At 43.0% G+C, this 72089-nt stretch overlaps 1 protein-coding gene and 1 long non-coding RNA gene across 2 annotated transcripts; both read right to left on the bottom strand.

The window, feature by feature from the left end:
• Positions 1-32774: 32774 nt before the first annotated feature.
• LOC142098513 (uncharacterized) lies at positions 32775-66545 on the bottom strand. The gene is made up of 4 exons (XM_075181354.1): positions 66351-66545; positions 65015-65123; positions 62021-62308; positions 32775-32935 (listed from the first exon to the last, which is right to left on the bottom strand). Exons 1-4 carry the CDS (start codon positions 66543-66545, stop codon positions 32775-32777), a joined length of 753 nt encoding a protein of 250 aa, XP_075037455.1.
• LOC142097829 (uncharacterized) lies at positions 38741-43289 on the bottom strand. The gene is made up of 2 exons (XR_012678260.1): positions 42756-43289; positions 38741-42037 (listed from the first exon to the last, which is right to left on the bottom strand). It is a non-coding gene; the product is annotated as an uncharacterized LOC142097829 (long non-coding RNA).
• Positions 66546-72089: the final 5544 nt, after the last annotated feature.

Raw genomic sequence — 72089 nt, 5'->3', positions numbered from 1 at the left:
GCACCAGCAATGCGCACTACGCCAGCATCAGTGTGCAACAATATTGTGCATGGAGCCCGCAGCAGGTGGGCCTGTGTGCTTTAAATGCCAAGGCTGATTTTTAGTCCCAGTCCGGCCCTGGCCATGGGTATAGAGGAGCTGATAACGTTGGGGGCCTACAGTGATATTTCTGTGTTAGGGGTCCTCGCCCGGTGCGAGAAAAACCGAGTGGACGCGGCTAGTGGAAATACGTCCACGGGGCATTAGAGATCTCTAGCGGTGATTGTAGCAACAGGGTTGAAATTTTTTACTGGAAGGAACAGAGTATTGCGGTATATCTGTGTTCCGCATAAAAGGGTATTGTTTGCTGAAAGGAACAAAGCATTGCGGTGTATCTGTGTTCCGCATAGAAGGTACTGTTCAACATGGGTGCTAAGCATACGCTAGAGATGGCCAGTGTACTGCCTAAGGAAGGGTCTATTGGTTCAGCGAGGTTTCTTATGTTTAAGAAATATGGTGAATACGCAACAGTTTATTGCGATACGTGGGTCAAGATGACCAAGGATTGTGTTAGGTCTTTCCCAACAATAGGAAGTTTTAATTCAGAGGTACTAAATAATGTAAAAGATAAAGTGTGGTTGATTAAGTCAACAAAAGTGAGAAATAAAAATAATGATTGTTTAAAATTGTGGCAAATGGAAGGCAACATGTGGCAGAGCAGCGAGTGTACAGCGGAAGTAGGCGTGGCATAAAGCGCGCGCACAGCGGAAGTGGCCGTGGAGAAGCATGGAGAACTTAGTTATATCCTGTTTTAAGTCAGTTTAAAACAAGTTTTTCTGATGAAGAAGATGAACCCACTGTAATTTCAGCCATTGCCCATGCTGTTAATATGTTAGAGGTTCAGCGTAAGTATGGAAAAGGAGCAATGGCTGAGATAGGTGAGAGTAGTGTGACAACTAGGAGGGATAACATCCAAAATACTGAAGTAGTTACCCCTGAAGACAGTGAACCAGTGGGTACGTATCCAGTCCGCACAATATCAGTTCCCAATGGGAAAGCAGATAAGGATGGTGTAGTTCCTTTAAGAAATGTTACAATGCATTGTCCTTGGACTAGAAAAGAATTGCGTTCCATTATGACTGAATTCCCAGACCCTAGAAAAGAGTTGGCTAAGTGTCAGAAATTTGTTAAAGACTTAGGAAATGCACACGAACCAACCAATAAGGACTGGCGTGTAGTGTTGAGTGTCTTCCTCCCAATACTAACATACAAAAATGTATTAAAGATTTTTCTTTGGAGGAAGATGACACCTTGACAGATGAGATTATTCAAGAGAATATAGAACAAATTGTCACACATTTAGCCATCTATTTTCCAGCAGTAGTGAATTGAAGTAAAATTTTCACCATCAAACAGAAAGATAGTGAAACAGCATCATATTACTTCGCTAGAGCTCTAACAGCGATAGCACGGTTCACTGGGATATCAAACATAGGTGAGGACCCACATCACAGAGAGGTAGCTGTAGGGGTATTAATGGATGGCCTTAGAGAAAATTTAAAGACGAGGGTACAAACCACATTACCTAATTGGAGAGGCATCACAGTAGATTCTCTTAGGGAGTCTGCTGTGGAGCATGACAAAAACCTTTTTAGAAAAAAGGAAGAGAAAAGTGATAGGTTAATGACGGTAAGTATACAGGCTCTAGAGGGAATGCATACACGACCACCAGCATACAACCCACATAACAAGAAACATAAAATAGTCAGGTGTTTCAATTGTAACGAAGTAGGACATTTCATGAGAGATTGTAAAAAGGAGAGACGCAATACACATAAGAGTGGGTCACATAAGTATCTTCCAAAGAGGAATTCACATAGACAAGAGGACTCATACCTGCCCGCGCACGTTATAGCAGCAAATACCATGCGGGAAAGCGATAGTCAGCGCTAGGGGTCAGGTCATACCTGTAGTGTACAGCCAGTGAGGTTAACTGAGAGTCAGAGAGAAGAACAAACAATGATGGTTGACATAGCTGGTAGGAAACAAACTTTTCTTGTAGATACAGGGGCGGCCAGATCTGTGATAACCTCTCCTTTTAATCTACAGGTGACCAGTAAAACTATTCCAGCTATGGGGGTAACGGGAAGAGTGTTACATAATCCTTTAACTAAACCCACAGAAGTTACTATCGGGCCCCTGCATACTAAGCATTCGTTTCTCTTAGCTGCAGCAGCTCCTACTAACTTGCTAGGGAGAGACTTGTTATGTAAAATGGGATGTGTCATATACTGTACCCCAGATGGTGTGTTCTTAGATATACCAAAGAAGGTCGCGCATGAGGTACAGGATATATTTGACACCCCTCAAAGGTTAATGTTACATTCTACCGTTATAGAACAAAGCCCATCTCAAGTAAAGGGGATGCTGATGGAAATACTGGGTTCCCTATGGACCAGAGATGGACAGGACACTGGATTAATAGCAAACGTAGCTCCTGTAATGGTAAATCTGAAAAGTGGTAGGATAGCTCCAAAAATCCCACAGTATCCATTAAAACCGGAGGTGGAACTAGGGGTATATCCTGTTATTGAGAGGCTGTTGCAACAAGGGATTTTAATTCATACATCCAGCACAGCAAATAGTCCAATTTTCCCTGTGAAGAAGAGTGGGGGGAGGGGCTATAGATTAGTCCAGGACTTAAGGGGAATTAATAAAGTTGTTGAGAGCCAATTCCCCGTAGTGCCCAATCCAGCTGTCATCCTCATGCAGATTCCACCGTCTGCTAGTCATTTTACTGTCATTGATCTATGTTCTGCTTTCTTCTCAGTCCCTCTTCACCCTGACTGTCAATACCTTTTTGCATTCTCCTACCGGGGGGTAATATATATGGACCAGACTTCCCCAGGGGTTCATTGACAGCCCCAGTATTTTCTCTCAACTCTTACATGACTGTTTACAAACTTTCCAGCCTAGCAATGGGTCAGTTCTAATTCAATATGTGGACGATTTGTTGCTGTGCTCTGATTCTTTTATGTCATGTTTACATGATACTAAATTGTTGTTGCTCCATCTCTCGCAAACAGGGCACAAAGTGGCAAAGGACAAGTTACAGCTATGTCAGACTAAGGTCAAATACTTAGGACATTGTCTCACCCAGGGGCTAAGACATTTGACGACCGACAGAATTGAGGCCATACAACACATGACTCTGCCGCAGAGCCAAAAGCAAATTCGTACATTCTTGGGGATGTGTGGATACTGTAGATCCTGGATCCCAGGTTTTTCTATTTTGGCATTACCATTGCAGGAGCTAGTCTCTTCCTCAGAACCAGAATGTGTCGTACACACAGAAGAGTCAGAGCAAGCATTCTTTAATCTTAAAAATAGTCTGACTTGAGCACCTGCATTGGGAATACCTGATTATGAAAAGCCTTTTGAACTATACTGTACGGAAGCTGATGGTTGTGCAGCAAGTGTCCTCACACAGAAACATGGTGACGCTAGCAGACCGGTAGCATACTACAGTGCACAATTGGACACTGTGGCAAGATCACTCCCAACATGTCTCAGAAGTGTAGCAGCAACAGTTCTACTGGTAAGAGCGAGGATATAGTATTAGGACATAACTCAACTGTCTATACACCCCATGCTGTATCAGCTCTGTTAAATTCAGCTCAAACCAGACATGTTTCTTCAGCTAGATTCACAAAGTGGGAACTAGCTCTGATGGCACCCTCAAACATCACCATCAAACGATGTAGCACCTTAAATCCAGCTACATACCTTCCATATGTGTCTCGAGAGACACAAAGGGTGGGAGGTGAGGAGACACTGGGTGATAAGTTTGGCAAGAGTACTAAAAAGCATTATTGTATGGAATACCTGAACCAGACCTTTACTGCGAGGCCCAAAAAACGTGACACCACCTTAGAAAATTTACATTTTACGTTTTATACAGACGGGAGTTGTCATAGACAGACAGAGAGACGGGAGAACTATGTACTGGTTACGCTGTTGTAGACGATCAGGATGTTGTAGAAGCTGAACTAGTTCCGCCACCTGGGCTCACTCAGCCCAGGTAACGGAACTAGTAGCATTAAGGAGAGCTTGTGAGATGGCAAAAGGTAAGTCAGCTAATATATATACTGACTCTAGGTATGGCTTCGGGGTAGTGCACGATTTTGGGGCCCTTTGGCGTCTTAGAAACTTTACGACAGCAGCAGGCATGCCAGTGGCACACTCACAACACATAAAAGGACTTTTGACAGCGATACAGTTACCCAGGACGGTAGCCGGCATAAAGTGTAAAGCCCATACCTCTGAAGAAGACCCGGGGGTAAATGTATCAAGCTGAGAGTTTTCCAGCAGGTTTGAAAAACCAATCAGATTCTAGCTATCATTTGGTTAGTACATTCTACAAAATGAAAGATAGAATCTGATTGGTTGCTATAGGCAACATCTCCACTTTTCAAACTCGCCGGAAAACTCTCAGCTTGATACATTTACCCCCCGGTGTCATTGGGCAATAACATGGCGGACGAAGCTGCTTAATGGGCAGCAGGGCAACCTATGACTGTATCGACCGAGACTAAGATGGTTTTTCAGACATTAGACATGCAGAAATTAATCGAAATGCAAGATTTGTGTTTCCTGCAGGAAAAGGCGGTCTGGAAGGCGAAGGGATGTGGTCAAGAATCCTCAGGACTCTGGAGGGATGGACAAGGTAAGCCTGTAGCTCCCCGAACATACTATCCAAGCCTGGCTGAAGCAGCACATGGTCTGACTCACCTGGGTAAAGAAGGTATGTGCAAACTGATGAGAGCATACTGGTGTGCTCCTGGATTTTCCTCTCAGGCTGGTAAGAAAGCAATGTCATGTCTTTTTTGTTTGAGGAAAAATGTCGGGAAAACTATTCCAACTGAGCCATCCCACATCCCTCCTACAGACGGACCTTTTCAGGTAATACAAATTGACTATATCCAATTACCACCTTGCAGTAATCTAAAGTATGTGTTAGTATGTATTGATGTGTTTTCCGGTTGGGTAGAAGCATATCCGGCAGCCACTAATACTGCTGTGTTCACTGCAAAGAAAATTGTACAAGAGTTTGTGTGTAGGTTCGGTATCCCTAGAATCATTGAAAGTGATAGGGGTACCCACTTTACTGGTGATATCTTCCAAAATATGTGTAAGCTCATGGGAATCAGTAGCAGACTTCACACCCCTTACCGACCACAAGCCAGTGGTAAGGTGGTAAGGTGGAAAGAGTAAATGGTACTATTAAGGACAAGCTTCGTTAAGTAAAGGCTGAAACTGGGTTAGCGTGGCCTGAAGCTTTGCCACTTGTCCTCCATAGCATCCAAACCACTCCTAGACCTCCTCTTAATCTGTCCCCCTTTGAGATACTGATCGGCCGACAACCTCATTTGATCGTACGTCCGCAAGATGACTTAAAGTGTAATGATGAAGTGACTGTACAATATCTTATCAAAATGAGCAGACAGCTAAAACAACAACAACAAAAACTCAAAATGCTGTCACCTGGTATGCCAGAAACGAATCGTCAATGATGTTGAACCTGGGGACTATGTTATGATCTGTAATTTCTTACGCTCAGGTTGTTTAACAGACCGTTGAGAAGGCCCGTACCAAGTGCTGCTGACCAGTACCACATCACTGAAGGTTGCAGAGAGAGACACTTGGGTCCATTCCACCCACAGTAGGAGAGTCAGTAACCCGGAGAAAGTGCGAGATAAAGCTGAGACCGACAACACTGATCTGTCACTCGTAAATCTGTTCTGGGAGACCTAAATCCTGCAGTCAAGACACCTGAACCAGAGACGTTGCCTCAGAACTATCTTTCCAGCGATGGAGTGGCCGTTTTTGTTTTTCTTTTGTTCCAGGATTTTCCTTGTTTTTACTTTTTCTAGGACACTCGAATTTTGTGAAGGAGGATGGAGGACAGAGGCAGGTTCTGGTAGTGATACAGATGAGATGGAGTTATTAGAATACCCAGAGCAGCCCATTATCAAGCTTGGTTCATGGGTCATGAAAAGGTCTACTAGCTCGGGAACTTGGAGACAGTGTGAGGGGCTATTGTCTGATGAATATTGTATCTGTAAGTTCTGTGACTCCCTAGTTGAAGAAAAGTGCATCCAGCGATGCCAGTCCACCAGCACCCTGGACATGGACAGGCATCTTCTGGAGGATTATCACTCCTTGGTGGGTAAGGTTCTAAATCAAACTGAGTGCTGGGTGTGCTTACATGTACCTCAGGGACAGCATAACATAGGACTAGTACCATTCCCACTAAACATTTCTGAAGTACTAGAATTAAGGGGAGGGAGGCCCATAGAAGGGAGGTACAATAACACTATGTCCCCTAGTCTGAAGCTTCGACAATACTCCTTAGACAGATCCTTACTGTGCCTAAACATCTCTCATGCAAAGCGTCTGGAGAATTGGGAAGCTGACCTATCAGATCAGACAATGGCTCACCACACTCATGTTGGAGGGAGACTTGCAAGGTCACCAATAAGTAGAACTGTTAATGGACACCACAAATTAGGGCTTGTAACTAAACATAAGAAAGTATCCATTGGAAAGGTCTCTATAGGTAATTGTAAGAATGTCATACATGCTGACACGTGTCTCGAACAAATGGAGGCACTAGGCATGGGTTATTTTTTTCAAAACCATATGTGATATAATTAATGGGCATACTGTTCCTTATGTTCTCCCTGATGATGTGTACTTTGTTTGTCGGAGAAAAGCTTATTCCTGAGTGACTCCGAGTTCCAAGGGTTTGTGTTTCTTAGCTAAACTGGTTCCTGAAATCATGACTATTACTCATGAAGAAATGGTTGGTATTCACAAGACTACATCACCACCATACATACACACACAATATGAACACCGTGGCAAGAGAAATATGATTCCTGGTGAGGAGCCCATAGCTACAAAATTGATTAGTGAAACCGCTGGTTTTCAAGTTATGGTTGCTCTAGACCTCACCAGGACCACTTGGGGAACTTTAAACTTCAAATATATTCAATACCTAGCTAAATTAATAGACAATATCACCGAGATGTATGATGACACTTTCAGGTATACTGGAAGGGAGCTACAAGAGTACAAGAAGGAGTTAGTGCAACATAGGTTGGTACTGAATTATCTCACCTCTATTACTGGTGGATACTGTGTGACTTTGGCTACCCAGTTTGGTGTCAAGTGTTGTACGTACATCACCAATAATACAGACGATCCCAAAGAAGTTATAGACCGGAAGATGGACGAAATTCTGCAATTGAAATGGGAATTTCGAAGGAACCATAATTTTTCGTTATATGAGGTCGGGGAAAAGGTGGCAGGTTGGTTCTCGTGGTTGAACCCTGTGAAATGGTTCTCTGGTCTGGGAGAGTAAGTACAGGAAATGGTTGCTAGTGTAGGTAAGCTCCTTCTCCTTATACTGGGTGTCATCTTAGCAATTGGTTTAGGTGTCAAATGTGTTCCTTCTGTGTTGAAGTGTGGAAAACAGTCTTCTGAGAGAATCACTGAGAACAATACTGAAAGGGTGGTGAGAGATACCGAGATCATGGTCTGTGAAGAATCGTTGTATAATCCTGAACTTGAGACGTTGATTAGGTGATAGTTTATAACACAATCAAGGGGTGGAGCTGTCGAAGTCAGCAAATTGGATAAAGTAATTTCAATTAATATCAAGCAAACTTGATTGTCTTTGTCTGAAATTCTGCGTAGAGCATGCTACGGCGTGGAAGGGCGTATCCAGCCGCAACACGTGGCAATAACAGTTTTTACACTTTTGTATACATTCGCACAAACACACACATTTGTAAATAGTACATATTAATCGTAGTCGCAACACATAGTTATTTATGTCAAAATATGGTAGTGTTTATATGTAATATTATAAGTTATATGCATATTAGTGATACACATGGTTCAGGTTAAAGGAAACGTGTCATGTCTGATATCATATTGATCCCCTTTACATCAGCAGCTGTCCGGTGCATTCGGCAAAGAGATCGCACATTGCATACTCTAGTTATTGATGTTAGGGAATAAACCTTTACTATGATGCTGACTGTGAAATGCTAATGGACTGGTTGTAATTGGAGTTATGGCGGGAAGAACAGAGCTCATCCCCTGGAGAGATGACCCCCACCTTTGGATTCCTTAGATTGAACCAGCCTATCATCTGCAACCCCCTGGACCTTCCTGAAGCCTGGACCAATAGAAGCAAGTCATACCATCTGCATTGTTTCACTGTATTTCTGTTTGCATATAAGCAGGAGCTTTTCATCCAGTGATCAGATATCTTGTCCTCAGACTTCAGGATTGACTGTTCACTGGATCCAGAGCGCCTGCGATAAGTAAAGGCTGTACTTACTATTATTTCGCTTGAATTATTCTGCTACTTTTTGAGAATAAATATTTGTGCATTGGAAACACAAATCGAGATTCGACAATCGTTATTGGATAGCGACAAAACGTGCATAACACAACGGGACGTGAATTGCGGCCAGAGGGCATCCGTCTCTGACACCCAGCGGAGTTGCGGAGACACGCCTGACAGTATCCTCCCCCTCGTTTATGTTGGTAGCATAGGACTCCTGCAAGAATTTTGCCAACAAACGTGGGGCATGGATATCCTTTTCAAAGACCAAGGACCTTTCTTCAGGGCCGTAACCCTTCCAGTGGATTAGAAATTGGCATCTCCCACAAGAGATTTGAGATTTCAGGATGCGTTCCACCAGAAATTCTTCACCCCTAACGGTCTTAACAGGAAGGAGTGGAGGATATTTGTTGGAAAATTCGTTGAGAATGAGTGGTTTCAACAAAGATATATAGAACGTGTTATATATCCGAAGTGGGGCTGGAAGATGAAGTCTGAAGGTGACTGGGTTGATCACATGAGAAATGGAAAAAGATCAAATATAGCGTGGAGCCAATTTCATCGTGGGAACCTTGAGTCTAAGGTTGCGGGAAGCTAACCACACTTTGTCTCCCACCCGAAGCACAGGAAGACTTCTTCTATGCCGATCCGAAAAGTGTTTCTAACGATCCGAAGACTATAGTAATCTGGAATGTACTTGGGACCAAATTTGAGAAAAATTGTGAATCATATTCTGTGCAGCAGGTACCGAGGAATCAGAAAGATTAGAAAAGGTGGGGAGAATGGGATGTCTCCCGTAGATGGTAAAAAAGGGAGAGTTACCCGTAGACTCGTGTTGGTGGTTATTATGGGTAAACTCTGCCCAGGGTAAAAGTTCACTCCAGGAAGATAGTTGATCTGAACAGTAGCATCCAAGAAATGCCTCCAGGTCCTGATTGGTCCGTTCAGTCTGCCCATTAGTTTACGGGTGGTACCCGGAGGAGAATTTTAGGCTGATACCAAGCTGTTTGCAAAAGGACCTCCAGAATTGGTAGACAAATTGGACTCCACGATCAGATATGATGTCCCTCGGGCAGCCATGGAGGCGGAAAATCTCTCGGATGAACAGGAGTGCCAGCTGGGAGGTAGAGGGTAGTCCCTTGAGGGTAGTCCCTTGAGGGGAATGAAGTGGGCTAATTTCGAAAAGCGGTCTACCACTACCCAGATGGTATTAAAGCCATGACTGGCAGGGAGGTCTGTAATAAAGTCCATGCTGATACTGAGCCATGGAAGTTCCGGAATGGGTAGAGGATGGAGAAGACCGGCAGGGGGTCTCCTAGGGATCTAATGTCGGGCGCAGACCTCACAAGAATGGATGTATTTCTGGACGTCCGAGGGCAATGAGGGCCACCAGTATAGGCGAGTAAGAAGAGCAACTGTCTTCTTAACCCCAGCATGACCAGCGAATTTGGCATTATGAGCCCATCTCAGGAGTTTGATGCGCAGATGTTCTTGCACAAAAGAACAACCAGGGGGAGGAGTCTTGAAAGAAGAATTGGTCAAGGCTAGAATCGTGGAGGGGTTGAGGATGGGTTTGGCAACCATGGGTGATGAGGCATCAGAGAAATCAAATGATCTGGACAGTGCGTCAGCACGCAGACTCTTGGTACCAGGCCGGAAGGTTAATATCAGCTGGAATCTGTTAAAGAATAGCGACCAGCTGGCCTGACGATGGTTCAGGCATTGTGCAGACTGCAAGTAGGTGAGATTTTTATGATCAGTAAACACTGTAATGGGAAAACGTGCCCCCTCCAACAGGTAGCACCATTCCTCTAAGGCGGTCTTGATGGCGAGAAGTTCTTTATCACCAATCCCATAGTTGGCCTCACTGGCGGAGAACTTTTTGGAAAGGAAACCGCAAGGAATGGGAAAACCTGCAGAATTCATCTGAGACAGCACCGCTCCAATCACAACAGAGGATGCGTCGACCTCCAAGAAGAATGGTTTACTTTGGTCGGGTTGAGATAAGACGGGTGCAAGCATAAAGGCCTCCTTAATGGCTAGAAATGCTTGTACTGCCTCTGGGGGCCAGGATTTTGATTGACCACCCTTCCGAGTAAGAAGAGTAATAGGAGAGATTAGCGTGGAAAATCCCTTGATGAATTGGCGATAGTAATTTGTAAAGCCAATAACACGCTGGGTAGCTTTGAGGCCGGAAGGCTGAGGCCAATTATGAATAGCCTCCAATTTGCTGGGATCCATCCGAAAGCCAGAGCCCGAAACTATATACATCAGGAAGGGTATTTGAGAGCAATTGAAGAGACACTTCTCTAATTTGCAAAATAGCTGATTAGAACGTAAACGAGAAAGTAGAGAGAGAGATTGAGCCATTGGAGACTTCTATTATGTAGCCCCGATGCTTTAATGGACGTGTCCCTTGTGCAATACAGACATGCTATGCCATCACATCTTGTGGTTAGCTGCAGATTCAGCACTATCATGCTCTAGCTCTTTTTTAGGGGTAGCCACCAGATCCAAACAGTCTACAAATGCAAAAAGAGGGAGAGGTCACAGACAAGGAGAGGGGGAAGAAAATACAGCAGGAAACAGATCAAGAAATAATATTCAATCTATCCACATACAATTTAGCCAAGGCTGAGACATTATTACTGATTTTGGGACTTACTTTTGTCCCTACTATACAACATGACGAGTTTCAGTGGAACACTTTCAATGAATCACTATAAAATTAAGATTTTGAGAATATTTCCCATTAAATATGAAAGAAAAAGACATTGAACTGATTTGGGTAAAAAAAAGAACTATACATTTGACCCCCATTCAAACAATTCACATATAAAAACCTTTGTTAGATTATTAGATCAGGAAATTAAGACTAAAAATAAATCTGATCACTATTTTGACAATCTAACTAGAGAGCAGATAGTGGCCTTAAAGTTTCTTATAAATATTAAACCGTTAGTGATACGACCTGCTGACACAGAAGTTTAATTGCGATCCAAGATATTAATGATTATGATATGGAGATTTTAAAAAAACTGGCAGATATAACAGTTACTAAAAAATTAAACTATAATCCTACACAAAGGGATACAATGTGGCTGGATGGATGAATGGGGAATGTTTAAAAACTGAACACCCGAAGTTTTTGATCATCTATAGAGTTCCAAAACTACATAAAACAATGGATCACGCTCCTGGTCGCCCGATTATATCAGCAATTCATTCTATATTACAACCAATTGCACAGTATTTAGATGCATATCTACAGATATATGTGAAAGAGATTCCAAGCTATTTAAAGGATACAACAGATTTACTTAAATATAATCTATGAATTGATAGACATTCCGCCAGGAACCTGGCTAGTTACAATGGTTGTGGCTTCATTATATACTATTATACCACATGAAGCTGGTATTGAAGCAGTAAGAAAGATAATGATTGGTAGAAGAACAACTAACCCTCCGACTGAATTATTTATTAAATTTGTTGAAAATAGTTTTCGATATAATTATCATCATATAGATAAATTCCTGGAGGACGCTCGACTTCCGAAGCTTACTCCCCAGGCTGCGGATCGTCTTAGTGAACACGTTTCCTTAGAGGAGGTAGAGCAGGTTATTAAGGCTCAGAAAGCGGGTAAGGCTCCTGGCCCTGATGGGTTTTTCCCAGCTTACTATAAAAAGTTTGCAGCTCTTCTGGCCCCTCGCCTCTCCACCCTTTTTAATTCTATACTGAAGGGCAATCCTTGGCCCAAAGAATCTCTGGAGGCTTGGATAAGCCTGATCCACAAGGAGGGTAAAGATGTCCATAATTGTGCTAGCTACCGCCCAATATCCCTGCTTAACAATGACCTGAAACTGTATGCCAAGATCCTGGCCAATCGCTTGAACACTGTACTCCCTGGGCTAGTTCACTATGATCAGGTGGGGTTTATCCCCTGTAGGCAGGCCAGGGACAACACGAGGAGAACTATTGACCTTATTCACATACTTAATACAAGGAAAACTCCCTCCATTATTTTATCATTAGATGCCGAAAAGGCCTTCGACAGGATTTCCTGGCAGTTCATGACCCATACTCTTAAGCACTTTGGTCTCTCTGGGGATTTCCTGTCGGGGGTCCAGGCCTTATGTTCCCATCCCTCTGCTAAGGTCATGGTTAAGGGCTCTCCTACCGATCCAGTCCCAATCAGTAATGGCACCCGCCAGGGATGCCCACTCTCCCTTTTAATTTTCCCCTTGGCCATTGAACCTTTGGCAGCTACCATCCGAGCCTCCCTGGACATAAAAGGGGTGGAGACGGGATCTCTGGAGAGTAAGCTCTCCTTATTCGCGGACGAAATACTTCTCACGCTCCAGCAGCCAAGAACATTTTTGCCTAACCTGTTCTGCCTCCTCACGAGATACGGTGGCCTATCTGGGTATAAAATCAATATAACAAAATCTGAGGCCCTATTTCTTAATATGCCTTCACAGGATTGCTCTGATCTCACCTCCAATTTTCACTTTAGATGGCAGAAGAAAAAATTAAAATATCTGGGGGTCTACACCTCCACCTCATAGGAACCTCTATACCAGGAGGTGCCTCTCTCTGTCTGTGTGTGTGTATGTTAGGGAATTTAGACTGTAAGCTCCAATGGGGCAGGGACTGATGTGAGGGAGTTCTCTGTACAGCGCTGCGGAATTAGTGGCGCTATATAAATAAATGATGATGATGATGATGAACTATCCAGCTCTTTTCCGTAAGCTCAAATCAGACGTTTTCTCCTGGCGGACCCTAATCATTTCGGGGCTGGGCAGGATAATTGCGGTAAAAATTACTATTCTTCCTCAACTCCTTTACCTTTTTCAGACACTACCTGTGAGAATACCCCTAGCCGAAATATACTCTATGCAGCAACACTTTTCTAAATTTGTGTGGCGGGGCAGGCCTCCCAGGCTCTGGCTGGCATTACTCAAAAAACCCAGGGGTTGTGGAGGCAGAAGTTTTCCCAATCTCAACGCCTACTACTGGGCATCCTAGCTTAGCTCAATTGTTTCCTCATTTGCTCCTCCTGCATCTCACTCATGGACAGACTTGGAGACTGCCTATGTCTCCATACCTGGTTTATCTGGCCTTTGGGGAATTCCTTCTGATGTTCGGAAGGCTCTAACTAAACGTTTTCCGACCCTGGAATTTGCTACCCGGATCTGGGAGACCTGCAAGAGCCATCTTTCTGTCTTTCCTAACCCTCTACATATTATACCCCTTTGGCATAATCCCACCTCCCCCCCAGGTATGTCCCAATCTTTTTCCCGGTTTTGGACCAGGGCGGGATTTCGATTTGCAGGAAGCCTGCTTGAGTGTGGAAGGCCTATACCCTATGATGTTCTCTGTTCTAGAGTTCCTAACTTACATCCGCCTTTCTACCAATATTTGCAGGTTCAGCATTTCCTCCTGTCACTCGTGTTGGACAGTACGCCCCACCTCCCCTACCAATTTGAATCTCTTTGCCTCTCTTCCTTCCTACGAAGCGGTATGATCTCCTCCATGTATAGTCTCCTGTTAGAGAAATTGGTGATGGCCGGGAATATACATGAGAGGGAGTGGGAGAGGGATCTGGGCCCACCCCTGGAGGAGGACTGCTGGGAGACCATTAGACTGAATGTGGCCTCTAGTTTCATCTCCACACTTATCAAGGAAAATGCATATAAAGTACATTATAGGTGGTATCTTACACCTGATAGGCTTGCAAAGATGTATCAGTCGGCTTCTCCCGACTGCTGGAGAAACTGGTCACCGAGGCACTCTCGTGCATATTTGGTGGTCATGCCCTGTCATTTCCTCCTTCTGGGACAGGGTCGCGAGACTTCTCTCCTCCCTTCTCCAATGCCCTATTAGGAAGAACCCGTGGTCCTTCTTACTCTGTTATCCTATACAGGAACTTGATACCCACTCTGCTAAGCTAGCTTCACACGTGTTGGCGGCCGCCAAATGCCTGATAGCTAAATCATGGAAGCAGGTGGATCCTCCTCGTGTCTCTTCTTTAAGATCATATATATGGTTTATAGCCAACATGGAAAAGATTACCTCGTCACTACTGGACAAGGAAGAAAAATTCCATCAAGTTTTGGCCCCATGGTTCTATGCCTAGAGTTTCGTAGTCTGTCTTCCTTTAAATACTCTCCCCTTTACACAACCCTACACAAAATTGAGCCTTTTGTTTCTCTAAAAATGTCAACTTACAGACTTGTTAGAGCTCCCTCTTGAGAGAGAGCACGGTTCTCTTAGCTTTTCTCATTCGACGACCATGTCCTTTTCCCTCTTCCCTACCCCACACCCCTTTAATGTCCACTGCCTTACCTCCCCGTCCCTTGCCCACCACTAACTTGTTATACTGTAATGTATATTTTTGTTATGAGAGTGACATTGCTGGATACATGTATTTTGAATGTTCTGATTAAACTTCTTTTTGCTCTCTGTTTTTGTCACTCATGTTCTTTTTTGTATGCAATAAAAAATGTTGAGTTAAAAAAAAAAAAAAAAATTTCAACAGATACAGGTATTTATCTTACACAGGGCTTATCTAACACCTATTAGATTGGCAAAATTTCGCCCGGATGTCACCCCTGGTTGTCCGAAATGTAACTCGGAGAATGCTAACTTTTGGCACCTTCTATGAGAGTGTCCATGTGTACAGACTTTCTGGCGCAGGGTTAGGCGATGTATTCAGAATACTGGAATCGAAGTGCCCCTTCGCTCACCGGCCACTTGTCTTTTTGGTCTCCGTCTGATGGGTAAAGTTAACAAGCTGACAAAAATGTATATTTCTCAGTAATTGAGGATGGCTAAGGTCAGTATAGCGAGGTTGTGGTTGGCCCCGACGACAGGGCCATCTTAACAACATTATGGGCCCCCGGGCAAAGCAGAGCACCGGGGCCCCTACATATATATAGATATAGATAGATATATATATATATAGATATATATATATATATATATATATATATATATATATATATATATATAGATGTATAGAGATACAGATAGATAGATGTACTTGCTCAGTGACCCTTGAAGGTTTTTTATGCAGGTTTTTTTTTTTTGCAGGATTATTTATTCTAATTAAGAGCCCTGCCTATGGGGCCCCCTTGCCCGTGGGGCCCCCGGGCACCTGCCCATCGTGCCCAATGGAAAAGATGGCCCTGCCCGACGAGTCCCACAATTAAAAATTGGAAGGCTCTGGTTAATACTACCATAAGGCATGAGAGATTTGTTTATACTAGCAGACAGGCTTTGCTGAAATCCAAGGGTATATGGTACAGCTGGTTTGAGTCTCCATTCTATCCTCTGTCATCAAGTGCAGACGCCCCCTATACATAGGTGTCTGGTCCCTGCAGATCTTATAATAAATGTTTGAGTCTATTCTGGTGAATCCTCTATTTGCAATTTATCCATGTATAAGCATTTACGATGTATTATCCTAGATAAGTATAACACATATTTTGTTGCTTTGCTTCAAAGATGTCTTGTCAATTTTGTTCTTTAATACTGACATGTATGCGATTGTTTCTCTTTTTTCTCTGTTATTTTTTATATTTGGTATGTTTGTACCTTGAAAAATTCAAATAAAAATACTGAATTTAAAAAAAGCACCAAAGGGCTCAAACCTCAAATTATTGATGAGACCAGAAATCTACTGTAGCAAAAACTAAAAACTGGTTGAGAGTTGGAATGTGTGGATGCTACAGATGCACAAATTGCACGACATGTAGAAGTATGAATACAGGAACAACATTCTTACATCCACAAAGTGGAAGAAAAAGATTAAATACAGATTAACTTGTACCATGTGATTTGTCTTCCTACATGTCCATGCAGCTTAACCTATGCAGGGGTTACGGCAATCAGTGCGGCATAAACTCATAGAACTAGTAGAAAAAGTCTTCACGTTTAGCAGCCGCTTTTCCCGTAGAGACTGGTTATGCTCACAGGTACTCGGATGCTCCCAGGACTTATGCTCAGAGTAGTATAAAATTATGCTCACATGGCAGCGCCCAGGTACAGGAGGTAGCACATGGAGCAGAGACAGGCCAGAGATCTGCGGACTTGGACAGAGCACCAGAGGAGATGTCAGGTACTAGCAGGGTCAGGGTCATTGGCAATGGTAACGAGTCTGGGTACAGGCAAAAGGTCAGGGTCACAGGCAATGGTTCAGGATCCAAGGACAGGCAGAGGTCATACACAGATAAATAAATAAATCCAAGATTCAACACCAAACAAGAACAGGAGCATGCAACAGGACTGGCATAGGATGCTATAACCGGCAGTGAGGCTCAGTCATCACTGCCTTAAATAGTGTCAATGGCCAATCAGAGCAGGGCCCCGCAAAAGCTCCAGGCATAATAAATTCCTGTCAGTGTGGCCAAATAAGAAAGCAGAGTGCTAGCTGCTAAACTAATCAACCTTAATAGGCTGATCTTGAACAGCCCTGCGCGCACGCGCCCGGCTGTTTGACGGCTGACCGGGCACGGCGGCAGGGGGCATGATGCGTCCCGGTTGTTGCCCAGGCAACCGGGACACAGGATATTGGTGCGCACCAGTGAATCCGTCCGGACAACCACAGACTTAAGTGGAAGGTTCCTTGAAAGAGCTTTGTAAATGTAAAAAACGCCTCTGGAGACAATGTAACAAGAGTCTTCACAATAAATGAGGCCAGAGAGAAAGAGTATAATTACTCCGTGGAGCCAGCAAAACCTTGCGACGCGTTTCGTCTGTCAAAGCAGACTTTTTCAAGCACTTTTGCTTGAAAAAGGAACCTTCCACTTAAGTCTGTGGTTGTCCGGACGGATTCACTGGTGCGCACCAATATTCAAGTTTCATTTTGGACCGCCTAGCCGCTCAGACGGCGGACTTACATTTTCAATCTGGACTGTCGAGGCGGGTAAGCTTGACTCCTTTATCTATGGCTGGATTCATTCTATTTTGGCTACATTAAGATATGCAAGACGGATACACTTTTTATACTTGCTATTTACCGCTGCCATATGAATGCGATATAACCAACACTAAAGAGGTGTATAATTAATCACCCCCATCGCTTTATTCAGTATGTGGCAAGTTGTCATCTGAAGCTATGTTGTGATTTGACATTACGGAGCCTTTGTATACATCTTTTGTCCGACATTTTTTATCTAATTGTTCTAGGACATTTCTTGGAAACATTGGAAGTTCTGTGGAATATAAAACACATTTTGTGGGGTTTTTTTCTAAAGGGTCATTGAGCCTGTGCACTGGATCATGTGTTATATTGGTACATGTATTAAATTGTTTTAACCATCTGTATACTTAGTAAATATTAATTTATATCCAGCATTATTTTGGTCTTATTATCATACTGTATCTCTCTATATCAAGGACATCTTATGCGCAATCTGTTTTTCTGTTTTAACATGCTATTCTACACACACAGTGGCAAAGAAAGAATGAGGCCTCCGCCTTTCTCTATTAGTGGCAAGTCAAAAAATGTCACTCGTGACCAAACAAGACCAAGTAATTTGGAGTCTAAAAGTGGTGTACAACTACTGTTACACGTGAAAGCTGAGCTGCAAGACAACAGTAAGGCATTAGAGGATAATGTATGCTCTGAATCAGAAATGACACCAATCCTTGTGAAGAGTCCATCCACCAGTGGTATGTCTAATCGTGAGCATTCTGTTTGTGTACCCATAAAGAAGGGCCCTTTCAGCAGTTCTGCTAATGTGTGCCTGAACAGCCCGAGTGTAGCCGGCAGGGCCGGACTGGCCACCTGGCTCTTCTGGCAAATGCCAGAAGGGACGATGGTCAGATGGCCCGGTTTGAGCAGTCAGTGATGCGCGTAGCACATGTGATCAGCATAGTTGTCAATTCCGCGGAATTGGACTTCTTTTTTTTCAATTTGCGGGGATTTTTTGGTAGTCGCAGGTTTTTGGGTGGTCTCTCCCGGCGGATCATGTGATCTGTCACCTCTAACTTCAGTCGCTGCGAGAGACAAAGTGACAGTTATGCTTGGCGGGAGGATTCGGTGCAGGAGATGGTACAGACTCCCATTCTCTCCGGTAACTCTTCCTCCGCGTTGCTTACTCTGTGTGTGAGGTGAATTTCCCACATAGTGGTGTTTGGCAGTGACAGGGATACCGGAGCCGCTAGCAGCTGAAAGCATCATTGGGCCTGTGACCAAAGGGTAAGTGAGGACAAGTAGGAGAGAGCAGGACAGTCTGCCAACTGTCCTGAATTTGGTGGGAAAGTCCCGAATTTTGGTGATTGTCTCGTTTAGTGAGATTTGGTCCTACTACAAGGACAGTTGATAGGTATGTCCTGCTTCACACTGCACTGCTTGTTAAAGCAGAGCTGTGTGCAACTAACAGTATTGCACACAGTGTTGTCTGTGTATTTGTCTAACATTTGTCTAAAATGAAAGCCATGTTACATAATAGGGGCTCCCTGTCTTAAATACCACAGGCCCCCCCAAGCATTAATCCAGCTCTGGTTAGCAGGAGGGAGCGGATAGCTGCTCCAAGTCTCTGGTTAGGACACAGCCTGAAGAGCAAGCCGAGGAGCTCTAAGTCTCACAACATTTGGTAATCTTGTGAGACTAAGAGCTTCCCTGCTCACTCTACGGGAAGTTCCCACCCTGATGGATGTCAGCAGCACCAGAAGCATAAAAAAGTACAGTGGGCTGGGGGTGTCATAATGTGCCTAGCGGGATGGCGTGATAAATGTAATGTTTTATTTTAATGTATGTATCATTGCCCCATGTTGGCCACACCCACAACACAATGTGGTCCCGCCTTTTTCGGTGCCACCGCGCAGGCCCACCTCAGTTTCTTTCCTGCTAGAACAGAGGTGGGCCTGTGGACTTTAAATGTCACGGCTGATTTTTAGTCCCAGTCCGGCCATGGTAGCCAGTGATACACAAATTGAGGATGCCACTTTGGAATTAGAAGAGGATGAGGGGGAGATTTGTGTAGGCGACGAGGGCGCTAATGAGGATGTTGATGAGGATGAGGTTATTTGTGTAAGTCCTGCACCAGTGGCAGCAGTTCTGGCACGTGACAAGAAAAAGGCCATTGTCATGCCTGGGCATAAAACAAAAAAATCCACTTCTTATGTGTGGAATTATTTCAACCCAAATCCAGACAACAGTTGTATAGCCATTTGCAGTGTATGTCAAGCCACAGTCAGTCGAGGGAGGGACCTTAGCCATCTTGGAACCTCGTCTATGTTACGCCATTTCACGAGAGTTCACGGCAAAGTGTTGGGAAAAGCTGAAAGTTCTTCCAAAAAAATTATAAGCACTCCATCATCAGCTAGGACCTTTCACTCACCGACATCCCGACGGCTACAAAATACACCCACCTCATTAATATCCACAGTAGCGCTCGGAGTTAGCCCTGCATCCCACTTAGTAAGGCTGGATGACTCCTGCACTATAACTGATTCCTCTGAAGAAAGCGTTAGTCCAACTGCTACTGCTGTTGCTGCTGCTGGGGGTGAATCATCATCCCAGAGGAAGGCCAAGAAAAAGAGCAGTCCTACATTTCAACAATTAACTGTAAAACAATCAATTGCTAGGGGAAGCAAATATGACAGCAGTCACCCAGTGGCCAAGCGAATCACAGACGCCATGGCTACTATGTTAGTGTTAGATCTGCGTCCAATATCCACAATAAACGCAGCTAGTTTTTCACAGTTAATTGAGGTTTTATGTCCGCGTTACAGAATTCCATCGCGACACCATTTCTTCCGTAAAGCTATTCCACAACTATACCAAAAAATGTGTAAAAATGTAGAGATTGAGCTGAAAAATGCCTTTCTGCACACTGTCCACTTAACCACAGATATGTGAACAAGTGGAAGTGGCCAAACCAAAGACTATATGACTGTGACAGCCCACTGGGTTGGTCATTCGCCTTCACCAGCAGGAACAGCAGCAGCAAGTACACCACTACGTAACATTTGTAACAGGCAGGCCACTCTTTGTATCACCGGCTTCACTAACAGGCATACAGCTGACAATTTGTTACGAAAACTAAAAGATGTGATTGCTACATGGCTTATACCACTTGGACTCTACCCAGGTTATGTCATTTCTGATAATGCCAACAATATAGTGCGAGCATTACAGCTGAGTGAATTCCATCACATTCCCTGTTTTGCTCACACCATCAACTTGGTGGTGCAGAGCTTCCTAAGAAATAACCGTGAGGTGCAGGTGATGCTTTTGGTGGCTCGTAAAATTTCAGGGCATTTCAGGCATTCTGCCACAGCATGTACGAGATTGCAGCAGCTCCAAGAACAGTTTAACTTGCCCTGCCACCAACTTAAGCAAGAGGTGGTATGCTTCTTAGGATGGAGGAAAAGCGCAAAGCCATCCAAGTGTATTTTATTATTATTATTATTATTATTATTAATTTTTATTTATAGGGCGCCACAAAGTATCCGTAGCGCCGTACAAGGACAAACAATGGCACAGTACAAGGTGAAACAGCACAGTACAAGTAACAGTAAGCACTATAACTCTGGGGGCTCAGGCACAGCATGAAAGAGAGGGAGGGGAAAAGTGAGTATAGGCAGGTAACTATGGCCCAAGAGGGTGGGCACGGATGACAGGTTGAGAGTCACTGAGGAGAGCGGAGAGAAGCGAGAGGAGACAGAGGGCAGAGGGACTGAGAGGAGGTTAGCTGAGTAGCTGGAGAGCGCAGTTAAAAGTGATGGAAACAGAAGGTAGGAGAGTATTGCACAAGCCATGACATTGAGAAAGGAGGGGGGATGTATTTCACTCTTGCACAGTGGGGAATCCTTTCAGTGCTGTGCAAGGTGCTGAAACCATTTGAAGTTGTGACGTGTGAAGTGAGTGCAGACTCTGCTAGCTTGAGCCAAGTCATTCCTTTAATTCGACTATTGGAAAAGCAGCTTGAGAAACTGAAGGAGGAGATGAAAGAAAGCAATTCCACAAAATATGTTGGCCTTGTAGATCAAGTACTTAATTCGCTTCACAATGATCCTCGAGTTATTAAAATCTTGAACTCTGATCACTACGCTTTAGCCACTGTGCTTGATCCAAGGTTTAAGACCTACATTGATTCTTTGCTTCAAAATGAGCGAGATGTGAACTTTTGCAAGGAGCTTTTGCTCAGCAAGTTGTCTGCTGAACTGGGCCTTGGCTTGACGACGTGTCCTCCTTCAGTTTCTCAAGCAGCTGCTGCTCGGAAAAAATAAAATTTTACAAAAAGAAGCAGGGAAGACGCAGGGGGCAGACCAGAACAGTTTAACATCTGGGCTGGTTTGAAGGATTTTTCAAAAAAATGTGTGCCCTTGCCCATTAACTCCATCCAATCCGAGTATTAACATGCAAAGGATGGTGGAGGATTACTTTCAAAAGGTAATTGATATGGAAATGTCAGACAGTCCCTTTCCTTACTGGGAAAAAAAGCAGGCCATTTGGAAACCCATGTACAAACTTGCTTTGTAATCCCTAAGCTGCCCACCCTCCAGTGTGTACTCTGAAAGAGTATTCAGCACAGCCGGGAACCTAGTCAGTGATCGCCGTAGGAGGTTACTTCCAAAAAATGTGGAGAAAATGATGTTTGTAAAAATGAACTACATCTTCCAAGAGGAAGGCCTTCACCATCAAAGACATCCAAGCACTGACTGTTCTCTAATGGCGGATTCAAGCGGCGATGAATTGATAGTCTGTGATGATGACGTACACACTGATGAGGGTGAGGATGAAGCTGAAGATGATGACATCTTTTTAAAACTTTCTATTTAAGTGTATGGTGCAATCTACCCCCAAATAGGAAAGTTTATATTGTACAGTCTATAACGACTGAATTTTATAGTATTTTCAACAAGTGGAGGGGGGCTATACAGACAGAAACCAAACTGCTTTTGTCCATTTCTTTATATATTTAACTATAAGTGTAGGGTGTAATATGCACCCAAAGACGATGGCTGCATTGCCAATAGGCATAGATGGAGAGGAAGACAGTCTGGTTTGTGTGTAGAATTAATGAGGGCCTACCAGGAATTAAACTGTTTTTTTCATAATTTATTAACTTTACAATTACCTTACTTATCCAAGAAACAGGTGGAGCACTAAATGAGGTTATTTTAGACCAAAAAAAATGGTATTTTTTTTCAAAAATTGCAAAATAAAACCAAACCAAGCCAAAACCAAAACCTAAACACGCAAGGGTGGTTTTCCCAAAACCCGAAGGTAATCCTGATCCAAAACCAAAACCAAAACACAGGGGTCAGTGACCATCTCTAGTAAGAATATATAGCAATTTATAGATATTATAAACAAGTATAGATATAAACTATAATGCCAATTATTGACTACTATAACATTTGGGGCTGTGCAATATTTAATAATAAAGGGTAGAAACTATAAATGTACTATGAATTCCACAAACTTAACTAATTGTCAGTTATTGGTAAGTGCATTGTGACACCCCCTACTGTGCATTCCAGGGTGGAACATATAGTAATGCTATACATGAGCCCTAATTAGGTATTAGCTGTGCACTAGGATTGACAATATCCTAAGATGAACAGCAGCTGACAACCCTTTGGCACTATATATAGTCAGGTAATTATAATATTATCCTATCTATGCTTGGTCTGTCTGCTGTTCTATGTAAACCTGTCTTGAAAAAGGTCTGGATGTGAGACCAAGACGTTGACTGCAATATAAAGGAACTGGACTGAAAATAAAGAATAATCTATTTGTTTTAGATGGTGAGTGCCCTCTCTACTCTCTACTTTTTTAATACAATTTGAACTACGCTCAAGCTGCTCTTTTTTGAAATGCAAGTTGTGTGCAGATTGTGTCTGAACATGAATCAAGCCCCTTGTGTTCAGTTTTTGTGCATGTTTCTACACCTCCTACCAAACAGGAACCACTGATTGCAGCTACAGTGGGTTTCAGGGAATTTTCAAGTTTTTCATACTGTTTCTGGCCACATTCAGACAACTCTCACTTCCTGAGCACTTTTACAAGTTTCAATTATACTGAAATTAACACACTGTTAGAAAAAGAAAGCGCCTGATCATCAAACAAAGAATCGCTTTTCAATTAACTGCACATACAGGTGCCCAAATTGTCCGCTATTTGGTGTTTAGTGATTAGATCACATTTGGGAGAGACTGTTAGTGTGGTGTGTGCTGCCGTGAAATGGGGTGGAGATTGAGAAAAGATATCCCTAATATACACCTCTAACACAAGCCATACCTTACAATTTGTAGTGTTAACTCGGACCACAGCATCATCTTCTGGGTACTGGAATGATACAACAGGCAGGGTGTTAGGCTGGGCAAACTCCTGTTTCTCAGACACTGAAGAAGATATAGTGTAACTGACACAGCATTCAGAAGAACACACTAACCCTGACCACACTGCAAACAATCTTTTATTCTCTTTGTTGTCACGTGCCACCACATATGCCCACTAACTTTTCTTCACATGCCAACCAGCATTTCTCACATGCAATCCTGAGCCCACAAGCTTTTTTCTCACATACCACAATGTACCCACCAGGTTCTCTTGTACATGCCACCCCTCCCCACTGCCATTTCCCTCACAAACCACTTTCTGTCCATCAGCTTTTCTCTCTCGCCACCAACAGATGCCCACTAACTTGTATCACGTGCCACCTGATCTGCCCATTAGCTTTTCTCTAGCTTTTCTCTCTTTTCACCCCAACTTTTTGTTCTCACATGCCACCCTGTGCCCACAAGCTTTGTTCTCACATGTCACAACATACCACTACCATAGGCTGCCTGCTCCATTACACATAGTAATATAGATATCCTTCTCTATACTGATCAGTCCGTCCCCCCTCTCACCCATCCCAATGGACATCTGTAAACTTCCGGGGTACTGCGGTTGCAGGAGGTCCGGTGTTCATGGTAAAGCTTCATGTACACGTTTTTGGGCTGCTACCCAGTCTGCAGACTCACATTGTTCACCACCAGCTCGCTCTTCAGCTGTTCTTTGGAGAGGGTTGTCAGGCTTTTCACAAACTCTAACATGATGTACACATACAGCCAACAAACTCCGATCTGCTGCTTATTGACCAGGAGCCCCAGCTGCCAAGCTCCAACCAGTTACAAGGAGATGTGTGTGTTGGGAAATAAATGTAATGCAATAAAGGATCCCATGGCCTGGTTATCCAATAGGCTAACTAGGCTGCAGCCTAGGGCGCTAGACTTTTGTGGTGATAAAAAAAATTTGAGTGCAAAATTGTGACAGGGAGAGGTATGAACTGAAATTCATTTTAAAATATAGGAGAAGCGTTGTTCTCCAAAGTAAAAAGAAAACACTTAAAAAATATAGTAAGGTTTTAATCTTGACGTATTCCCATAGTAAAGGCTGAAGACAATGAGTCATCCTTTGGCGGGCACTTGAGGCTAAGAGACTTGGATAGACGAGGATGGCGACAGGCGCAGGCCCCTCTTCACTCCCAGTAGCGCTCGTTCATGCTTCCGTTCCTGTAACCTTTTCAAAAGGCAAGTGGAGCTGTGTTTTGAAAACATGGGAACATAGATATTGTTGGGGGGTAAAGAAAGATGGATTTCAAATTCATTTTTTACCTACCGTGTATTAGCCTGGTGTGGAAGGTTCGGGGGCGCTACAAGCAGGTTTGCATAGGGTGGCCTGAACCCTTAATCGGGCCCTGTAGGTTGTTTCCCTATCCCCTGAACTGATCATCACTCGGTATGAACAGTGCAGCACAGAGCACTTTTAATTCTCCCGCTCCTAGCTCAGTGCAGTGACTAAATTAAATGATGACACTGAGCGGCGAGAACTTTAAAATGGGCTCTGTAAAGGGCGGGGTATGGTAAAATGGCACTGTGAAGCCCAACAACATTTTAAACGATAGGGGAATAACGATGACTATAAGCCCTACAGTACTAAAATCACTACTTACCATATGTGAGACATGCACTTTTTCCGAAGCTTGAAATATCCATCCAGTGTCCAATCTGAATGGTCTAAACTGCTACAGTGTGAAATGACATCATTTAGTATGGACAGACTGAAAATGCCGGTTTTAATACAGGCGTGGGCACCAGCAATAAGAAAAATACAAAATTTAATAGAAAAAAATAGAAAGATACATCACAGGAGTACGACTTCAGTGTTTTGAGAAAGGGAGGGGGCCTATGAGCAGAGGGGGAATGAAACCGCATATTCTCTCACCATTTTGTTTAGTGTGTAAGAGAAGGACTTATTTGACAATATATGTGTGATTGATAGAAAATAGTTTTTTGAGTGTGCTTCAGTAATTCAAGGGTAATTGAAATATCTCCAGAGTGGTAACAGCACATTGAAGCTAATTTACATTAATTGAATGCTGGGACTTGTAGTTCCACAACTGTATGCTGTAACATATCAGTTATTTATATGATACTTCCTCTTTTAGTAAGAAAGAGTGTTTTGTGATTTTCCAATTTTAAACTTGTATGAGTATAATTTTACTACATTTCTGGATATTGATTTGAAGGGATTTTTGTTAGTGATTTGACTCGTGATACAGTGTTAGGATTCCAGGTAGGTCATTTAGTTCTATTTTAGTTGTAATTGATTTATTTTAAAATGCAGTGTTGATTACCCTTCTTATGTAACCACCCCCTTCTGGTTAACATTCCCCCACACTTACACACCATCAAAATAAAGACACGGACACCGACTTAAGTTTGGAATGAAAAGGTCACTTTTATTTTTATTATTATTTTTTTAATTATTTTATTTATTTTTATTTTATTTATTTTATTTCTATCAAAAGTTTCTATCAAAAAATTTGGACCTTTTTTATATAGGTGGCGAAGAGCAGGACAGCCAGCTAAAACCAACATAACCAATAGGGTGGAAGATCGTCTCCTTTCCACCGACCCAGGTTAAAACCTTATCTATTGGCCCGTACTATAAACTATAAATTAACTCAATACCCTCTTGACTCAAACTAGTTAAGCCCTTTCTAGGCAAAACCTGATACTCCTTACTAGAGCATCCACGAGTCTGATAACGTCGAGGGAACCAAAGCTCATCGCCAACACTTAAGTACCGTATGTTTAACAACCATCTGACTGCCATGCTCTCCTACTGTTAAATACCTTCCTCCTCGTGATGATGAAACATTGTCACTATATATATCCTTAAACAAGGTTGGTAGGTGGGTATCCAGATCCAGGAAACAGGAAGCTCTCTCCTTCTCCAACTGCTTGATATATCCTTTCCACGACACTCCCACCTCCTCACCATTGGCTGATTCCATCACAGACTTAACCCACAGTGGTAAGTAACATTATCAGCTCACAACACATGCTTTTAAACTCCCTCGGCTTAATGCCTCTCTCATACTTTGGTAAGTCTGAGTGAAAATGTTGCTTCTATGGATAAATGTATGCCTGCTGAAACTATACTCTGTTGGGAGAATGTTAGGTGAACCTTTGAATGTGATTTAATGTCAGACCCGTAGATCAGGTGAATTCAAACCAAAGAACCTACTGCCCCACCCGCATACAACGATATGTCGGATGGAGCAGCAGGAGTCATTCTAGTAGTGACACAAAGCAAAAGGGGAGAACCTCCAGCAACTGGCCAACCAGACCCTCCTGCATTCACTAAACATGGTATAAGCCCTGGAATAAGACAGAATTAATGTCAATAGCAAAAGAAATACCAGGAATCTACCCATGGCAGCTTATGCATATATGCAAAGATTGCATACTGTCTATTCTGCTGAATGGATAAATCTGGATGAAGCCATAAGGGCAGCAGCAGGAGATTCAGTGACACAGGCTATTTCACAGATTCAAATAAATGAAATACCCGGTCCTGCTGGAGTAGCAGAAGAAAAAAAACTGAAGATTCTGCGGACTTGTGGCTTCAGAGGTGTTTAATACATTGCACACAATTAATAGAACTGGCTCCAGCAGCTGTTGAACAAAACAGACACTCTTGCAGTATGTAGATGATTTACTACTGTGTTGTGACAGTGCATTTGAATGTGTGGAAGACACAATCTCTCTTTTAAAGTTTTTTGTGCAAGCTGGCTGCTAGGCCAGCAAAGATAAGTTACAGCTAGTGCAGACTAAAATACAATTCCTAGAACACTGCATTTCTAAAGGGAAAAAGCATTTGACAACAGACAGAAAAAAATCCATAACTGAAAGTAAATGGCCATGTACACCACATGAACTTTGTTCCAGCTGCTAGACTAACTAAATATAGGGTAGCAACACCCTCCAATGTCACAATCAAAGGGTCTACTACTTTGAAAAAAAGCTATACTATTATCGCTGAGTTCAAAAGAGAGGAGAACAGTGATAGGGTGGACATATCATGAGGAGGAAATTGAGATTAAGGCAGAGGTCACAGGAGAAGATGCAGAAAAAGAAAATAACCATTCTTTTTCTTTTTGTGACAGTCATGGTTACTGAATCAAGAAACAGCCAGTACTCCCCACATAAGTGATGTTCCTATACCTGAGGCTGACCTGCAGCTCTTTGTGGATGGTTCACAGTATTACACAGAAGGCACCCCACACATAGTTTATGCAGTCACCACAGAAACAGACATACTGATACAGGAAACACTACTTGCAACTAGAGATGAGCGGGCTCGGAAATCCGAGCCCACCCGACAGTGCGGATCCGACGGGATCCGAGCACTGTTCGGGAACTTCCGGCCGCCAAATGCATCCAAAATGAGGCTATGACATCCAAGTCTCGCGTCGGATCTTGCGAGACTCGGATCTCATAAATGCCCCACTCGTGGCCGCCATCTTCATTCTCCCTGTGGTTACTGAAGAGGGAGGTTGATGTGCTCTGTCCTGCTGATAACTTATAACTACAAAAGTGGTGCTTTGTCCTGCTGAGTGCAGTAGTACTTTTCCCAGTGCTCTGTGCTGCTGATTCCAGTGGTGCTTTTGTCCTGTATTTGTTTCTGATAAGTCCATATCAATTTGTTAAATAGCCAAAAATCTTTTAAAAAAATAACAAAAAAATCTCAAAAAAAATAAAAATAATTGAAAAAGTATAAAAAATATTATAGAGCAATATATTCCTACAGTCCCAAAATAGAGGACCTGCCATTTCTATTACTACGGTCATTCTTTAAGCAGTTCCAGAGAATAGGTACTGCAATCTATATTACATTTAATACGTTCATTCTTTAAGCAGTTCCAGAGAATAGGTACTGCAATCTATATTACATTTAATACGTTCAATTTTTAAGCAGTTCCAGAGAATAGGTACTGCAATCTATATTACATTTACTACGTTCATTCTTTAAGCAGTTCCAGAGAATAGGTACTGCAATCTATATTACATTTAATACGTTCAATTTTTAAGCATTTCCAAAGTGTGTGTGGTTTAGGGGTACACTCATTAGTGCTGCATATAATAGAGTACAAAAATTTGGAGGATAAAGTAGGGAAAGAGAAAGACCTACTTCCTCCTAATGCTGAAGCTGCTGCCACTAGTCATGACATAGATGATAAAATGCCATCAACGTCGTCTGCCAAGGCCGATGCCCAATCTCCTAGTAGAGGGCATTAAAAATCCAAAAACCCAAAGTTCACTACAATTAGCAAAAAAAGAAAATTAAAATCATCTGAGGAGAAATGTAAACTTGCCAATATGCCATTTACGACACGGAGTGGCAAGGAACGGCTTAGGCCCTGGCCCGTGTTCATGACTAGTGGTTCAGCTTCACCCATGGATCTAAGCACTTCTCCCCCCCCTAACAAATTTAAGAGACTTAAGCTGTCATCAACAACTAGTCCAAGTCCAGCAAGTCCAAGGGTTTTTGTGGTTGCGAAGCCTGACCTTCCCATCACTGTACGTGAAGAGGTGGCTCCTTCAACCATTTGCAGCACGCCCTCTGCATATGCTGGAAGGATCACCCACAGTCCAGTTACAGATTTGGCTAATGAAGGTGTGAATGTTGTACACCGGGAAGAGGATATTGATGTAGCTGGCGCTGAGGAGGAACTTGACGAGGAGGATGCTGATGTGGTTATCATAAATGAGCCACCAGGGGGGGAAACAGTTGTTGTCCATGGGATGAAAAAGCCCATCGTCATGCCTGGTCAGAAGACCAAAAAATCCACCTCTTCTGTCTTGAGTTTTTTTTATCCGAATCCGGACAACAAATGTATGGCCATATGTAGCTTTTTTCTTTGCCAGCTCGTTTTGTGGGGGTCCAAACAAACCAATCATTTCAGACACAGTTTGGTAGGCCCTTTCGCTGAAATGATTGGTTTGTTAAAGTGCGCATGTCCTATTTCAACAACATAAGGGTGGGTGGGAGGGCCCAGGGACAATTCCATCTTGCAAATCTTTTTTTGGCATTATGTGACCGTCCAACAGTTGTTTGCCATGAGCACAAAGTACGACAGTAGTCATCCTATGGCAAAGCGGATAACTGCGGCCTTAACAGCTATGTTGGTGTTAGAAGTGCGTCCGGTGTCCGCCATCAGTGGAGTGGGATTTAGACGGTTGATGGCTTACCCCACTTAGACTCTCCTGGGGATTTGTGGTGTCAGACAACGGCAGTAACATTGTGCGGGCATTACATATGGGCAATTTCCTTTGTGGCTCCATTATCCCAATTAAAAGGATTTTTACCTGTTGGTGTAATGATGTTATAAACACTACACTTGAAAGCTTGAGCCTTTAAATGAAAAAGTCACTCTTCATTGCACGAAGATTTGCAACAGGGACAGTTTTTTTGTTCCCAAAGTCAACAAATAACACTTCGATGCTGTCTGTCTTTGACATACTTGATGGGATCTCAATGAGGAATGCTCTGTACCATGGTCGTCGAAAACAAGAGGTAGTGACGTGCTCGAACTACACCCTCAGTCTATATGCTGCAGAGGATGTAGGAGCAGCCATATGTGCAGTGGAATTTAGACCAGTTGGAGGAGGTATTGTGGCCCCGGTACCAAATTGGGTACCGGGGCCACTCCACTACGCAGTCCAGATAGATGCGTATCAACTACATGCAGTGTTGGGGGCAAATCCAAAGTTAATTAAAATGACCTGTCATCGTCAAAAACAAGAGGTATTGACACGCTCGAACTACACCCTGTATATGCTGCAGAGGATGTAGGAGCAGGCAGCTGTGCAGTGGAATTGAGACCATTTGAAGGCGGAGGTATTGTGGCTTGGGTACCGGGCCCACTCCACTACGCAGTCCAGAAAGCTACCTCGGTGCAACGTTTTGGACTAAAAACAATATTGTGAGGTGTGAGGTGTTCAGAATAGACTGGAAATTAGTGGAAATTATTGTTATTGAATGTTATTGAGGTTAATAATAGCGTAGGAGTGGAAAAAAAAACAACAAAACTGTATTTTAGTGCGTTTTATGCTTTTTTAAATATAAATCAGAACCCAAAACCCGAAATCAGAACCAAAACCTTTCGTCAGGTGTTTTGGCAAAACAAATTAGAACCCAAAACCTCAAGCTAATCAGAACCCAAAACCCAAAACCCAAAACACTAAAAGTGCCCGGTGCACACCCTTACTTGCAACGTGTTCAGCCCAACAGGCCGAACTGGCAGCTCTGACCTCAGCCTGTCTTCATGCCGAAGGGCAGATGGTCAACATATACACTGACTCACTTTACGCTTTTGGGGTAGCTCACGACTATGGCCCTATATGGAGGAGCAGGGACTTCATAGGATTTGTGGCTAAACCCATAAAGAATGCAAACTACATACAGCAATACAGCTGTCCAGACAAGTAGCAGTGGTAAAGCAACACAGCGGAGACTAGGCTCCTGTCTCTGCTGTGTTGCTGTTCCACAGGCTATACTGCTCAAGCTGCACCTGTCTCCGCTGTGTTGCTGTTCCACGGGCTATACTGCTCAAGCTGCACCTGTCTCCGCTGTGTTGCCGTTCCATGGGCTGGACCGCTTAAGCTACACTTGTCTCCGCTGTGTTGCTGCTACATGGGCTGTGCCGCTGAAGCTACACCTGACGCTGCTGTGTTACCGCTCCACGGGCTGCACTACTCAAGCTACACCTGTCTCCGCTGTGTCCCGGCTCCACAAGCTTCTCTGCTCAAATCGCACCAACTCCTACTATCGTGCTGCCTGGATCATCTACTCTGCATCTGTCCCTGTGGTCCGACTGCATTACAGGTTGTATCGTACAAGCTGCTTGATCTCACCTACCTCTGTTGGCTGAACTGTTCCTGCTGTAGTTGTATCTATTTGCATAGCTGTATTACGGGTTACTCCACTCAGGCTGCACTTATCGTTATTACCCTGCTGGCTGGACTGTTATCTGTACCTCACTTATCGTGCTGCCATATTGTGGTCCCAAATACCTAAGCTGCATTTGTCGCTTCCATTCTGCTGCTGGACTGTTCATACTACTACTACTATTAATTATGCCATTATACTGCTAAGCTGCAATTACTCCTGTTACGCTGTTAGTGGAACTGTACACGTTGTTATTACTCTCCTTGTGTCAATATAGTACAGACTGTTCTGTTCAACCTCTAGTCATCATTAAACCGCTGATTGTATTGTTCATCCTGCATCTGTCTTCACTCCGCTGCTTGGTTGCAGAGCTTACATTCCAATATCTCGAGTGTGTCTACATATCACTCACAACCACTCCCCTGGGACCCGGCCTAACACTCCTGGTAGGGACCGCGACCTGCTGGTGGACGCCGCTAAGCCCAAATCACCTTGCGGTGACACCTGGTGAAAACCATCCAACCGTTAGATTCCGCGCCCTGCTGGGAGTAACATCAAGTTGGGCAGGTCCAAGAGTCCAGAGTACCAAACCGTGACAATGGCCAACTGGCATCTTGCACAAACGCATTGTCCTGTATTGTTTGTGTGGCCTTTGGAGTAGCAATTTGGGCAGAAGTCTATTTTGGCCCTGTTGTTTGTGGAAGGTCCAAGGCTTTGTAGTGTTTGAGGCAGCTCTTCTAACATGTAAGGGACATTTTTGTACAGAGTAGATTTCTAAATGAAGAGGTTTATGTTCACATACCATGTTGACCTTCCAGCATACAAAAGCCAAAAAACTTGCCTAGTAAACAAGCAACCACACATACAAACCTTCTAACAAACCATAATGGTTATTAGTTACAAACCACTACAGAGAGTGGGTTTGTAGGCTACGGTCTGTCTGTGGCAAAGGACAAAATAACCACACATGCATTCAATATATTGTACTAGTAGACATGTTCCGAAATGGGCCCCAAAGCACTATGTATGGATTGTTGTGTATGCCAAGAGGAAGCACAGCAGTATAGTAATTAGCAAATACTTCCTTGGGACAGTTTGGTGACACTATTGCAGGATAAGATTTATTTATTACATAGATGTTTCCAAACTTGCTTCAAAAAACATAGCAAAGAGTTCAGTGGTCTGTGCCAAAGTGAAGAAATACATAAGCAGTCTTGGAGCATTGGAGAAATGCTTCAACATGTCGGGAAACACGAAACGCACAACTCCAAAATCCAGGCCACCGTGCCCTGTGGAATGTGAAACAAACATTTACTAAGCCAATATTAGCTCACAAAGAACTTGCTTTTATGTACCTAGTTTATGCCTTGGTGCACCTTACCTTATTGTAAAGTGAAAAAGGTCTGGTAAGGTTCTACACAGTATTCTCTAATTGTGGCTTTTGTGTGAGCTATATCTTGGTTTCAGAGTGTTGAATTTGACAGGAAAGCAACCCCAAACCCATAAGTAACAGAAATAGCACATGGCCATATGTTGACTTAGCAGACCCACAAATGTAATGCTTACAAATGTCAATATTGTATGCAGCACACACACTTGACAGTTAAATTTTAGTGATGAAAACACTATAAATACTTAAATTTGTCAAGAGCCATCACCATGGCCACATCCACCAACTCCAATGGAAAGTGCTATGACACTGAGGCCAGCACAATAGGCCTGATGGATGAAACAGCCTGTATATATAAAAAACACAAAAATATTGTCACAAATATGCACTTCTCAACACTGTATATGTTGCAAAAGCCAGAGTTAACAAACAAACAGTGGGTGACACATTTCAACCTTTCATTTTTCAACTTTGCCACAAATTATAAAACCAATACTTACAATATAGTGGAAATTCATCTTCCTGATTTTTGTTGCAAAGTACAGTCAAGATTTTTGGAATTTAACATAAAAATAAAATAAAAAATAAAACATAATTTTTGAAAAAACTCCTGCCCTATTGAATGAGCAAACACCACCTCACCATATAGAAACATCACCGAAGTGCATTTAAAGGAATACTTACCAAGGGCAAACACCTAAAGTACCTTGTGCAAATCACATTAGTTACATAAAAATTGGTAAGGTGTACTCAGTTATGGATTGTGAAACACAAAATACAGAGCGTTAAGCAAATAGTGTAGAAAAAAATATTTTTGGAAAAAAAACAGTTAAAAAAAAATTACGGCTGCCGGAATGCATGGGGAATGCACTCAGCCAGTCAGTCCGTTTGAATTCTGGGAGGCAAAAAAGGCAATTTGGAGCTCCTTGCACAAACAAGTTATGGTGTACTTAAGCTGCCCACCGTCCAGTGTGTACTAGGGAATATTGTGAGTTATCATTAGAGGAGACTTCTTCCCAAAAATGTAGAAAAACTGGTGTTCATCAAAGAGAACTGCAAATAGTATTAGAAATATCGTTAAAGAGTACGGAATCTGCTGGCAATATATAAATAAATGTTGATGATGATGATATCGTTCTTGCTACCAGTTACAAACATAGTCTGTAGATTCCAGAGGGGATGAAATAATATTGTGTGATGATTATCATGACATCAGTGATTAGGATGATGATGAGGACAATGCCATTGACAACAACATAGAGGAAGGTGACCACTGCTAGCCAAATGGCACTGCTCTCATTAAAAAATGTAATCCCATCTAGTGATGCCAAGAGGCATCTGATAGTGAATATGCCATTATATAATGTATTGTAGTATTATGTCTACTGGGTAATATAGGACATAGTAAATATATTGTGAACACCGGCAGCGCTGGGTAGCTGTGCTATTGTGTGAGATCGTTGGAGACCACAGAGACATTCCATCTCTGGTCTTCAGCCTGTGATCATTGCCTGTACATTGCCCCTTGGCCTGCCTTGCACTCAGACAAACCGTGTGGCAGCCGGGTCTTGTCTAGAAATATAAGATGTCTATTGATCCCAGCTATCTGACAGTGTGGGGAATCCTTCCAGTCATGTCTGCACACAGGGCCGGTGCAATGTCTGTAGGTGCCCTAGGCAAGGTTTCAGCCTACCGCCCCCCCCCCCCCCCCCCCGTGAGGTTGTCATACACAAAAAAAACCTGAAAATTTTTACATTTTGAAAAAAAACCCAATATATAAATAAGTATGTGTGAACACTTTGTGGACCGCAATGGGCCCGTATTGTCACACACTCAAGGTGTCTCAGTAACCACCTACAGCACACAAACAATATTCAGATTGGTGAGGGTCCCAGCCCACAGCCAATCAGTGATCACTTTGGTTCAAGATGGAGTGTAAAATAAAAAGAACAACCCTTACCTTCTCCTGGCTGGCAAGGATGTAGTCCAGACGCACTGATGCTTTCAACACTTTTCAAGCTCCACTTCTACCCTTTGGGAAGTAACAGCAGTAATTGATTTAATATTGCTTGTTGACATAATATACATTTTTCTACAATATAGTTTGCATATCAAATATAGAGCATGAGGTGCCAAATAATAGTTATTTTCTCCCGCATAGCTTGCAAATCAAATATAGAGCATGAGATGCCAAATAGTCCTTTTATACCATAGAAAAATGACTATTTGCCACGTCATACTCTATATTTGATTTGCAAACTATGCGTGAGAAAAATAACTATTATTTAGCACCTCATGCTCTATATTTGACAATTGAAAATCAAATATAGAGCATGAGGTGCCACTCCACCATAGTTTTACAATCAAATAAAAAACATGAGGTGCCAAATAATAATCCAACCCCCATTTTTATTTTTTTTAACTCACCCTCCTTATTGGTCTTTGTGCATGCCTTTTTACAAATAATAAAACAATAATAATGTAAAAATAAAAATAACATTCTATTTACTTACATTTTTTCTCTTGTTAGCAGATGCAGGGGGCTCCTCACACTTCTTCTGTCCTCTCCAAAGGCTGCCAAAACGCTCCTCGGTTTCCACAATCACAGAGGAGGGGAGTGGAGCAGAGTGGTGCATGCTGGGAGGGGAGGGGGAACTGGGAATCAACTTTACTCACACTGTCTACCAGACAGTGTGAGAACATGGGGGGCGGAGACAGCATTTCTCGGGACCAGGAAGGACTGGAGGCGCCACCGAAGAGGGATAATATCACATGATCACTGACTGACGTCAGTGATCATGTGTGAGTGTGGCGGGCGGCGCGACCCGGGCGCATCCTTTGGAAAAAAAAAAAGCAGACACAGCAGGCGCCATTCCGCCGCTGTCCCAAACACCGCTGACTAGATTAGAAAATCTAGTCAGCGGCGCCCTGCAGGTCCCGGCGCCCTAGGCAACTGCCTAAGGTTGCCTAATGGGAGCGCCGGGCCTGTCTGCACATTAGTGGTTGTTCACAGCAGTGGTTGTCTGTGCTGTTGAAAAACAGCTACTCTAAGAGGACCAGTCTTCTCTCCAAATAATTAGTGTACCTAATGCATAACATAGACACTGTATTAAAACTGGTATCCACCAGTAATTATTGTACTATGTTTCCCCACTTGCCACTAATGATTTCTAGGGAACAAGCCCAAAGAGGCAATGATGTGGATTCCAAACTATGTGGCACTGCTCTGACCTGACTATATCTCCCAGCAGACATTGCTTCCTAAGAGCAGTGCAGAACCCACACACGCTGTGGAACGGAGAATCACAGAAGTTAAAAAATCAATGCTGCTGCCTTTCCATATCTGTTCCTGCAGCGTCTCCAGGTAAGTGCTGGTGGGAAAGGGGCTGCATGGTGCAGCAGTCACAAACGCTGAATGCGTACACAATTATTCCATGTGATAATAGGCAGACTGGGGGTCCTGTGAGTAATGGAGTTGTGGACAGAGATATGTTTGTGTTTTGGGAGTATTCAGAACTGGCTGGCAGTGGGGTATGTCAGGGAAAAACTGGTTTGCATATAGGGTGGCACTTGTGAGAGAAGCTGTTGCACAGAGGTGACAGAAGAGAAAAGCTGGTGGGTATATGGAGTGGCATGAGACAGAAAATCTGGTGGCTAAATGGGTTGGCATGTACAGGATCGGATTGGCCCACTGGGAAGCTGCAGTATTCCCCAGTGGGCCCCGATGCCTGATGTCTCCACCCTCTTCATTGTTGGGGGGAGCAGGGTACTTTAAAAAAATATGTACTCACATGATCGTGGCACCGGCACCCCTCCTCCCTCCTCCGTTCGCACTGGATGTTGGGTGTGATGTGATGACGCCTGACATTCAGTGAGAGGAGCCAAGAGGAGCCAGCAAACAAGAAGACAGAAGACAAGAAGAAAAGAGAAGAGAAGCGAAAAGAAGAGAAGAAAGAATCCATTAGGAAGGTAAGTAAAGAAACAGAGGTATGTGGAGGAAAGCAAGATGGCACATAGTGAAGAAGGGAGGGAGGGAGCCGGATGGCACAGAGTGATGAACGGGGGGAAGCAGGATGGCACAGAGTGATGAAGGGAGGGGAACAGGATGGCACAGAGTAATGAAGGGGAAAGCAGGATGGCACAAAGTGATGAAGGGGGGAAGCAGGATGGCACAGAGTAATGAAGGGAGGGGAGCAGGATGGCACATATTGATGAAGGGGGAAGCAGAATGGCACAGAGTGATGAAGCAGGATGGCACAGAGTGATGAAGGGGGCAAGCAGGATGGCACAGAGTGATGAAGGGGGGAAGCAGAATGGCACAGAGTGATGAAGGGGGGATGCAAGATGGCACAGGGTGATGAAGGGGGAGCAAAAGCATCATGGCAGAGTGTGATAAAAGGGGTCAGGTGAATGGGGGAGCAAAAGCAGCATGGAGGACGCAGTGTGATCATAAGGGGGCACAGTTATGTGTGTTGGATGGCAGAGGGGGCTTGTGGCAATGTAGTGTGTGTGATGACACAGGGGGTTGGTGGCAATGTAATGTGTGTGTAATGGCACAGGGGACTTGTGGCAATGTAGTGTGTGTATGAGGTAGGTGGTGGCTAATTAATGAGTGCTATTTTGTTTGTGGGGTGATGGTGGGGCAATTTAATCTTATAGTGGGGACTACTAACTTAAGATGGGATGTTTTGAGGTTTATTAATTGAATATGGGTTTGAGTTCGGGGAGCATGAGGTCTATTTATTAATGTAACCCCTGGGGATGCTGCAATTGGACTTGAGCACCCAGGGGCTAATAATCACAATTGCATCAGTAGGAAAAGAGATGAATATAGCTATTTACCAGTCCAGGAGGAGGAACTACATCTCACAGAAAGCTATTATGAAAAGGGGGCAGTGCCTAAGAAGACTAAGAAACCAGAGGGTGGAGAGAGAGAGAGAGAGAGAGAGAGAGAGAGAGAGAGAGGAGCATCCTGGGAGAGACTGAGCTGTGTGACCAGTCCAGATAGGTGACCCTAGGCAGAAGGGCACTGGATTGGTGGTCTGAGCAGAGAGAACAGTCTGCAGAGATATCAGAGCTCAGTGCAGTCCTGAACAGAACCTGCTGGAAGTCACAGTTTGAAGCTGTAGGAGGAGGTTTGCATGCACTTCTGAAGAAGGACATTTTACAAGTCAGCCATTTTGGAGATAATCAAGTTCAGACCTGTGACACACACTGGTACAGATCAGTTACTGGTTATTTTACCTATCTGTTATTATTCAAGTGTGGTTTGGACTATATCTGGCCACAAGGGCTGAAGAGTTAGGGATAGATGGGTGGGCAGGTAAAATTGCAACAAGTGTTGGTCTAACCAGCATTTGGTCCCAGAATACAAATAAGAAAGGATTTTACAGTTGTTGCTACAGGAGGGTTTGCATACTGTGACTGCTGTACCTCACTGCAAGTGATTTAAAGACCTCTAAAAGCTGCAATCTGGACACATGATGCTTCCATACCATGCTGCATCCATACAGAAGGGCCCCAACTTGCAGTGCACTGCTCCATTTGTGTGGCATGTTTGAATACTGCTGATGTGTGTGTTTGGCAGTACATTGTAGAGCTATAAGGAAAATGTTAAATCTAAAATTCTGACCCAAGTCAGCCTGTGGTGTCAAGTATATCTGGAAGCGCTTCAATCAGCTGGAGAGAATTGACACAGACCAAGTTCTGTATGCAAGGAATATTCTCTAGTTTATTGATACAAAGATACAGGTTTTTATAGGCTACTGAATAAATGAATCCTACGTCATATGCATACAATAGTTTATACCACTAGTTTATGAGAAGCGCTACTGATTAACTTTCTCACGTATTCTTGAGGTGTTTACTTTTCTCCCCCTTCTAAGGACAGATGAGCCTATTATTTCTTATCTCAAGGGGAGTTGGAGATATGCTATGTGCAGCACCATGGATACAGCTCCCATACTACCAGCTGGATATGAAGCTCATTATTGTTTTCATAACTGGTTACATTCTTCAGGTGTTCTCTATTAGTTCAACTTCAAGGCCATAGGCTCACATATTGCAAAACTGCAAGTTAACAGAAAAATGAATAATCTCTTCTAGCAAATAATATTTCTATACAAGTTACAATAAAATGGCTGAACAAAGGCCTTATGAGGCCTTAACAAAAAATCATATTTAACATTTCCCATCTTTTATTCAATTTTCGACCCTTTCTCCTCCTACCTACCTAATCCTATCTATAGAACCACATTCTTAATAAGCAGGTACTTATACACATGTAGGAGGCCACATGCATAGAGTTGGTCCCCTTAGGAATCTGTCAACTCATCCCCCACTAATAAGCCTGTGATCCTCCCTGTCCTAACTTGATTTATGAGGAGATGCATTTTGGCAAATGTCCATGTCTAGAAAAGATGGTTTCTTAGAAGATGGTTTCTTAAAAGATGGTTTCTTAAAAGATAGTTAATGAGTCTATAGTAGTTCTGCAGGCCTTGCATGTCCTTTGTTCAATCTTTAGTAGTTTCTTGTTGCAAACTCTGCAGTTCTTTGGCTTTGCTAGTCCAAATAATTCATGACACTCATAGTCTGGTCAGGTTTCAGAAGTAATTTCTGTGATCATCAGAGGTTCGGGATTTTCAGTGGTTCCCTTTTTGGAGAGACAACAATCAAGTGTCAGTAACTTCTTAATCAGCCATATATTTAGTTTCATTATCACCTATACGATCAACAGGATTGCTAAACCATTTGCTACTAATGCCAATATTTCCAATATCCAACATGAATCATTACTGACAACTTTACCAATGAGGTTATGCATCTGCACAAAGACATTTTCAGAGTTTACTCTACTATGAGTGCAAATTGTTGAGCACTCCTTCCCATATGTTTCTCACAGTGGCATAGGCAATATGTCACTTAACTGTCTGTTTCATACTGGGTTAGGGAGGCCTTAATCCCTACTTCAGTCACAATTATTCTGGCAAGACATATCAATACAATGAGACAGTCATTTCTATTTATCAGAACAAGACTCCCCTGATTTGAAGACTTTGCAGTGTTATGCGTGAATCCAGGTGTCTCTTTCCTGTACTTCCACTGCCATGGGAGTCGTCAACAGGACTTGATAAGGACCCTTGTATCTGGGTTCAAGACTTCTCCTGATGTGCTTTCTCACGACCACCCAGCCCCCCAGGGTGCAGTTTATGGGTACCTGTATCAAAATTAGGGTTTGCAATGGAGGAGAATATTTGACCATGTATTTCAGTTAGTTGTTTCTATAATAAGGCAACATAATTCAACAAATCACTATATACATGGTGTAGTTGCTATGGAAAATAACAGCCTGTTCTGTTTGCTGTGCCAAACAATATCTCATATGGTGTTAAACCTGTGTCTTTCCTAGCAGTATTTTTTACTGAGTGCAGGTAAACATGAGATCCATGGCAGACCTGTTTCAGCCATTATTTTCTGCATTTTCAATTTCAGTGTACCATTAAGGCGCTCCATACATCCTGAACTTTGGGATCTGTAGGGGGTGTGATAGTTTCTGGAATCCTTGCCCCGTAAAGTGTATCCCTCTGTCACTTACAATGACCTCTGGTACACCATATCATCAGATTACCTCATTCGCAATTTTCTTGGCTAATGCTTTAGCATTTGCTTTTCTATACAGCCATGTCTCCAGCCAGTGACTAAAGAAGTTGACACAGACAAGCACATTCTCAAAGCCCGAGCATTTGGGAAGTTATAAAGTCTATCTGTATCCTCTTATAGGGATCTTATGTCTGGGGTGTGCTTTTCCATAGGACAGACTTACTCGGGTTACTTTGTGCACAGACTAGGCATTCTGCCACTAACGACTGTGCTGCTTGGGCGAACCCTGGTACTATCCATAAGCTGCTAGTGAGTACAACCATAGCATCTTTTCCCAGATGCACTTTCTCGTGTGCTATATTGGCCATAATGGGATAAACTACTTTTGGCAGACACAAACGCTGACCTTTACACCACTCCTTGCACTTCTAGTGCTCCATGTATTGCCCAAGTCTTTTTCTTATTTTCTGTTGCTTGTCTTTCCATAAGTTGGAGTGTGCTCTGGTCAAACAGAGGTCAGGGGGTCACCATGTAAATAGACTCCCCTTGGGGTACTGGGGCTATGGCGGCTTCTCGTGCGGCCTGGTCTATTTCACTTAGCTTCGGGGGTAGTATCTCTGTGTGTGTCTTCATCTTCATCACTGTTTGGAGGACAGCTGGAATGCAGTGAACAATGCCCTGGTATGTTCATCATATTGACTGGTTTGCTTGCTGAACCCATAAGGTCCCTACTTTTCCATACAGGGCCATAATCATGCGCAATTACAAATGCATAACTTGAATCAGTGTAAATATTTACTCTTTGTCCTTTTGCATATATGCATGCAAGTGTCAGGGCCTTTAGTTCAGCTTCTTGTGCTGACATGTGACTCGGTAGAGTCTGTTGAATCACTATTTCTGTGTGTGTGGTTACAGCACACCCTGTATACGGGACAGGATCTATGTGATAGTGTGAACCATCTACAAAAAGAGTGATGTCTGCATCTGGTAATGGTTTATCTTTAATGTGAGATAAAACCAGAGATTCTTGTTTCATTAGTTCTATGCAATCATGTTCAGAAAAATTTTGTTTGCATTTTTTTTTTTCCTTTCTTTCTGTTCAAGCTGGAATGGAATTCCCCCAAATCCCTAGGGTAACCCCAATATATACAGGTACTTCTCCCATCTTTTGAAACTTGCTGCAATAAGGCAGCAGGATTCAACATTGTGCACTGCTTAAGTGTAACGTTACTGGGAGTAAGCAGTGCTACTTCATTAGGATAGGCTTCAGTAAGGAGCATGTGGAATCCAAGGACAAGGTTCTTGGTTTCTGAGTTCCACAAAGTTTACACTCATTAGATGGAGTGTACAGTACAACGGTTAAGACAGATGTGGTAACTTTAATTCTTCTGGAAGAGAAACACTTAGCTTAAATAACCTGTTAATAAGCCACATCATCAGTTCTATTAGTGTATATAATAATGTGTTGGGCCACAATACTCACAAACACATTCCTGCATTGGGTGTAAACCCCTGTAGTCATGGGTTGCTCTTTTCTTTATATGGTTGGGTTAAACTTTTATATTAGAATTTTCTAATTATGTATAATGATCTATACATTACTATGGGCCTGAGTCTGGTTCTTCCAAACTTGGCTTTCCTTTCTAGTCTAGTACACATCTACAGCGCACAGCAAAGGAAAATAACGTGCAATCTATATTCCTCCTGCTAATATCAATGAACTCCCCTCTCTGGTCTCCCTTGGACCTTTAAAAAACTTAAAATACAGTTTACTCAGATTCCCCTTGTCTGAAGGTCTTAACATATATCTGTGAACATGAGAGGCTCTGGGGCCTCTTGTGCTTCCTTTTTTTTTTTTTTTTTTTTTCTTCTAATAAAAAAGAAAAGGGAGGAAGAAAATACACAGTGCGCTCGGCAAGTGTTATATGTCACTCATTTCACAATAGGAGGGAATGTCCTTTGTGCTGTATATCTTCATACTTAGTAAATCTGGCCGGTAACAAATGTTTTGCTTGTGCTTGGTTTCTGTCACAACGTACGATACCGTTAAGGTAACTGGGTGTCCTAGCACAATATCTATACTCTTTTCAAGCACTAAAGCAGAGTAGTATGCAAGTGACCTTAGCTTGCGACCATGTATTTGTGTCAGTACTCCTTGTACATGTGCACTGACTTCATAACAAAATAATGTGAAAGGCTTGTCATAATCTGGCAAAGCCAGTGCTGGCGCTGAAGTTATTTCAGCTTAAAATTGGTTAAACATTTGGTTCTGCTCAGAGGAGAGTATAAATGGCTTGCTATGATCCAGAAGTGCTAATGCAGGAGCACATACAATTGCTCTTAAAGTCTTAAATCTTTTTCATTTCTGTAAAAATATAGAATTCCCATCAATGCATTACCATACCCACAATAAAGAGAATTATTTACAGTATATGACAATTATAGCACAGTAAATAAGGGCAGTAAATGTCTTTACAAACACTGATTTACTCAAAACTGTAATGAGGATACAAATAAAAACCTTTTGCTTTCTGCACATACAGAAAAACCACCTAGTTCATGCATTTGCTATGCGAATAGCACATAAACTCTAATATCTCTTCCAAAACAAGGTAATCATTACTCAGAAGAGTTTACGTTATTTAAATCCTTCATTAGTTTATACTTATGTTTGTTGTGGTGCAAAGATGGTGCATTGGAAGTTAAATCAATGCAATCTGGATTGCCTAATGGGTCTTTGCAGCTGGAGACCTGTGAATAAAAAAACTTTTGCATAGAGATTAACATTTATTTACTAGGAATTACTGTAACTGTAACATGCGTGTATACTGTTATCAGGTAACCAGTGAACAGCTGCTAAAAGCTTAACTGTGACGCTATGCGTTCCATGCCTTGATTTCCTCAAAGGGGCAGTCCCTAATTTCACAAATAGAGAATGTCAGTGACGAGACCTGGGCGAGTGTTCAAAGCCACTCCTTTCTTATCATCTCTTAGTACAGCCCTTTTAAATGACACTAATTAAATTTCCGGGTTTAGAAACATTCAATCTGGAATCTTGGTTCCAAGTATTCAACCATTTTAAAAGCAGCACTGTCTCATAAATCAGAGTACTCTCGTTAGACACAATACATTGTGTCTGTAAATCATTCAACATTTTCTCAACAAAATCTCTCTCCCGTGACCAAATATTCACAAATATTTCTAGATTCTGTGATTTTCGTGTTCAAAGTAAAAATATATTCACTTAAGTCTCGCTCACAGACGACATTTTATCTCGTAACATTTCTTTAAAGGCATAACAAACCCTCCTGATTTCTGAGAACATTCATCAGCGCCATTTTAACACAGATAAAAACAGCATGTAAGCTCACTCCCACAATTCTCAACTTCATTAAAGAGAAAGCTATATTTCTGAACTTCAGAAACAAAATTATTTTGTTCAAATACAGAAACGGCTTGTTGGATCCCAGCCAGCTTTGTTCTGACACTAGTTCTTATAGTGATAATGTACATTATTTACAATCTTGTCCGTGCAATCAGACCAAACATTTTAAAACTTCTTTTGTATCTTTTTAAAAGCTTATCATTAAGCAATGAATGTACAACTTTTTCAACCTTGAAACATGTCTCTTGTAAAAAACGGACAAGACAGACAAACATTGTGATTTAAAGTAAATCAAACATCTCCCTTATAGAGCACTAAGACAGAGAACAAACAATGTGAATTATCACGGATCTCTCTCACACGCAGTAAGACGGAGACAAAACTCACATACAGAGAAAGAAAACTTAACTGACATCTTCCAGCCTACTGCTGTGGAACTACAAGTCCCAGCATTACACTAAATACAAGTTAGCTTCAACATGTTATCATCAATCAGCACTCCGGACACATTTCTTTAATTTTACATACATTGTCAAAAAACAAAAAACAGTGTGCTTCTTATCTCAACACACTGAAATCATTTACACAGAATAAGGGAGGGGCACATTTCACTTATTCAGCTGCACAGGATCAAACATACATTTATAATATACAACCTACTTGATTCATTATTCAGCTTCCGATGCATTTAGCATATCCACATATATTTCGACTTTTCAGATCTCTTAACTTTCCTGTGCCACCTCAAACAATCTCTTGGGGTTTGATCTCAATACCCCTTTGTTCTTGTCACATTACCACTTGCAACACCTTTGTTTCTCCATCCACACATATCTTTGGCTATCCCCGCTTTCTTGAAAAATTCCCTGCAGACCTTCTACTCCCCCATTTCCTTTAGTCTTTGTGCATCATATCTATGAGGGAGCTGCTGTCATTTGTTTACTATCTATATTACTCGTATTGACAGTATTCTGTTGAGTCCAAATCGGGACTCTTATCTAGTTTCTGTGGGTTGTCCTTGCACTGGACGTCCCGTTCTGTGGACTCCTTGTACTGGATGTCCGTGCTAAATAGCTTCTTTGACAGTATCTGGGACGAAGGTCTTTTGGAAATCTCTCTTACACAATTTGGGCAGATTACAGAATCTCCCTTCTTTGATATACCTCTGGGGATGGTGTCTAAAATGTTCACTCAATGTTCAAAACAATAACTCTCTAAATCCCTCTATTCCATTACATGCTTCTTTGATCAATGTCTTATGTGACTTTTATGCTTTATACATCATACATAGGTACAAACACATGCACTCAAAATTCAATCATCTTTCAAAAATCTAATCAACAATACAATTACAGTAAACAAATTGGGTTAATACTGTATTATATTAATCAGATGATACTTGAGACTCACAAATTCGCGTGTCAGGTGCCTCAGACAGACATGAGGTGACCCAGACTAGGAAGACCAACGAGTAGAAATCTACTGACCGCGGATGTTGGGGTTCAATGTGCTGGGAAACCTCCGTTGTCTGTCTTGTAGCCTGCTGGACAGCGAATCTCGGTGGGACCTCCAAGTTGTTAAATCTAAAATTCTGACCCAAGTCAGCCTGTGGTGTCAAGTATATCTGGAAGCGCTTCAATCAGCTGGAGAGAATTGACACAGACCAAGTTCTGTATGCAAGGAATATTCTCTAGTTTATTGATACAAAGATACAGGTTTTTATAGGCTACTGAATAAATGAATCCTACGTCATATGCATACAATAGTTTATACCACTAGTTTATGAGAAGCGCTACTGATTAACTTTCTCACGTATTCTTGAGGTGTTTACTTTTCTCCCCCTTCTAAGGACAGATGAGCCTATTATTTCTTATCTCAAGGGGAGTTGGAGATATGCTATGTGCAGCACCATGGATACAGCTCCCATACTACCAGCTGGATATGAAGCTCATTATTGTTTTCATAACTGGTTACATTCTTCAGGTGTTCTCTATTAGTTCAACTTCAAGGCCATAGGCTCACATATTGCAAAACTGCAAGTTAACAGAAAAATGAATAATCTCTTCTAGCAAATAATATTTCTATACAAGTTACAATAAAATGGCTGAACAAAGGCCTTATGAGGCCTTAACAAAAAATCATATTTAACAAAAATATATATACGTTCACCCTGCAAGATATTCCCAGTATCAGGAGCAAGTAAGGTATCATATATATTTTTCCATGTGAAAGTTAATGAAAGCTGTGAAGGTTAATGTTTATATTGTTATATATTATATTATATTGTATGCTGTTAATGTTATTGATTTATTGCGAGTCATTGTGTTAACTTGGTGTGCATAGTAAGAAGTGGTGCTCCACTTTCATCCACACTGTTTTATTACTGTATTGTATTGTTTGCACTATTATTTCAAATTATACCAAAGTATATAGGATTTCTATTTAAATAAATGTGCCTGGCTGGCTTTTGCAGCACACACTTTGTCACAGAGTGTTAATACTGGGCAAGGGGTTTCCCGAATCTCCCCCTGGTGTATCTTTTGAACACCCCACAGAAGAGAAAGCAGAGATTCGGGTGGAGGCACTGAAAACCAAGTACCGAGGTCAGAAGCATCTGCGTGGTTCAATATATATACACCCTCACAACGCTTAATATAGAAGGGGGTGTTACATTAAATTTGAATATGAATTATCTAATGGCGTGACAGTTGCGCGAAATAGGTATATTTATTATACGTTAATGCTATTAATTTATTGCTGGGTCTGTTTGGAGGGAGGGAAATAGGTTTATTTATTAAAAGGGAATACTATTACTTTAATGTTGGAGGGATATAGATCTACAGTCATGGCCAAAAGTTTTGAGAATTACACAAATATTGGTTTTCACAAGGTTTGCTGCTTCAGTGTTTTAGACCTTTTATGTCAGATGTTGCTATGGTATACTGAAGTAAAATTACAAGAATTTCATAAGTGTCAAAGTCTTTTATTGACAAGTACATTAAGTTTACTTCTTAGCCACATACTGACTGATGGCTGCCCATTCTTGCCTAATCAATGCTTGGAGTTTGTCAGAATTTGTGGGTTTTTGTTTGTCCACCCGCCTTTTGAGGATTGACCACAAGTTCTAAATGGGATTAAGTTCTGGGGAGTTTGCTGGCCATGGACCCAAAATTTCGATGCTTTGATCCCCGAGCCACGTAGTTATCACCTTTGCCTCATGCTGGAAAAATACAGGGTTTCCTCTGGATTTCATGTAAATTGGAGAACCTAAGCAGTTATAAGCGACACTGTGCTAGTTACTACCGGAAGAGAACCACTTGACTGTTTTAGCTATCAGAATCAGGGTCGTCTTTCCGACTGGGGACAATGGGAAGGTGCCCGCGGGCCCAGGGGGAAAGGGGGCCCAAGGCGGGACTCCTGTAAAAAACAAACAAAAAAACAAAAAAACCGTACCTTTTTGTTATTCAATCCAGCTGTGAAGTCCAATGCCCGATAACTACCAACTCCAGATCAGGAAATAAATAAATAAGTCCACAATTGAAACAGTATTCCTCAACGCGTTTTATCTGGTATAGAGTAATTGCATGAAGTCTCTACTCACTGTTTTCATACATATCCACATTTGCACCGTGTCTGTGTGAAATTGTCACACTTTAAATCTGGTGTGAATTTTTAATCACTCTGTCTATATTTCTAAGTACTGTTATACAAACAATACTACACTATTGTGGCACCTTGTTCCTTATGTTTTTGTTCTTATATACACATATATATATATATATATATATATATATATATATATATATATATATATATATATATATATATATATGGGCCCCAGTGCACTGCTTTGCCTGGGGGCCCATACTGTTGTTAAGATGGCCCTGATCAGAATAGCACTGTTAGGATTTGATATGATTTGCATGTGATCGTTTTCATCCTTTTCCGAGTTTGGCATATTGCCACTATGTTCTTGTTCATCTTGGTCACTTTCTTGACATCTGGAGGTCTGCCCTCTCCCTAATCTTACTGTCTCTCTGGGGAAAATTCTCACCAGTCTGTCTGCTGCTGACATTCAATAAAACCTCCTTTATCGCAAAACAACCTCATTCTTCCTGCCAGTGTATTCCTAACACACACCATGACCAGCCAAGCTGCTTAGTACTGAAAGGATGGGTCTTGAGGGAAAAGGCTGAAGTCAATGGGGCAGCAAGGTGGCTCATTGCTAAGCATTTCTGCCTCACAGTGCTGGGGTCATGAGTTTGCTTCCTGACCAGCGACTTATCTGTGTGGAGTTTGTATGATCTCTCCGTGTTTGTGTGAGTTTCCTCTGGGTGTTCTGGTTTCCTCCCACACTCCAAAAACATAATAGTAGGTTAAATAGCTGCAGAAAAAAATAACTCTAATGTGTGTTTGGGAATGACAAATATTCTCTCACTGTACAGTGCTGAGGAACTAGTGGCGCTATATAAATAAATGATGATGATGATGATGGATTGGAGAATGTAGAATTGTGGAAAACAAAGCTGAAGTCAATAAACAGGAAGATAAAACTGAACTCTAAGCACCAGCAGACAAAAGCAGTGCCAACTTTTCTTGTGCAAAGATTGGTAGGAGTGTGGACCTTAAGTTGTCTCTTAGTTTTAGTTTGCATTAAGTGGAAAAACAATGTGAAGTTGTCAGTGTAAGATGGTGCACTGCCATCTGTCATCTGTTGTGGCAGATTCTCCCACACTGCAAGTGTAAGGTAAACATTAGTTGTGACTTAGTGTATAGCACAATGCGACTAAGCGATTTCTCCCAAATAGATATTTGGAATGGTGTATTTTGATAGAAATTATGCAAGGATTAAATATAATCATTGTTTCAAAATTAGTAAATTTCCATAATTTCCTTTTTGGGGTAGCTTTCTGGGATTTCACTGATTGGGTTAAGTGACTATGGCAAAACTATGGCTAATATTGCCTGCTTTCCCATCATAATAAAGATGAGTGCCAAATCTTGTATTTTGGTTTGGTAAAAATCTCCTAAATTTTTAACTTGTTTTTGTCAGGGCCAGATTTAAGGATCACATGTGCCTGGGGATGAAAATTATAAAGGGCCTATTGTGAGAAGTGCTGTCCAACTGAAATTGTGACCAGTGATGTGTGGGTGTCACCAGTGGTGTGTTTTGTGGCCAGCACCATGGAGGTCATAGCTTGCACTTCCCTCCAACAACCTACATCTCCCTCCCAACTTCCTTTATATAAAGAGTGGTTCACACAGCATTAATGTAAAGTGAAGAGTGGAAATACGTCCCAGCTGTCCCCAGGGGCAGGCTGGGCTGTGGCCGGTCCCATAAAGGGCTACCTTGGGCTGGGTCACTGGGCCACCTGCATTTTTGTGCTTTAAAATGTTCCTTAGGCTGTTGAGTTGATTCTTGCCCCCAGGCTAAAATTTGCCAGCCCTCCCCTGGCTTTTTTCCATCCCGGGACAAGCTCCTAGCTAATCAGGATAGTCCCCTAAATCAGGACTATCCTGATGGAATTGGGACAGTTAAGATTATATATATATATATATATATATTAAACATTCACTGTCCACTTTAATAGGTATACCTGAACACCTGCTGGGTATTGCAAATATCTTATCAGCCAATCATGTGGAATAAATTCAATGTATAAGGGCAGAATTCAAAATACAAAAATGCAAATATTCAAACACAGTTACTTGTCAGTGGCACCAGGTTATAATCTCCATTGAAAAAGTTGGTAATTTTGTTGTGAGAAAAGGAATTGATCCATATACTAATACACACGGGCCATTCACACACGTATATTATATTAAAACTTAAAGAAGAGGGAAGAAATATAGGCACTCCTCAACGCAACAAAAAATGGAAATATGAGACACTCTGGGGAAATATAAATAAGTATAAAATCCAAATTTGCATCACATTCCATAAACCAGTCTTGAAATTGTTTACTTTTCTTCTTCTCCACATAAGTTGGTACTCACAGTACCGAACACAAAATAACGGTGACAAGTAGGGATGTTCACTAGGGGTTAGCGAACATCCCTACTAGTCACCTTGAAAAAGACTTAAGTGTGAGTTAAAACGCATTGGTGTGCGGAGGGGAAGCTTTACACTTGGTAGTAGTGTCAAAGGGAGTTCCGTGTTTTTCCATTGTTAGCAGCCTCAGTCCGGGTGAAATCTGTGTACATACTAGAGATGGTCACTGACCACCGTGTTTTGGTTTTGTTTTTGGTTTCGTTTGGTTTTGTTTTGCAATTTTGTTTAAAAATCTATTTTTTTGGGGCTAAAATAACCTAATTTAGTGTTCCACCTGTTTCTTGGATAGGTAAGGTAATTCTTAAGCTAATAAATTAGGAAAAAAAACAGTTTAATTCCTGGTAGGCCATCCTTAATTCTACACACAAACCTGATTGTCTTCCTCTCCATCTTAACCTACTGGCAATGCAGTCATCGTCTTCTTTACACCCTACACTTATAGTTAAATATAAAACAAAATGGACAAAGGCAGTTTGGTGTCAGTCTGTGTTAGCTCCCCTTCCACTTGTAGTTAAATAGAAAAAAAATCAGCCTGCATAGACTGTACGTTAAATAGAATTGGACAAAGGCAGTTTGGTTTCTGTCTGTATCAGACCCCCTCTCCACTTGTAGTAAAATAGAATAAAATTCAGCCGGTATCAACTGTACAATATAAATAGAAATGGACAAAGGCAGTTTGGTGTCTGAATGTGTATGATACCCTACCCTTATCATAAAATTGACAAAACAACAGCCTTTCAAGACTGTACGAGATATAGAAATGCCCCAAGTCCCTTTACTGTTTGGGGGTAGATTATACCCTACACTTATATAGAAAGTTTTAAAAAGATGTTGTCATCTTCAGCATCATCCTCACCCTCATCAGCGTGTACATCATCATCACAGACTATCAATTCATCTCCGCTTGAATCCGCCATTAGAGAACTGTCCGTGCTTGGATGTCTTTGATGGTAAAAGCCTTCCTCGTGGAAGATGTAGTTCATTTTTATGAACATCATCTTCTCCACATTTTTTGGAAGTAACCTCCTACGTTGATCACTGACTAGGCTCCCGCCTGTGCTGAATACTCTTTCAGAGTACGCACTGGAGGGTGGGCAGCTTAGGTATTGCAAAGTGAGTTTGTACATGGGTTTCCAAATGGCCTGCTTTTCTTCCCAGTAAGGAAAGGGACTGTCTGACATTTCCATATCAATTACCTCTTGAAAATAATCCTCCACCATCCTTTGCATGTTAATACTCGGATTGGATGGAGTTATGGACAAGGTCACACATTTTTTTGAAAAATCTTTCAAACCAGCCCAGATGTTAATCTGTAGTGCACTGCCCCCTTCATCATCCCTGTTTTGCTTTTGAAAGTTTAATTTTTTCCGAGCAGCAGCTGCTTGAGAAACTGAAGGAGGACACGTCGTCAAGCAAAGGCCCAGTTCAGCGGACAACTTGCTGAGCAATAGCTCCTTGCAAAGGTTCAAATCTCGCTCATTTTGAAGCAAAGAATCAATGTAGGTCTTAAACCTTGGATCAAGCACAGTGGCCAAAACGTACTGATCCGAGTTCAAGATTCTAATTACTCGAAGAGCATTGTGAAGCGAATTAACTACTTGATCCAACATACTTTGGGGAATTGCTTGCTTTCATCTCCTTCTTCAGTTTCTCAAGCTGCTTTTCCAATAGTCAAATTAAGGGAATGACTTGGCTCAAGCTAGCAGAGTCTGCACTCACTTCACACGTCACAACTTCAAATGGTTTCAGCACCTTGCACAGCACAGAAAGGATTCCCCACTGTGCAAGAGTGAAAAACATTCCCCCTCCTTTCCTAATGTCATGGCTTGTGCAATACGCTTGAATGGCTTTGCGCTGTTCCTCCATCCCCTGAAGCATGTACAGGGTGGAATTCCACCTTGTTAACACCTCTTGCTTAAGTTGGTGGCAGGGAAAGTTAAACTGTTTTGGAGCTGCTGCAATCTCGTACATGCTGTGGCAGAATGCCTGAAATGCCCCAAAATTTTACGGGCCACCTAAAGCATCTCCTGCACCTCACGGTTATTTCTTAGGAAGCTCTGCACCACCAAGTTGATGGTGTGAGCAAAACAGGGAATGTGATGGAATTCAACCAGCTGTAATGCTCGTACAATATTGTTGGAGTTATCAGAAATGACATATCCTGGGGAGAGTCCAAGTGGTATAAGCCATGTATCAATCACATCTCTTAGTTTTCGTAACAAATTATCAGCTATATGCCTGTTCGTGAAGCCGGTGATACAAAGAGTGGCCTGCCTGTGACAAATGTTATGTAGTGGTGTACTTGCTGCTGCTGTTCCTGCTGGTGAAGGCGAATGACCAACCCAGTGGGCTGTCACAGTCATATAGTCTTTAGTTTGGCCCCTTCCACTTGTTCACATATCTGTGGTTAAGTGGACAGTAGGGCAGAAAGGCATTTTTCAGCGCAATCTCTACATTTTTACACATTTTTTGGTATAGTTGTGGAATAGCTTTACGGGAAAAATGGTGTCACGATGGAATTTTGTAACGCGGACACAAAACCTCAATTAACTGTGAAAAACTAGCTGCGTTTATTGTGGATATTGGACACAGATCTAACACTAACATAGTAGCCATGGCGTCTGTGATTCGCTTGGTGACTGGGTGACTGCTGTCATATTTGCTTCCCCTCGCAAATGATTGTTTCACAGTTAATTGTTGGAATGTAGGACTGCTCTTTTTCTTGGCCTTCTTATGGAAGGAAGATTCACCCCCAGCAACAGCAGCAGCAGTGGGACTAACGCTTAAACATTCTGCAAAGGAATCAATTATAGTGCAGGAGTCATCCTGCCTTACTAAGTGTGATGCAACTCCGATCGCTACTGAGTATATTGATGAGGATGGGTGGGTGTGTTTTGTAGCCTTCGGGATGTAGGTGACAGAAGGGCCCTACCTGATAATGGAGTGCTTGTAATTTTTTTGGAAGGACTTTCAGCTTTTCCCAACACCTTGCTATGAACTCTCGTCAAATGGCGTAACATGGATGAGGTTCCAAGATGGTTAAGGTCCTTCCCTCGACTGACTGTGGCTTGACATACACTGCAAATGGCTATACAACTGTTGTCAGGATTTGGGTAGAAATAGTTCCACACATAAGAAGTGGATTTTTTTGTTTTATGCCCAGGCATGACAATGGCCTTTTTCTTGTCACATGCCAGAACTGTTGCCACTGGTGCAGGACTTACACAAACAACCTCATCAACATCCTCATTAGCGCCTTAGTCGCCTACACAAATCTCCCCCTCATCCTCTTCTAATTCCAAAGTGGCATCCTCAATTGGTGTATCACCAGCTACACTAGGGCTGTTCAGGCACACATCAGCAGAACTGCTGAAAGGTCCCTTCTTTATAAGTACACTAACAGAATGCTCACGATTACACATACCACTGGTGGATGGACTCTCCATAGGGATTGGTGTCATTTCTGATTCTGAGCATATATTTTTCTCTAATGCCTTACTGTTTTCTTGCAGCTCGGCTTTCACACGTAAAAGTATTTGTGCACCACTTTTGGACTCCAAATTACTTGGTCTTGCTTGGTCACGATTAACCGTACAAGAAGTAGGCTCAGTAACATTTTTTGATCTGGCACTAATAGAGAAATGCAAAGGCCTCATTCTTTCTTTGACACTGCGTGTGTAGAATAGAATGTTGGCAATGTTTTTGTTATCGGCAGTTAACTTTTCCTCAGTTAGAGTTCTTTTTCGCTTCAACGCTGTAAAAAAAAATTTGGGGTGTTTTTTTTCCCCCTGATTTAAAAAGACTATGTATTTTTACATAGGCTTTAACAGATGATGTACAGGGAAGACTACCATCAGGACTGGTGCCAGCACCTGCTTGCTGATCTTGCTCATATGTGGACTGCTTTGAATCCATTTTAATGAGACCAAAACACTTGTAGTGCAAAATATTAAATATATAGTGCTGCTAGATAATACTTTCAACACCAGAAAAATTGTTGTTTCACACTGGGGAATATGGGACACCCCAAAGCACTTGTAGTGCAAAATATTAAATAATTAGTGCTGTTAGATAATACTTTCAACACCAGAATAAATGTAGTTTCACACTGGGGAATATGGGACACCCCAAAGCACTTGTAGTGCAAAATATTAAATAATTAGTGCTGTTAGATAATACTTTCAACACCAGAATAATTGTAGTTTCACACTGGGGAATATTGGACACTCCAAAGCACTTGTAGTGCTAAATATTAAATAATTAGTGCTGCTAAATAATACTTTCAACACCAGAATAATTGTAGTTTCACACTGGGTAATATGGGAACCCCAAAGCACTTGTAGTGCAAAATCCAAACTGTAGACTGCTGGTATATTTTTATTTCTGCAGCCAGAAAATAGTTTCTATAGGAGGGAATATTACACCCCAAACAGTTGGAAATGTTTGCAAAAATGCCTCCTCTATCCTCCTCTCTTCCTGCTAGAAGAATTGCTACAAGAATTGCAAGATTAATTGGTCTGTCTCAGCTCTAATGCTGCCTGCAACCTAACCCTTCTCTCTCCCTCTGTGAAATGGTGATGGATTGCTGTGGAGGCAGGTATTTATGGATTTCACATATCGCGAGAACCGAGCTCCGAGATCCGACAACGTCACAATGACGTTTTGCCTAGATTTCGAATCCGAATTGGTCCCAGAATACCGAGCCTGCTCGGCTCAGTACTTGGATAGGTGAAGTTCGGGCGGGTTTGGGGAACCGAGCCCGCACATCTCTAGTACATACTGTGGATGACTTTGGACCTTGGTAAAACTACTTATGGGTGTTTTTAAAGATTTTATGTAATGAAATGTATATATTTCTCTACATGTGAGTGCAATAAAACATAATAATTCATTTTACCTAATACCAGCAGGACTACACTATGTTCCTTTTTTTTTTATTCTCCTTTTTCTTTTATGTCGTTTGTGTATAATAATGGTAACATAGCTTGCTTCTAAAAGGAGCTTGGGTGGATGTCAATTAGGAAATCAGGATCATCTTATTCCGAATTAAGAAGAACATAAGGACTACAGAGAATCTGTTGCTTGAATTTGACATGGAGTATTTCAATTATCTCCCATCACTAAAGAGGAGCGTTATTTGGTCTTCGGTATTGTGAGTACTATGTAATGTGGAGAAGAAGAAAATTGAACAATTTCAAGACTAGTTTATAAAGTTTTTTTAATGTTTTATTGAATGTGATGCAAGTTTGGCTTTTATACCGCATATTTTCCCAGAGTGTCCCATATTTCCATTGTTTGTTGAGTAGCACCTATATTTATTCTCTCATCTTTTAGTTCTGGTTTATTTTGCAGGTTTGGTGGTACTGCTTTGAGAAGGGAAGGGCTGCACCTCTATATCGCTCCTGTTGATTGCATAACTTTTTTCTACACGTATAATACATTGTCACATATCCCCTGTTGTCAAATACCCGCTGTTGTCACATATACCCTGTTGGGCCTGTTGTCACATATCTCCTTTTGTTACATATCCCCTTATGTCACTTATCCCCTGTTAGGCCTATTGTCATATATCCCTTAATGTCACATATCCCCTGTTGGACCTTGTCACGATATCAAATAACTGAGGCTTACTTACTGGTATTTGCGCTGCTAACAGCGAGGCACGGAGTCTAAACATACCCTTGGTCTTCGTCAGGGACCCCTGCAAGGAAGTTTAGAGTTCGCTGCAGAGGCACGCAGGTTGCGGCCCTCCAACCACCAGTGAGGCAATGGGTGAAGTAGCGTAGTAAAGCATTCCGAGGTCAAGCCGTGCTGGTAGCGAGATACAATGGGAACAGGCAACAACGTACTCAAACAATCCAGAGTCAAACCAGGAAGGTAGTAACACCAAGGGATAATCCACAAGGAAGGTCAGGAAAGCCAAGTCAGGAACCAGGAAGTCAGTCAGGGTGCTGGGAAGCACAGGGCAGCGTGAAATCAGAAGGGACATAGACCTTGATACTCTGGTGCAAGGATGGCACCAGAGTACTCTTGAAATAGCTGCAGCAAGAACCCCATTAGTGGCAGTGGAAGGTCAGCGATCAGCTGACCGATAACCAGTGTCCCATTGCCTAGCAACGGAGACGTGCGCCCCTGCGCATTCGCCCGGCTGCCGAATGCAGAAGTGTGGCTTCCGTCCCGTTGCCTAACAACAGGACGCACCAGGTAGGCAGAGGATCAGGCATCCGTTCCTAGATGAAAGTGTGGGGACGGCGCTTGACAGGTCTGTTGTCACATATCCCCTGTTAAAAAGAAATTGTTCCTACTTGTTGTGCTGAGTGTCGGTGACCTCATTCTGGGACTGGGTGGAAGTTGGTACAGCATGAGTCACACACAGCCTTTGTAGGCGCAGCCCCCACCACACTGAGCAACAGGCCCCCTCGCGATTGGCTGCCTGCAGCTCTCCAATAATGAGACCACATCCCTGGAAACCAGGAAAGCTGCCAGCAGGCTGTCCACATAACCACTCCACACTGCTCATCGCCCCAAACCCCCCCCCCCCTCCCCCTCCACATGCCAGGTGCCCTCACAAAAAATTAATTTTTTTCATTTTCTTCCTCCTGGCTGGCCTGGGCCTATTTTTGTGGAGAGGCATGGGGCTTCACCCCCTCAGGCCCATGGTTAATCTGGCCTTGGTTTTTGTTCTTACAATATAGGAAATCAGAGTAGTACATTAGCATTCATATACTTTACATTCAATTAAACTTAATTATAGTCTATAATAACCTCACAATTATCAACATTGTATTTTTGCAAATAAATTGCTTCATGTGTAGTATAGAATATACTTTTTATTTGTCCGTTTCCTAAATGAAAGTTACTCTACTAATCAAAAAAACAAAATAAAGAATATTTTTCTTAAAACAGGTTGCTAGTTCTTATTATCCTTTGCATTTGTGCTCTGACTGTGCTCCCATATGCTCTCCCATTCATTCTTCAAGATAAAATTACAGCCGTCACAAGGAAGCTTTATATATGAACAGCCAAAGTCAACAGCTTGCAAGATTCCGACATCATGTGAAAATTATGTTTTATCTCACTTTCAGATCAGAGGAACATGGACAATTCTGAACCAATATGAGTCTAGACTCGGATATGTAAAAATTGACTTAACAGATTAGCTCAACTTTGAACCGTTTATCTCTACTTTATAATGCTTTTAATGTAAAAACACATTGGGCCTGATTCATTAGCAGACATATTGTGTATTAATTAATAGTAATAATTATTAGTAACTGTCCTACACAGTAAACTCAAGGCTGTTAAATAAGAAGTCACTTTAATTCAATTCATCAGAACACAATGCAACTAAAATCTACCGCACAGAATTTTTTATTTTATTTTTATTTGTTTATCAATATCCATTTTTAAATATTAATAATGTATTTAAAAAGAGTTTACTTTACAGGGCAGATGATTTTGCATCATCTACCTGGGTTTTGATCCGATTTGGATCACATTATCATGTAGGTGACCAATAATGTGTGTAATTTTTGGCCTTAAAAATTTTGTTTCAACTTGTATCTGTGTTGTATTTAAATGTGTCTTGGGGACATTACAGGACCCAGCTTGTGCCTTTAGTAATACTGCTACTATTAGTAGCATTAATTAATTATTAATAGCAATAATTATTACTATTTATAATTAATGACATCCAGGCCATCCTCGGACCTGTACTGCACCCAGAACAAATTACTTTCAAGTATTATTGGTATTATTATTCTCCCATAGACACTGGTCAGGGAAGGGCTATAGTGCTTTCATCACAGGGGTGGGTACCCATGGGGAGGGGAGGCCCACACCTCCCTAGAGATTGTGTGTGGAAAGACGATTACCTCATTCAGTCATAGCGGAGGATGTTCAAGTTTGTGGATGCCTGCTACCCTCATCATAAACTTCATTATGACTGAAAGTGTATGGGAGCTAATATCAGCATGTTGGCTTAGTGGTTAGCATTTCTGCTTCACAGCACTGGGGTCATGAGTTTGATTCTCGACCATGGCCTTATCTATGTGGAGTTTGTGGTCCTGATACATTAAGGAGATTAAAGAATAAAAAATGAGTACTTTGCACCTTGCCAAAATTATGTTGCAATGCAAGGGGTGCAAATTAGTTTATTATCTTGCACATTAGGAAAATATTGGTGTTTTTTCATGTAGGACACAAATACTCGTTAGCTTTATTTTTCCACTAACATTAAAAGTTGATCTAGGACATGCTCTATCTCAATTATAAATCTGTCATTTTAAATTTACCTTCCCCTCCAATGCAACATGTTTTTTGCCAAATTGCAAAGTTTCTTTTTTGTATTGATTTATTTTCCTTAATGAATCAGGCCCAGAGGCTCCATTATGTGCACGTGCCATATATTTCTCTGAATGCCCTAAATCTTGGAGGTAAGGGGCAGGGCCGCCGAGAGGGGGGGGGGAGCGGGTACTAATTACCCGGGCCCGGCATGTCAGGGGGCCCGGCCCGGGCCCTTGCGCTGCTGATTTTTTTTAATTTTCAAATATTTTTTTTCAAAACGTTTTTTTTCCTTTTCTTTTTTTTTTTTTTTTTTTTTTTTGGCAGGGGGGGGGGGGGGGGGGGGGGGCTCGGTCGTTGGGGGGGGGGGGGGGGGGGCTCGGTCGTTGGTGGGGGGAGCAGGCTAGTTTAAAAAAAAAACAAAACATACTCACCTGATCGCGGAGCCGGCATCCCTCCTCTCTGCTGCTCTATTCAGACTGTCTGAATGCTGGGTGTGATGTCATCATGTCATGCCCAGCATTCAGTCAGTCTGGAGCAATGGAGCACAGAGCAGCAGAGAAGACCAAGAGAGGAGAAAAGGTAAGTGAAGGGAGGAAAACGAGGGGGGCACAAAGGGGTTAAAAAACGGGGGGGCAGCATGTCAGAGGGGTTAAAAAATGAGGGGGAGCACAGAGGGGTTAAAAAACGGGAAAGCAGCATGTCAGAGGGGTTAAAAAATGAGGGGGAGCACAGAGGGGTTAAAAAACGGGGAAGCAGCATGTCAGAGGGGTTAAAAAATGAGGGGGAGCACAGAGGGGTTAAAAAACGGGGAAGCAGCATGTCAGAGGGGTTAAAAAATGAGTGGGGGCACAGAGGGGTTAAAAAATGGGAAAGCAGCATGTCAGAGGGGTTAAAAATTGAGGGGGAGCACAGAGGGGTTAAAAAATGGGAAAGCAGCATGTCAGAGGGGTTAAAAAATGAGTGGGGGCACAGAGGGGTTAAAAAATGGGAAAGCAGCATGTCAGAGGGGTTAAAAACGGGGGGGGGGGGGGCAGCATGACAGAGGGGTTAAAAACGGGGAAGCAGCATGTCAAAGGGGTTAAAAACGGGGAAGCAGCATGTCAGAGGGGTTAAAAAATTAGGGGGAGCACAGAGGGGTTAAAAAACGGGAAAGCAGCATGTCAAAGGGGTTAAAAACGGGGAAGCAGCATGTCAGAGGGGTTAAAAAATGAGGGGGAGCACAGAGGGGTTAAAAAATGGGAAAGCAGCATGTCAGAGGGGTTAAAAAATGAGGGGGAGCACAGAGGGGTTAAAAAACGGGGAAGCAGCATGTCAGAGGGGTTAAAAAATGAGGGGGAGCACAGAGGGGTTAAAAAACGGGAAAGCAGCATGTCAGAGGGGTTAAAAAATGAGGGGGAGCACAGAGGGGTTAAAAAACGGGGAAGCAGCATGTCAGAGGGGTTAAAAAATGAGGGGGAGCACAGAGGGGTTAAAAAACGGGGAAGCAGCATGTCAGAGGGGTTAAAAAATGAGTGGGGGCACAGAGGGGTTAAAAAATGGGAAAGCAGCATGTCAGAGGGGTTAAAAATTGAGGGGGAGCACAGAGGGGTTAAAAAATGGGAAAGCAGCATGTCAGAGGGGTTAAAAACGGGGGGGGGGCAGCATGACAGAGGGGGTGAAAAAATGAGAGGGGCACAGATGGGTTAAAAAACGGGGCAGTATGGCACAGTGGGGTTAATAAACAGGGGTCAGCATGGCACAGTGGGGTTAAAAAATGGTGGGCAGCATGGCACAGTGGGGTTACAAAGGGGGGGAGGCATGGCACAGTGGGATTGAAAAAGGGGGGGAGCAGCATAGTATAGTCTGATGAAGGGGAGCCAGATGAAGGGGGCAAAAACAGCATGGAGGGCACAGTGTGATCATAAGGCATGGCGATGATGAAGGGGCACATTATTGTAATATTGGAGCTGGAGGAAGGCCTAATTATTAATCGTGGATGGTATTGATTTAACGCCAGGGTTGTTTGGAATTATCTAAATGTAGCTATTTTTTTCCAAATAGGGCCCCCAGCATTCCAGGATCCAGACAAGCCGCAACTAAAGAAACATGCAGCCACAGGTGGAGAAAGTGAGAAGAACAGGTAGGAGAGAGCAGGACAGTATGTGAAATGTTGTGATTCTAGTAGGGACAATACCAATTTTTGGTGAATGTTGTGCCCAATGTAAGGTGTAGGCCAAGACTGAACTGTTTGTGTACACACTGCATTGTTTGTATACTACACTGTGGTGGTAGATGTCCTGAAAGTCAGGAGTGCTTGAACATATGTGACGCTCCGGCGAATTGAGAGCCTAGTGGTTTTTATGTTAGCCACGCCCCAATGGCACGTTTGCCACGCCCCAAAATGCATGACCACACCTCCCAAAATTTTTGCACTGCCGTTTGGCTAGCTACGCCCCTGAATGCATGACCATACACCTAAATTTTTTTGCGCCGCCGTAAGGCGGCGCAAAAAATTTTTGGGGCTTATTTGACTATGAGGGGGGGGCCCCATGAATTTGTTGTACCCGGGCCCTGAATTCTTCTTGGCAGCCCTGGTAAGGGGGGGGGGGGGGGGTATTTTTGAGGTGACAGGTTCCTTTTGAGTAAATGCAGCTAATGTCTGCAAACCATCTTTTCTTCATCTACTGCTTGTATGCTACTGTATACAGTAGCATACAAGCAGGATATATCCTCACCTTTCAAATAAATCAATGCAGACAACACTGGGGCAGCACATTGGCTTAGTGGCTAGCACTTCTGTCTCACAGCGCTGGGGTCATGAGTTTGATTTCTAATCTGTGTGGAGTTTGTGGGCTTGATTCATTAAGGAAAGTAAAGGAAAAAAATAAGTCACTTTGAACCTTGCCAAAACTATGTTGCATTGGAGGTGAATTTAAAATGTGAGGACTAATTAATAATTGAGGTAGAGCATGTATTAGATCAACTTTTAATGTCAGTGTAAAAATAAAGTTAACAAATATTTATGTCCTGCATGAAAAAAAATGTGCACTCCTTGCATTGCAACATGCCAAGGTTCAAAGTTACTCATATTTTTGCTTTCCTTTCCTTAATGAATCAGGCCCTAGTAGGTTAATTGGCTGCTATCAAATTGACCCTAGTCTGTCTGTATGTGTGTTAAGGTATTTAGAGTGTAAGCTCTATTGGGCCAGGGACTGCATTCTCTGTACAGCTCTGTGGAATTAGTGGTGCTATATAAATAAATAAATTATGAAATGATGATCTAGTAGGAAGGGACCAATGTAAATTAAATATTAATGTATCTAGTAGTAATGTTCTAAATGTTCATTCTCTGGGTGTACTTTGTATACCCATTTGGCAGGACCACCAGAGGCATGAAGTTTAACATAACTTGAAACTGTCAGCAAATGTTAACGGTATGTAAAACACAGTAGTAGCCATAGGACTAATACTTTTTGGTGGCAGATGTATATATATACATTTGTGTGGTGGTTGCGGGCGTTTTGATTTCCACCAAACAGTTATTAGGCCCATCATGGTCGAAACCTGTGGAATGGATAACCATGTCTAGGGTAAATGCCATATGGGAAATCAAGGCTTTCTGATGACTACACTGGGCCTCCAAACCCAATAAATGTTGCAAATTGTTTAATGAAAATACTTACATTCTAACAAAGCCTCCACCTGCCACTCCTCATCCCTGGGCTCCTCCTCCTCCTCTCCGGACTCTGTGGCTTCCCTGGCCTCTTCCTCCTCCTCCTCTATGGCCTCTTTTGCCTCATTCTCCTCCCTGGCCTCTTCCTCCTCCTCCTCCTCTATGGCCTCTTTTGCCTCCCCCCTCTCTTCTCTGTTCGCCTTCTCCTCCTCCTCTTCCTCCATGGCCTCCACCTGGCCCTCCTCCCTGGCCACATCTCCTTTTTCCTCCCATCTGCACCTGTGCTGGATCATATGGTCTGTTGGAATAAATATGACACATACGCTTATATAAAAATGTTCTCCCTGTTTCACACTTACCTACATGTAGGCAGATAATGTGATGTGACATTGTGAAATATGCATTTACAGACAGAGAAAATGAAGTGTTTTTAAAAATGCAAAAACTAAATAAATACACACACACCACTTACAGATGGCCTTGGTCAATGGATGGATTTGGCTTATGTGACATAGTGATTTAAAAATATCATTATTACAGTCTAATAATTAATGTTTATTAATGACAAATAATATCAGAATCATTGACAGGTGAGGAAGACATATTAAAGGAGGTATTTGTGTAGGGCCTTGCAATATGTGAAATTAAGCTTAGTACCAGTTTGAACATTGCAAAAAGCTAATCTAACTAATCTATAAACAATTTGATTACTAGAGAACTCAATTTTTCAAATTTCATCCCTCAGCTACTCCGTCGGGGCCAGTGCCGCTGTAAATCACTGCAGCTGCACTGGAGCTGGATAATCGTCCGCCGGCGGTTGAAGCACAGCCTCATATGGTGCACTTGCATGTAAGCGCAGAGCTTATCTTCATTAGTTATGTACCGGCCTCTAGGGAGGTACAAACTGTCCATGACCTGAGTAAGGACTCTCAGTTCTCGCTTAGTAAATGTTGCTGCTCTCATTTTGCAAAGAGAATAAGAACTGAGATCTGCATAGGAACGAAGGATAATAAAAGTTTTGCTGTATCTTTAACTGAGTATACTCTGGAGTGTTAACAGTTAACTTGTTAGGGATGCCCATCCAGTGTCATAGGGGAGGGGTGTAAGATGTTATAAGTGGGATGGGCGAAGTTGTACTCAGCCATTGCAGATCTGGATGTTGCCCACCCACCCTCCCTGCTTTATGGATTCCGGAGTTTCGTGCTGGAGGCTGTCCGTAATGTGGATGGAGTTGTGTCGGAAAACGCAGTTCAGTCGACGGCCAGTGGTTGTTTGGGCGCACATTTATGGTATTAGGGCACGTTGAACTCGCCTCTCTTTGAGTGAATCAGCTAGTAGTCTCGTTTCAGGTACCGCTTCTGTGGTTGCTTTACGTATAGCCCAGAGGATGGGCGGGTTCTGTGGAATCGGGACGTCGTGCCCCATCCAGGTAGATATGTGCACCTTGGGTGTGATTGGTCCACCATTTGAACCCATGGGAAGTCCTAAGGAGATGCTAAGACAGCTGGGTTTTGACTAGTGATGTCGGACTGACTGCTTTATTCTCCTCCACAATAGTTAAATAAATCACTTAATTTTGCCACACTCAAGTCTCGTGTCGTTACTCTAAGGTTATTAGTGGTATAAGAGTAAGAAAGTAAAGAGGTTAAGATATCAGACATAAGCCTTTTATAGCTTTCCAACATTCTGCTCTTTGATTGGTTCTCAGTGCACGTCTGGGCGAGCTCACGTTAGTCATGGATCTCTTTAATACTCATATGTAAGAAATGTCTCCTTTATCTATCAATCATTCTCCATCACTCATCGCATTCTAGTAATAAGGGGGTGAACCCGGTCGTATGCTAATCATACACCGTCATTCTCAATTGAATACACCTGCAATTCATCTCATTGAAATGCACCTGCATGTTCTATTTAAAGACTGCTCTGATATTCATTCCCTCTTGTCATATTTTGACTTCACTTTGGCTTTGCAAATCTTTCAAAATCTGTAATCGCATTTGTTATAACAATAAATGTGGTGAGTACAATGCCCTGTGTCTTCTTCTGCTGTTTTAAAATATGATAAACTAAGGACATTTGGTCAGCATATATAACTTTTATATTCTTCTGGCTCGGCAGAGGTGTGCAGTATAACATTACTTGCAACTCGATGCTAATGTGCATTTAGTGCAAAAGAGAGTAGTAGAGCAGAGGAGTGCATTGTTTGGCTGAACCATGCAAATATATATCTTTTGGTGATGGGGAAGAGGAGACTTTCATATACAACAAACATTTATTAATATTTTACTCCTTATACCTGTCTTTTTGCCTCTCTTAGGAAACTTTCCGATACTTTTATGTTTTATTTGGTGTTTGCTCCTGTGAAAGACTTCTGCCTTCATTTGGGTGAATACTTAGGCCTCAGTCTGTCCCTTATAGGCCATGTAACTTACTTACGCCTCTCTTAGGAAACTTCCTGAGCAGACTTTTTAGGATTAATTTGGTGTTTGGTCCTGTGAAAGACTTCTGCCTTGTATTTGGGTGAGTACTTAGGCCTCAGTCTGTCCCTTAAAGGCCATGCATGTTATGCAGCTTACTTAAGCCTGTCTTTTTCCTCTCTTTAGATTAGATTAGATTGTGAAATGTCTGAGGATGTAGGACTCAGTGCCTCCGGGACCACAAGCAAAAAGAGACAGAAGAACTTTCTACCACAGGAGCTGGAAATAATTGTGCAGTCTGTGAAACTCCACTCCTCCCCCAGCAGCTATCCGCAACTCCAAAAAGCCGCATCTGGGATGAGATCAGACTACAGGTCAATGTCATACCTCCATGTCATCGTACGTTGATTGAGATTAGAAAACTGTATTTTTTTAAGCTTGTTCCCACTAATGTATAATATTTCTTTGCAGAAAATATGTTACCTGCCAGATTACTGTTAAATGAAAACATTAAGTACAAGAGAGTCCCCTTTTAGACGAACGCAAGTAAATAGTGACAGTGTTGCATTCGTGCTTGCACTTACCTGAAAGAGTTAATGTGGAGTGTGGGTCTGGCCAGTGATGCTGAGGGGAGGTCCTTGTGGCTTTGTAGGAGATGCAATTTCCTGGGTGAGTCACTCGTCTGGCAAAATCCTGTAAGAGAACACACGTCGAGACAGATAAGCATTAAAAGTTTATTTTCTTTAACTTTTCTATCTCTGTTGTCTTTTCTTTAATTTTGCCTGTTTTTCTTATTTCTTTCCTTTTCACTTAATTAATTTTATCCTTTTTCATTTTTATTTTTTTTGGTTTTTTTTGTTTGATCATCCTTTTTCTTCCCCCTGTATTTTCGGTGCTAGCCTTCTTAATTCCCCTTAACCCCCTCCGTGTCCCAACACTACCATGCCCCGTCCGAAGAGGGTCGCAGCTAGGCCAGCCCGTATCTGCTCCCCATCCCCCGGAACGTCTAGGCGCCATTTTGGGGATGGGAATGTGGGCGCGGACGAAGGGGGCAGTGGCGGGGGGAGCATGCCCAGTGCTCCCCGCTGTCTAGAACCGGGGTCTGGAGCGGGATCGCTTTTACCTGCCCGGGGGAGCCGCAGTGTCAGGCAGGGTCGCGGGTGCGGCTCGGCGGTTCATACTGAACTGCCGGCCGGTCCGCGCAGGCGCAGAGCCCGGGCTCCAGCGTGGGAGTGTCCTCCCGGCGCTGAAGTTGGGACTGTAGTGGGGGGGAGCACAGCCCTGTAGCCCACTAGGAGGCACTTAATGTGGGGCAACCAAATATAGGAGAGGGGGCAAGAACACCCCCTCCTCAGATTTCAGGAGGGCAAAGAGACAATGTCTATGGGAGTAGGCCACCAGGGGGAGCAGGAGAGGGCTTTCACAGCAGCTCAGGTTTAATACTGCCATTAACCCCCCCATGCTGCAGGCACATAGGAGGGAAAGGGAAAATTTTTGCCAGGTGCCCCACCAACTTTATTTCCCCCCCAGCCCCTTCCTGTCCAGCAGTGCTAGGGGGTCAGCATGGGGGGCCAGGGGTCCGGCATCCACTATGTCTGCCCGCAGATCACTTTACCAGCCAGTGGGCGGCCGTGAGGATGCTATGGCGGAGAGAAGAGCCTTTTTTGCACAAAACAGGGCTAGTGCAGGAGAGGGGTTGAGTCAGGACACGATTTGGGCACGGAGAAACTGGGGAGCCCGGGATTATTCTGGGTTCTACGAGGATGAGGATGTGTGGCGTGCAGGTCAGACAGGGCAAGGGGTGAGCACACTGAGGAAAGTCAGGCCCGGATGTCCGGGAGTTCAAGCAGCTGGGGGGTGGATTATGTGGGCTACGGCCCGGGAGCTGACCATTTAAGCGACCGGGTCTTTGAATATCACCATGGCATGGATAGAGTGGAGCAAGGGCCCCCACGGCAAGGTGATAGAGACTGGAGTGGCCATCTGGGCAGGGAAGATTTTAGACGCGTAGGGGGTCCACCCCGTTAGCTGAAGGGGGGCGGGATTATTTGGCCGGAAGCGGAGACACAGGATTCCGGGAGGCTGCCCGGGGTAGACCTGTTGCCTCCTCGACATTTGTACCATGTAGTGAATCCCCGACAGACACTAGAGGTGAAGGGAATACCAATTTGAGTTTACCGGAAGCTCACAATGTTTTTTCTTCAGCTTCTCAGGGTCATGGAGCAGAGTGTGTCTCAGGAGGAACCGGGAGCGGCAGTCCTGAGGTCATCGCCAGGCATGGCAGATCGTGTGTGGGGAACGGCGGCAGGGACGCAGGAACGGCCTGGGGGCGAGCAGGCATCGGGAGCCGGGATGGAGGTCGAGGCTTCAGTGGAGAAAGGTGAGATCATTTCTTCTAATACACAATAAATTTGTGATGTAAGCCCCCCAAAGTCTACTACTAGTGAGGAGTCCTCGGGTTCTGGGCACAGGCCCCGCAAACTAATTAAGCTCTTACAGACACAATTATGGGGAAAGCGAACTGCTAGGCCACTGCAGGCTCTTGGCCCCGACATAGTTGCGCAAGCCGGGGATTCGGGAAGAGTAGAGAATGAGGCGTTGCTATACGGCATTAGGCCAAGTGTCAGGGATAAAATTAAAAAGGGGTATAACGTGGACATGTTTAGCCTCACCGACGAGGGCAAGAAAGGTCTGGAGGCAGCATTGGACAGGAATGGTGAGGGGGAGGAGAGCTACAAAACATTCCCTAGATGGGTGAAAGGTTTTTGTGTTTTCGCAACCCTGTACACTGATTTTAGACCGGACGAACACGTGGAAGTTTGGAAGTACCTTCGCCTTATTATGGATGTGTATTTGAAAGACGGGCCAGTTATTTGGAGGAGTTATGATGAGATGTTCCGTAAAAAGATGACGGGGCGAGAGAAGTTGCCTTTAGGTTTCAAGAACATAGATACGTGGATGGACCTCATGAGGCCAAGTAGTCAGCGGCAGGGGGTGTCTCAAGGGAGGAGGTTTCCTGGGGCGGGGAGAGCACAACAAACCCTCCCCGGCAAAGGAAAGTGCTTGGCTTTCAATTCAGGGTCTTGTCAGAGGGGGGCGGCCTGCAGATTCTGCCACTCCTGCTCCAGCTGTGGTGGATTTCACCCCGCGTCAGAATGTGTTAGAACCAGAGTCGGGGGGGGGGAGAGGACGTGGGGCTGCTACAACAGCTCCGGGTCAAGGCCAAATCCCCAGTTAAGCTTGAGGTTTTAGATAAGTGGCTGTCACTCTATAGTGACGCCGAGGCCGCAGCCATAATTCGGGATGGTTTTCATTTTGGTTTTAGAATTCCCATTTCCAAACAATTAAATTTAGCATGTCCCCGTAATCTGAAATCAGCCTTTATATTCCCAGAGATTCTGGATGGAAAAATTGCAAAAGAAGTCCGTTTAGGCAGGATGTTAGGCCCCTTTTTGAACGTACCCATTCCCAATTTGGTAGTGTCCCCGGTGGGAATAGTGCCCAAAAATGCAGAAGGGAAGTTTAGACTCATTCAACACCTGTCTTACCCGTTAGGCGAGTCGGTAAATTCCGCCATTGATCCTGCAGTTAGCGCTGTCCAATATCAGTCATTTGAGGATGCTCTTGCCCTGGTCCAGGAGCGTGGGGAGGGGGCCCTTATGGCCAAGATTGACATAGCGTCAGATTTTCGTCTGCTGCCGCTCCACCCTGAATCGTTTCAGTTTATGGGCTTTAGACACCGCAGCGGTTTTTATGCCGACCGCTGCCTGCCCATGGGCTGCTCGATTTCGTGTGCCCTTTTTGAGAAGTTCAGCAGCTTTCTCCACTGGTGCATTCAGGCTGGAACCGGACACAGGGGGATTGCTCACTACCTAGACGATTTCTTGATTATTGGCCCAGACAAGTCCAGCAGATGCTTAGATGTGCTACATTCAACACAGGCCCCTTTTTACGGTGATGGGAGTTCCCATTGCCAGCGATAAGACCGAGGGTCCTTCCCATTGTTTAGCTTTTTTGGGCATTGAGATAGACTCTAAAAAGGGGTTGTTGTTGGCTCCCAGAGGACAAGTTGAAGAAACTGGGGGAGGCGATTGGGCTGGCACTTAGCTCTCCCTACATGTCATTGAAAAAAGTTCAGTCACTTCTGGGGCTTTTTAACTTTGCATGTAGAGTGATTACAATGGGCAGAGTTTTTTGTCGTAAATTGCAAAGAGCCATAGCAGGGAAGAGTAAACCTCATACAGCGGTCCGGCTGTCACAGGAAATTAAAGATGATCTTCAGGTATGGCAGAGGTTCCTTAAAGAATTTTAATGGTAAACAAATCTGGCCCACCCCTCCGGTAAACAATGCTAACCTTGAGCTTTTCACGGATGCTTAGGGATCGCAGGGCTTTGGAGCTTATCTGGGTGGACAATGGTGTGCAGAGGCTTGGCCAGAGTCGTGGCATAGAAGCGGATGGGTGAAGAATTTGGTTGTGTTGGAGCTATTCCCGATCGTTGTTGCCATAGAGCTATGGGCTGTCTCCCTACGGGGCAAGCACGTTGTTTTTTGGTGTGATAACTTAGGGGTAGTTCAGTCCGTGAATAGCCAGAGCGCATCTTCCCCGCAGGCGATAGCTTTGTTGCGTCACCTTATACTCCGGTGCCTGAAATACGAAATAACTTTTAATGCTCTTTATGTCCCCGGGGTTAAAAACGAAATAGCAGATGCCTTGTCTAGATTTCAATGGAGGAGATTTCATGAACTGGCCCCTCAGGCAGATAGCATAGGCATTCCCTGTCCCCCTTGTGTTTGGCAGATCATCACGCCGGCATAAGAGGTCTAGCGGAACACGGCCTAGCACAATCCACATTGCGGGTATATTGTGCAGCGTGGCGGCGGTGGGTCCATTTCAGCGCCTCCAAGGACCAGTCGGAGTCATGCCAGCGGGATGCGGTGATGGAGTTCATGTGGTTGAAGTTTTGTGAGGGAGTGTCTAAGGTTAGTATGTCATCTACACTGGCAGGCATTTCATTTATGTCACGGATGAATGGCATGGTAGACATAACTAAAGGTTTTTTAATATCTAAGGCTCTGAAAGGGTGGGCAAAGGAGAGACCTACAACTAATGACACGCACCACCCGATTACCTTACAAATCTTAGCCCAGCTTATGAAGATTTTAGTGGATGTGGCTTGGGACGAGTATGGGGTCCTGCTTTTTTGTACGGCGTTTAGCTTGGCATTTTTTGGGGCTTTCAGGGTTACGGAGCTTGTGGGGCAAGCGGCAGGTCAGGTCCCCGCAGGTCTGCTTACTGAAGACGTGATCATACATGAGGATCATCTAAGCTGTAAGATAGCCCGTTCAAAAACGGATCAGAAGGGGAGAGGTTGCTGGTTACATTTGCAGGCCCAGACAGACAAAACGTTGCCTGGATAAAGATTATTGCAATTGAAACGCGTCGGCAGACGTTGGTGGGTGACGTCACACGCATCAGACGCACTAACGGGGGATTGTCCTTGAACTTTACTCTTCCAGCGTGGACCGCAGAAGTACTACCCGGGACGTCATCTGCGAGGATTATACTATACCACGCTTGTTTACATTTACGGAAGGGTAAGAGTCCATCTACTCCCTTTTTACTGCGGTGACAGTCGTGGAATGTTTTAAATGTTTTGAAAAGCTTTTTTATGCCTATGTCGGTACACATGGAATAAATTGTTTAATGGTGTTACACTACGGAGTTCCTTCTTCTCTCTTTTTTATAATCATCAAAACGGAGAGGAATTTGACATGGTGAAGTCGTGATCTCTCCATGAAGAGTACAGGTTATGCTACATGTGTGATACCTTTTTCCTTCTAGTGAGTACATACCCTTAAGGGGTTAAGAAGATCGTGTTTATCACGTGGTGTTTGTATAAACTACATATTACACGGGCATTAGAAGGATATTGATATTTGGACCAACTGGACTGTACAGGCTGTACTATGTTTGTCTTTTTCTTTTCCTTTTATATATTCATCTGAATGACTGAGAAAAAAGGAGAAAATATGATCCGTTCCACTACAGTGTGAAATCACGTCTCTTGGAATATAGACTTGTAAACAGGACGTTTATTGCAATATTAGTGGATTATTGAATATCACCATTAGCGCCGTCTTCCCTTTTATTTGTTTGTATGTAGACAAAATGTTGTGTCCAGTCGAATTAACCACCCAATTTAGTATAATTAGGCCCGCTAACTCAATTTTCCTGATACATAAGGATAAGAGGCAGCTTACAAGATATCAGTTTAATACAGTTCTGAAACAAGCGATAAAGTTGCTAGGCCTTAACCCTTCTTTTTTCAGCTCACATTCCTTTAGAATTGGTGCGGCCACCTCCGCGGCCTTGTCGGGGGCTTCAGTGGAGGCTATAAAATCACTTGGGAGATGGAAATCTTCGGCTTATCAAAGCTACATTAGGCCTAATGTTAAAGTTGATTAATGTTACATGGAATGTTGGGTTTATTTTGCTTTTGTCTATATTTTGCCTATTTCTCTCTTATGCTTCTATTATTATTGTTTGTCACTGTCAAGATAGCTCTAGACCCTTATCTTCATTTCCGTTTGTTCGATCCTCCTATCCCCTACCCTGTTACTCAAGGCTTATCTGCTCGTCGCGTTGAGCGAGGGCGCGAAGGGCTTTCTCCCGTTTTTTTTTTTCCAGAGGCCTGATTAGTGGTGTGCCTCTGGGGTTTCATCGGGTTTCACCTTCGTGTGAGTAACTTACCCTTACCCAAATCCATTCCTCCCCGTTTACTTTTCCTTGCCAGCTATTCTCCAGGCCCGTTTATGGGCTGCCTTCGTCAAAATTCCTATGTGCACCTTCGTGCTGTGTGTGATGGTCCGGTAAAGATTGCAGTTATTAACTCTTGTCTCTTTTTTAGATGCTGGGGTTACTGCGAGAGATGTGTGGATCATCGGGCACTCTTATATTTTCTGGGCAGCTAACCAGACGGGGGTGCAGACGAGGTTTACCAGTATAGGAGATAGACGGGTTTTTTGGCTAGGTAAACGGGGTTTAGTATGGGGAGGTCTCTTGTCCTGGTTAAGACAGCTGATTGAACGGTGGGGAGCCCCTGACATATTAGTTATTCACCTTGGGGGGAATGACCTGGGTAAGGGTAAGTCCCTTGAGCTAATTATACAGATGAGAGAAGACCTTCACTATATTAACAAGACATGGCCATCAATTACTCTAGGCTGGTCCGCTATGGTTCCGAGGCTGTTGTGGCAATCACAGATCCCTTTAAAAAAGATCCTGATAATGGGGAGGAAACTTAAGAGTGCGCTGCGGAAGGTCATTAGGTCCCTTGGAGGTTTTGTGGTAGATCACCCTGAGATAACAGCGGATAGGGTGAAACTGTATGGGAGAGACGGTGTGCACCTCTCGGATGAGGGTTTGCGTATTTTTATGGAGAGCATTTATTTGGAGGTGTGGAGAGTGCTCGGTTTTGGTGGTGACAGGCTGCTTGGCCATTAGGGCCAGCAGCGTGGGAGGAAGGCACTGCGATCAGTGGCTGATATAGACAGCTCTATCGTGATTGGCGCAGGTATCTGTCCCCTTACAAGGCAATCGGTTACTCTTGTCCCTTCCGTGGGGAGGGGCCTCGTCCGGCTCAGTGAGGGAGGGGGAG

Source organism: Mixophyes fleayi, chromosome 7 (genome assembly GCF_038048845.1).
Source record: "Mixophyes fleayi isolate aMixFle1 chromosome 7, aMixFle1.hap1, whole genome shotgun sequence".
NCBI lineage: Eukaryota > Metazoa > Chordata > Amphibia > Anura > Limnodynastidae > Mixophyes > Mixophyes fleayi.
Note: the sequence above shows the minus strand (reverse complement) of the source record. Positions and strands in the feature narration are given on the sequence as shown.

Excerpts from the sequence above, each read along its gene's own strand:
- LOC142098513 (XM_075181354.1), bottom strand. The coding sequence starts at position 66,545 with ATGTCGAGGAGGCAACAGGTCTACCCCGGGCAGCCTCCCGGAATCCTG. Across the intron at positions 62,309-65,014 it reads CTCCACATTAACTCTTTCAG|ACCATATGATCCAGCACAGG; the intron begins GTAAGTGCAAGC and ends TTATTCCAACAG. Across the intron at positions 32,936-62,020 it reads GGTGGAGGCTTTGTTAGAAT|GGCACGGTGGCCTGGATTTT; the intron begins GTAAGTATTTTC and ends CACATTCCACAG.